The 69,959-nt window shown below is 47.9% G+C and overlaps 7 protein-coding genes across 7 annotated transcripts in view; 2 read left to right on the forward strand and 5 right to left on the reverse strand.

Annotated features, from left to right (window-relative positions):
• Positions 1–6,404: 6,404 nt before the first annotated feature.
• LOC135813864 (dnaJ homolog subfamily C member 30, mitochondrial-like) lies at positions 6,405–18,034 on the reverse strand. Its single transcript, XM_065326888.1, has 7 exons — positions 17,691–18,034; positions 15,126–15,231; positions 14,831–14,884; positions 13,726–13,916; positions 9,063–9,143; positions 7,497–7,653; positions 6,405–7,064 (listed from the first exon to the last, which is right to left on the reverse strand). The coding sequence occupies exons 1-6, from the start codon at positions 17,756–17,758 to the stop codon at positions 7,530–7,532; spliced, it is 624 nt and encodes a 207-aa protein (XP_065182960.1). The 5' UTR covers positions 17,759–18,034; the 3' UTR covers positions 6,405–7,064; positions 7,497–7,529.
• Positions 18,035–20,404: 2,370 nt separating this feature from the next.
• On the reverse strand, positions 20,405–20,977 carry LOC135813349 (uncharacterized protein C1orf50 homolog). Its single transcript, XM_065326448.1, has one exon. It carries the CDS (start codon positions 20,975–20,977, stop codon positions 20,405–20,407), a length of 573 nt encoding a protein of 190 aa, XP_065182520.1.
• A 640-nt stretch (positions 20,978–21,617) lies between these two features.
• LOC135813866 (mastermind-like protein 3) lies at positions 21,618–30,462 on the forward strand. The gene is made up of 8 exons (XM_065326889.1): positions 21,618–22,076; positions 25,128–25,226; positions 27,030–27,048; positions 27,575–28,301; positions 28,494–28,536; positions 28,774–28,827; positions 29,222–29,289; positions 29,669–30,462. The coding sequence occupies exons 1-8, from the start codon at positions 21,936–21,938 to the stop codon at positions 29,688–29,690; spliced, it is 1,173 nt and encodes a 390-aa protein (XP_065182961.1). The 5' UTR covers positions 21,618–21,935; the 3' UTR covers positions 29,691–30,462.
• Positions 30,463–31,994: 1,532 nt separating this feature from the next.
• On the reverse strand, positions 31,995–36,045 carry LOC135813867 (ependymin-like). Its single transcript, XM_065326890.1, has 5 exons — positions 35,826–36,045; positions 34,273–34,454; positions 33,545–33,682; positions 32,813–32,952; positions 31,995–32,257 (listed from the first exon to the last, which is right to left on the reverse strand). Exons 1-5 carry the CDS (start codon positions 35,890–35,892, stop codon positions 32,185–32,187), a joined length of 600 nt encoding a protein of 199 aa, XP_065182962.1. The 5' UTR covers positions 35,893–36,045; the 3' UTR covers positions 31,995–32,184.
• A 1,853-nt stretch (positions 36,046–37,898) lies between these two features.
• Positions 37,899–44,066, reverse strand: LOC135813868 (mammalian ependymin-related protein 1-like). The gene is made up of 5 exons (XM_065326891.1): positions 43,816–44,066; positions 40,955–41,136; positions 40,343–40,480; positions 39,427–39,566; positions 37,899–38,373 (listed from the first exon to the last, which is right to left on the reverse strand). Exons 1-5 carry the CDS (start codon positions 43,877–43,879, stop codon positions 38,301–38,303), a joined length of 597 nt encoding a protein of 198 aa, XP_065182963.1. The 5' UTR covers positions 43,880–44,066; the 3' UTR covers positions 37,899–38,300.
• A 4,620-nt stretch (positions 44,067–48,686) lies between these two features.
• Positions 48,687–59,615, forward strand: LOC135813869 (CDK5 and ABL1 enzyme substrate 2-like). The gene is made up of 11 exons (XM_065326892.1): positions 48,687–49,606; positions 50,351–50,425; positions 50,620–50,725; positions 51,062–51,176; positions 51,505–51,635; positions 51,913–52,019; positions 52,436–52,475; positions 57,938–58,000; positions 58,344–58,380; positions 58,624–58,688; positions 58,922–59,615. Exons 1-11 carry the CDS (start codon positions 49,149–49,151, stop codon positions 59,069–59,071), a joined length of 1,347 nt encoding a protein of 448 aa, XP_065182964.1. The 5' UTR covers positions 48,687–49,148; the 3' UTR covers positions 59,072–59,615.
• Positions 59,616–63,828: 4,213 nt separating this feature from the next.
• LOC135813870 (uncharacterized) overlaps positions 63,829–69,959 on the reverse strand; it is a 10,870-nt gene continuing 4,739 nt past the window's right edge. Inside the window, exons 4-7 of the mRNA XM_065326893.1 lie at positions 68,885–68,991; positions 67,704–67,748; positions 65,789–66,224; positions 63,829–64,520 (exon numbers count right to left, since the gene is read on the reverse strand). Of these exons, the coding sequence (XP_065182965.1) occupies positions 64,422–64,520; positions 65,789–66,224; positions 67,704–67,748; positions 68,885–68,991 (687 nt within the window). The 3' untranslated portion in view covers positions 63,829–64,421. The remainder of the gene's footprint in view (positions 64,521–65,788; positions 66,225–67,703; positions 67,749–68,884; positions 68,992–69,959) is intronic.

The raw sequence follows: 69,959 nt of genomic DNA on the forward strand, positions 1-69,959 counted from the left end.
GTGCCTGCAGGGTACAACTTACTAGCCTGTTTGACCTTTTTTGGGTGCAGTCCTGTCACTCGAGTTGAACTTGAGTTGAACCTTGGTGTGAAAGTTGTCACCTGCTGGCGTGGTGACCAGGTGATTTGGGCACCCAGGCCCACGTGACCGCTTCTTCAACCATGTTCGATTGGGAATAAAGGAGGAACGCTGCATCGCAGCCTTTTCGGACCAAAACCAGTCGACTCAGCGTCCAAAAGACTACAACATATGGGCCAATCACGGTCATCCGTGCTTTTATAAGAACGAAACGGCGCTTTTAGTGAGATTTTGCATACAAATCCCCATCTAGTAGGGCGCAGTCACCCAGTTTCGGTGGAAGTGCGCGAGTTCGATTGGGATTCAAGTAGGAAGGGAGCGTCTCAGCTTCCTCGGACCAAGACCATTCGACTCAGCACCCCGAAGACTACAACTGGTGAAATTTTTATTTTTGCCTTAACCACAATGACGTCATGCATGAGGATTGAGGTCGAGGATCCTACAAGTAGGAGTATATCTAGTTGTACTGGAGTTTGGCGTTCGGTTTATACAATTCGTTTTCGCAAAGCTTCTCCCCTTCTGTACTTATCTTTCGGATATTTCTGAAATTCTGAGCCACCCAAGTTGGGTGGTGTGCTGCTTTGCTGCTTCGAATTGGCTTTGTCATGGATCTTACTGATCTCGTCATCGTCCAGTAACAATTGACATTCTTTGTTCCCGTGGGACTGTAGCTTGTGCTCATTTTTGTTGTTGCGCTTACCTTCCCCTCTTTGGTCTCTCCTTTGGATTGGTTTATTTAACGTCGAATAACAAACAGGCAGTGTTGCCTTATTACATGAGATCGACCTAACCTTGAACCTTCCGAGTTGGAAGGCTGTTGGTTAGCGCTACGGAAATGTGTTGAAGCTAGATGTCAAGACGTCGAATGTCTCAGTAATACGTAGGACCGAAGAGGGGAAGGTGAGCGCAGCGAAAATGTGCACAAGCTAAGTCCCACGGCAACAAAGAATGCCGAATGTTACAGGACGATGACGAGACTATGGATCATGAAGTACTTGTACGAGACTCGAACAAACTTAAATAAAAGTAAAAGCTCCGATCGGAGTTCACTGAGGCTCCTCTGTATGCACACTTCTGTCCGGTAGTTCATGATCCCTGCGCACGATTAGAGCATGCACTATCTGTGATATCACAGCATGCAGTCGTTCTGAAAAATAGATACTCCCACAATATTTCCCAGCCGCTCGAAACACATACAATATTTAATGAGAGAGAGAGAGAGCATCCGACCACGAGGAAATGTTCAGTTCACACGTACCGGTAATAATATCCTTCGCACTTTGTCATGTATTTATTATTTTTTTATCATGTGCGACGGTAATCGCTGCCGCTAGGCCTTTGTGGATAATGCCGGCAGAAAAATTGGCAGAATTCGGTACTTTTTCTGGTAAGTTTCATGCATGTTTGGTACTAGTATATGGATAAAGAAATGGAGCAGAATTCGAGGAATTGCCCGCCATAAGGTTTGTATGGTTCTGCCAATTTCGCTGCTCTTCGAGCAGAATCTGCCACCTTTTCGAGCATTATCCGCCGATGCCTACCTGCCGCCAGGATCTAGGAGCCTCGGTCAGTCTACCTAACCGATATCATTGCACAACTAACTAATTACTTCACTGGTTGACCCAGGAACCGTTCCGTCCATTTCTCACCCGGAAACATACATGTACAGTACATGCAAGATGTACACACCAGTCACGTACATTGTGTGTTACCACACAGCAGCCTGATGCTTTCTTCAACTTTATTATTAGCCTAACTCCGGCCACGTATTGTGAGAAATGTCACGTATTATTAAAGTGTGTGTGAAAACACTACCGGTATAATGATTGTGAGAAATGGCACGTAAGTGTGAAAAAATAGATAGATCGAAGACACCTAAATTTGTCTTGTAAGAACCAAAATGGTGATGGTAAGACCTCACTTCAATTTTGATGGACTCAATGGACTCAATGGACTGACTAATTATTCACTTGTCCTGTCTTTCTAAATAACATGTTATTGCACATGTTCTTGGTTTAGTTTTTGGCCTTTTTCGTGCTTTGGAGTTATTTGTTGTTTGACAGCGTGGAAAAAAATACAAGTCATGTACACTTCAATTTTGATGGGCGCGAAGGTCGCGAGCAAAAGTAACAAATAGCCATCTACTACATGTATCCCTAAAATTAATGCTAGATACCAGTACATGCTAGATACCAGTAGTAGTACATGGGAGTAGAGGGAAAGCATCAGGCTGCTGTGTGGTAGCATACATTACTAAAGTAACACCAGTTACTCACACAACAGCCCTCTGCTATATTGGTGAGAAGCGAAATGGTTGTAGAACTCAAAGGGAAGGGATTCTAGCAATGGCTACCGAGTACTGACCCAAGCGACCTGTACTGAAAATAGAATGAAATAATTGGAAGTAAAACGCAAGTCAAGAAAAGTACGAGTAATAAAGTACAAGAGTAGCCGCCAACACCGCGTACCGAGGCATGCATAAGGAGAGCTTACTGAAGCACTGTGTCTGTGGCTGGACCTGTGAGGCTGTGACACCAGCATAGTGCCTGTTGCTTAAAGGGGAAGTATACCCTAAAATCAAATTTTCACCAGTTGTAGTCTTCTGGGTGCTGAGTCGAATGGTCGTGGTCCGAGGAAGCTGAGACGCTCCCTTCCTACTTGAATCCCAATCGAACTCGCGCACTTCCACCGAAACTGGGTGACTGCGCCCTACCAGATGGGGATTTGTATGCAAAATGTCACTAAAAGCGCCATTTCGTTCTTATAAAAGCACGGATGACCGCGATTGGCCCATATGTTGTAGCCTTTTGGACGCTGAGTCGACTGGTTTTGGTCCGAAAAGGCTGCGATGCAGCGTTCCTCCTTTATTCCCAATCGAACATGGTTGAACAAGCGGTCACGTGCTCCTGGGTGCCCAAATCACCTGGTCACCGCGCCAGCAGGCGACACTGTTACGTTACTTTCACACCAAGGTTCAACTCGAGTGACAGGACTGCACCCAAAAAAGGTCAAACAGGCTAGTAAGTTGTACCCTGCAGGCACGGTGACCAGGTGACTGGTGTACGCAGGAGCACGTGACCGCTTGTTCAACCATGTTCGATTGGGAATAAAGGAGGAACGCTGCATCGCAGCCTTTTCGGACCAAAACCAGTCGACTCAGCGTCCAAAAGACTACAACATATGGGCCAATAGAGAGGTTCCGGGGTACGATTTTCCGTGCCAAAATCCGTATGGGCGCTACGGATTTTTTCCAGGCGTGCTCCATACGATTTTTCGGCACGAGAATCCGTGTGGACTGGCTTTCATACGAACCATGCTTCGTATGGAGATTTTGCGTCATCGGGTGCAGAAAGATTTTTCGCGTACAAATTTGGTACGAGAAACATCGATTTTTCGCGGGAAGTTTTGATTTCGGTACAAATTTTCAAAATAAAAAGGCATAGCGCGGGAATGTGACGTTTTTGCGATCGTAACCTAGGCAATGACGGCAAACACATAAGTTGCGTACCCCGGAACTTTTCACTGCTCGAAAACGACGTATAAAAAATCCGTAGAGCCTCCACGGATTTTGGCACGAAAAATCGTACTCCGGAACCTCCCCATTGGCGGTCATCCGTGCTTTTATAAGAACGAAATGGCGCTTTTAGTGACATTTTGCATACAAATCCCCATCTAGTAGGGCGCAGTCACCTAGTTTCGGTGGAAGTGTTTTTTTGTGCGAGTTCGATTGGGAATAAAGGAGGAGGGGAGCGTCTCAGCTTCCTCGGACCAAGACCATTCGACTCAGCACCCCGAAGACTACAACTGGTGAAAATTTGATTTTAGGGTATACTTCCCCTTTAAACACATCAGTGCGCTTCCATCTACCTCGGTGCTGTACAACGGATGGTTCGATGTTGTTGCTTATAGCCTTCCTAGCTCCCGTCGGTCATAGCGTCCTGGCGGTTATTCTGTTCTCCTGACCGGAATCCTTCATGGCTTGCGCATGCGTCAGAATGCGAGCGATAGACGCCGGAGGCAAAGGCGCCCGCAGAGACAAGAATAGTTTAAGGAATACGCTTTCAGTGCTCTGACTGGACACATCTCCTCGCAGGAGGCGTATTCGACTATCACGGAGTTAGCTGACATACCTTTGTCGGCTTTGGACCCGTACAGCACGATCTCTATTCCATCGCTGGTCCATGTGATACTGTCCAGCCGGAACCGCGTGCAGGAGTCTCCATCCTGCCCTTCCCGAAGCGTCGGTTTGGGCACACATGCTAAGTCGGAAGGTCGGCAGAACGCAGCCAAGGACAGCAGTAGCAGAGCTTTTAGTCGGAGTTGACTCACTGACATGATGCGGCGCGCCTATAGAAGCTAGGTACGTCGTTATCTTGCCAATATCTGTGCTTGGAGTTGCCATGGATCCGAGGTCGCGACGTACGAGTGGCAACTACCGGTAGGTCGGTGCAGACTCGATCAAGCAGGGCGGCGTCAGGCGCTTCGCTTCCACGGAGGTCAGCCACAAAGCGTATCGCTGACCGAGCGAGCCGGACTGTGGCTTCAGGACGCTCCGTTGTCCGCGTAATGGTCTCTAGGAACCCGCTTATAACCTCCAGTCGCATGATATGGCCGCCGCGGTTGCAGCTGTAGGCGTTTAGATCCGCGATGATTCGTGAGTAGCGAGCTAGCGTAGAGGGGGGGGGGGGGGGCACTGAGGCGCATGCAATACGCAGAACTTGTGTCGCGTGGTACATCACCTTCTATAACCTGACTCCAGAGATTTTCGAGGCACAAAGAGCCCATCTCGAGTTTTTCAGGGGCTCGGGGTGACGAAATGCTGCATGTGCAGTCGGGGCTCTGTATGACGCTGAGATATTCGAAATGATCATCGTCGGAGCTACATGTATCTTCATCTGCTGCAGCAGCTGGAACCAAGGTTGCGTAGGCCATACTGGAGCAACTATTATTGCTGTGACCTTTTGGCGCTGTATCAGCTGAAGCACTTTCGGCAGAAGACAGAATGGGGCGTTTACATAGTAGCTGTGTGTCCCCGACCAGTCCTGCGCCAGGGCATCCACAGCTTCCGTACCTGGTTCGAGCCACCGAGAGTTGTACCTGGTTAGGTGGGTGTTCTGTGAGTTCGCGAATCTGTCCACATCGTGGGGACCCAGGCAATGGTCGATCGTCGCGAAAATCTTGCTGCTCAGGGACCAGTCGCTCGCGTCTCTCTCCCGGCTCAGCCTGTCTGCCTGGATGTTGCTCATGCCTGGGGTGTGGCGCGCCACCAGTGTCATCCTCATCTCGGTTGCCAAGTCGCAGATCCTGCGCATGATTCCGGTAAGTGCGGCTGACCTGCCTCCCAGCTTGTTGATCTGGCAGACAGCCGCCACACTGTCCGACTGCACAAGAACAGAGCTGGCTGTTGCTGGTAGATGGATACTAGGCCCAGGTGCACTGCTGCTAGCTCTTGAGTGCGCCCCTCGCTGTGAGGCTGGTCGACGTCACTGCTCCCCAGCATCCATCGTTACTACTATATCTGGGATTGGAGTCACCAAGCAGTTGCCGTTCCAATTTTCGATTCGCTCTGAGAATAGGAGCAGGTCTTGTTGTGCTTGGCGGGAGAGTGAAAAAGAATACGTAAAACCGAGAAAATGAAGGCGTACATGTACAACATTCTGCCACGTTTGAACCTCGAATTGGCTACAGCTAGCCTAGCTGTCACCTTGATCAGCATTTTTGACCAGTCAATGCTTCCTCTCCTTCATAGATGTTAAGTATGGCAGGTTGGGTAACCGAATGAGCAACAGGTTGTCTGGGAGAACCCAGAATGATGAAGAATCCGTCTGGATGGTTCCTGCAGCTACATGTATAAGAAAGCTGCAGGAACCATCTTCATCGGTCTCAAGCGAATAGCAGCGACAGTCTAAACAAGTTCTTGCTGCTATTCACATGAGAGTAATCAGCAGACGGATAAACACTGACATCATTCCACTCCTAAATTGTATTCTTGTCACAATATATCCTATAACGTCCTGCATGTAATGTACTGTATTGTTACTGCAACAAGTAACGTTAGTTCAACAGTCATTCCACCACCCACACGTACTCACTCCCCCCCCCCCCCCCCCCCCCCGGAGAGAGATTAAAGAGGAAAGTAGGAAAGATGACTGAATTGGTTATCAAACTGCCCAACGGATGACACCCCTAAAATCCAACTGCATTCACCCCTGCCCCGGAGAAGGTTATACTCTTGCTACTACTAGTGTGGGTTGCTCATCAGAGTAGATCCGATATAGGCTTCCCTAACACCATTGGTTACACCAGTTCACCATGCACCGAAGAACTCAGCTGCTCATTAATATCCTCAAAACTCTAACATCACTATGACAACCATATCCTAGCAAAATATACCACAGTAGCATTCTAGTGCGGGAAAGATAAAAATGAAATAAATACGTCGAAGGAAACAACAACACGGATATAAACGGACGGAGTGTAGCCAGTGTGGGCACTGGTCAAGAGCACTACACTACACTACACTACACTACACTGCACTACACTGCCGTCATGAGATGACCATGCACAAGACAGTGCATGGTTGCATGCACTGCACCGGCTACAACCAGTACATGTGCACACGCACTAGCGGTGGTGCGTGGTGGTCGATGCACTCGGCGCAGACAACTGGCGCGTGTATGCCGAAGTCAAGAAAGCATCCACCCAGTGGGACAGTACCCAAATTAAAAACTGGCTGCTGCCTTCTGTCGTGAGAAAGGGTACCAACGAAGGTAACAGAACGGTCTCACGTATTCTATAGACACGAAAGCACGACCCTCGCTCGGAATCAAAGCTCAGTCTGATGGCCCCAGTCCCAACACCACTGCTGCTGCTGCTGGTGGGTGCAACTGTCTGATCTCATGGAGCAAAGTATTACTTGCATTTGCTCGGCGAGGGGCTTTCCTGCAGCACGTAGAGTTGCTCAGCAAACTTCAGGCAAGTGGTACCTACGGAGGACCACGTATACAAGGACAACACACATTTACACACATTAGAATTTAGAACAGATGTGAAATGTACACACATGGATAGCTGCCAAACCTGTGTGAAATGTACACACATGGATAGCTGCCAATCCTGTGATGTTATAATAACTCAGAACAACCTCGTGCAAGTTGAATAGTAATTTTACAGTACAAAAAACAAACAATGTGTCTCTCTGTCTCCGTTTCTCTTTCTCTCTGTCCCTGTCTGTCTGTCTGTCTGTCTGTCTCACCTCTCCCTCCAGGTCACAACTTGACCGTCTGTCTGTCTGTCCGTCTCACTCTCTCCGAAGGTCACGGCTTGACTGATTAGTACGTTACATCACCAAGTGGAGCAGGTCAATGCTCACCACACTGAGGTAGCTGAAAGGATAGCAGCAAGTGTGCTGTTCATACCTGACATGCCACGGACACTGTGACACTGTGCCGCTATTTGTCAACTTTACTCCTGGGAATGCCGCTGCCGCCACTCGCACGGGCCAAGAAATATTTCTGCTGATTCTTGTGGAACTCATCCATTGCCATTTTATTCTGATCCTTCTTCCACTTCCCACTGCCAAGAGAAAGAACACACACACACACAAATACCAATGGGCACACGCAAGAGTGCATAACCCCCAAAAGTGACCTGATGCCTAGCTTCAACAAATCTACTTGAAGTACGAAGTACAAACCAACAACTTTCCAACTTGGAAGGTTCGGGTTAGGACAGGCCCAACGAAGGGACAGAAAGCAGAATGTCAGGCCGTTGAATGGCTCACTATTCCCAGTCACAAGAGTATATAAGCCCCCAAGAGTGTGCAACTCCCAAGAGTGTGCAACTCCCAAGAGTGTGCAACTCTGTATATGGGGTCTCCGACGGCAAAAACTCACATCACGTGTCTCAGGCACATTTTGTACTACGTACAACTAGGGATAGCACACGCGCAATCCGAAAATCTGCCATGATTATGCTGGCGAGGTGCATCCGCGCAGTGAGTTTCTGCCAGGGAGTGCTTTTATTATTACTCTGCTGCTCGCCAAATACGGGCTGGAAACGTACAACTGGGACACTACACCACGCGACGTGAGTTTTCGCCATCGGCAAGCCCCATAGAAAGGGTATCAGGTGTTGCACACTCTTGGGGGCTTATACCGTAGTAACGCACATATAGGCGCATGTGCCTGTATTCGGATATAAGCACACTCTCACTTATAAGCGCTACCAAAATTATCACTTTGACACAATCACAGATAAAAGTCTGCAAACAGTATACAGGAACCACGAAACTGACACTACAAGACCTAGTCAAACACAAACTCTGGCAAACGAACTCTGATCGCGCATGCGCGTTTTAATAATAGGTTAAAATTGGATTCGTAGCAAAAATTCACTTATAAGCGCATGTGCTTATAAGTGCATTATTACGGTATACACTTGCCGGTCAGTTTCATGCCTTGTTGTTGTACTCTCCGACTGTACAATCTACATGATCTGGTTACAATGGTGGATGGGCAATCATAGCTCGTAATATTTTCGTCCTACCTCTTATACATGCACACCAGGGAGTGGTAAAAAAATACCGGGACATGACACGAGCATACACGACCAGTCTGACGATATCCTCAGAGCCGTTTTCTCGCGACGGGTGAGATCGGGGCAAGATGGTTACAAAGTATGCAGGTACGCGGCAGGGTACGCTCGGGCAGGGAGTAGCAAAATACTGACCAGCAGAGAGAATCAGCACGGTTCACAAAGCGCTCATCCACACTGCAAACAGCATGAGTGAAGAAGATTTCACTATCGGGCTAACACACACACTGCCCGTATTCACGTTCAGAGCGCGTAGTGGAAATCTTGACTTCAATAATAATACGCAATGTTGGTGAGAGTACGATGCAGTGCACATGTCCTCAAGGCTCAAACACAAACACCGATACATCTTTCATCATTCAAACACGAAACAGTCTACTACAACTCACCTCAACAAGCCCATCTTCACATAGACCATAATGCCACTGATTGTGAGTGTAGTTGCCAGGATTAAACCAGCCACAATGTACCTGAAATTAAACCAAACAAAACCAGCCACAATGTACCTGAAATTAAACCAAACAAAACCAGCCACAATGTACCTGAAATTAAACCAAACAAAACCAGCCACAATGTACCTGAAATTAAACCAAACAAAACCAGCCACAATGTACCTGAAATTAAACCAAACAAAACCAGCCACAATGTACCTGAAATTAAACCAAACAAAACCAGCCACAATGTACCTGAAATTAAACCAAACAAAACCAGCCACAATGTACCTGAAATTAAACCAAACATAACCACTTCACATTATACAACAGTCCTCGGACATAACACGGCCCAACTTACTTCTGCGAAAACCAGGCTCTATTAAATAGGGTGATTTTTTGAGGAAACAAAAGAGAGCGCAGTTAGTTGGCATAGCTGACAAAGGCATTCCAGCTCGGCTCAACTTCCTGATCGATGAGCACCAGACCATCGGCAAAGATGGGCCCAAATTGCAGTTCTCACTATGTTGCACTACTACCTGCAGGCCACGGCAACACACGCCAAGGTTCTTGGCTTGCATGCTGACAACTGCTGCGGGCAGAACAAGACCAATGCCGTTCTTGGCTACTTGGCATGGCGTGTGATTCTCGGCTTGAACAATGAAACGAGAGAGCTTGGAAGCTCAGGGCCCTGCGCTAGGCATTGGCGGATAATGCTCGAAAAGGTGGCAGATTCTGCTCGAAAAGCAGTGAAATTGGCAGAACCATACAAACCTTATGGCGGGCAATTCCTCGAATTCTGCTCCATTTCTTTATCCACATACCAAACATGCATGAAACTTACCAGAAAAAGTACCGAATTCTGCCAATTTTTCTGACGGCATTATCCGCAAAGGCCTACCCTACACTATACCTTTTTGCCTAGCTAGCTCATCATGCATGTTATTAGAACTGATGGAAATGTTTTTTTTCCTTTGATTGGCTACATCAAACTTTCTCTTTGCACTCGAGGGTAATACGACACAGTCTACCACCTTGATGACCTAGGCCAAAAAAAGCATAGGGATGTTATAATTTTTTCATTTCTCCTCTCTTTTTTTTAAAGACATAACCTGGGATTCGAACCCGCACTATCACCCTGCATGCATCCCCCGATACACTTCTCATGCATACTCATTCTTCCAAGTTGCTTCACGTTTATAAGATCTTGCATTTGAAAGCCCTATTTGAAAATTGTGGCCAGCTGTTTGTGGCCAGCTGTCTTTGATGGTACGGGACAGGTACGGGATAGCGCCAGGCATATGCGCATGCAGACGGCACAAACAAACAAACAAACACGGAATTAAAGGGGAAGTTAACCCTTTGTGTACGGACTGTACAACTTTCGATCCCCTGGGATCGAAACTTTTCAAATTTTCAATCGATCGTAACTCAGTCATTTCTGGGTTATATCCGAAAACTAAAATATGTAAGTCAAAGAGAAAACTCCCAGCTGTCCATTGAAACAATCGCTGAAGCGCTCCGATGTGTGGTTTCAGAGTTACGAAGCTCGAAAGTCGAATCGCGGCAAATGTCGCTCAATAGCCGCTCGCGCAAATTTGAATGAGGGATTTCCCCATCATTCTGGGCATGCAGTGACGTAGAAACACGTTCAAAATGGTAAACGGACTCATGACAGATTGTGAAATTTTTCTGAAGTAACAGTTAGTTGTTACGAGCAAGGAGAGCGAAATCGCTGATGCAAGACGACTTCTGTCGGAATATTGGCGTTGCAGCTAAGACGCTGGGCTGTAGCGCTTGCGTTTTGACCTTCGTGGTGGCAAGCGTGGGCTCAATGTGTTCCTCTTGCGACGAGCTTTCCAGGAAGCCCAAGATTGAAAAAATCGTCAAAAGGAGACTAAAGTTATGACCCGGATAATTATAGAATTTGAGGTGAGTCGAGATCAAATTCAGTCTGTGTACAATTTTTCAGTACATAAGGCAAAAATCAAATTTCACCAGTTGTAGTCTTCGGGGTGCTGAGTTGAATGGTCTTGGTCCGAGAAAGCTGAGACGCTCCCTTCCTACTTGAATCCCAATCGAACTCGCGCACCTCCACCGAAACTGGGTGACTGCGCCCTACTAGATGGGGATTTGTATGCAAAATGTCACTAAAAGCGCCATTTCGTTCTTATAAAAGCACGGATGACCGCGATTGGCCCATATGTTGTAGTCTTTTGGACGCTGAGTCGACTGGTTTTGGTCCGAAAAGGCTGCGATGCAGCGTTCCTCCTTTATTCCCAATCGAACGTGGTTGAACAAGCGGTCACGTGCTCCTGCGTACACCAGTCACCTGGTCACCGTGCCTGTAGGGTACAACTTACTAGCCTGTTTGACCTTTTTTGGGTGCAGTCCTGTCACTCGAGTTGAACTCGAGTTGAACCTTGGTGTGAAAGTTGTCGCCTGCTGGCGTGGTGACCAGGTGATTTGGACACCCAGGAGCACGTGACCGCTTGTTCAACCACGTTCGATTGGGAATAAGGGCCGAACGCTGCATCGCAGCCTTTTCGGACCAAAACCAGTCGACTCAGCGTCCAAAAGACTACAACATATGGGCTAATTGCGGTCATCCGTGCTTTTATAAGAACGGAATGGCGCTTTTAGTGACATTTTGCATACAAATCCCCATCTAGTAGGGCGCAGTCACCCAGTTTCGGTGGAAGTGCGTGAGTTCGATTGGGATTCAAGTAGGAAGAGAGCGTCTCAGCTTTCTCGGACCAAGACCATTCGACTCAGCACCCCGAAGACTACAACTGGTGAAATTTTGATTTTTGCCTTAACTTCCCCTTTAAAGCTGTGTGGACCCTGGCTAGCGCCAGACGTTACTGAAGTAACGTCTTTTGCATAGCTACGGGAATTAAGCTTGACTTCATGCGCGTGCTGTTTTGTTGATGCTGGCTTTGGCCTACTGAAGCGGTGACCGTAAGTCTGATGTAGATCCTGTGGCACAGCTGACAAGTGTTGTCAATGATTCTGCCAGCATCAATGAAGAAACCTGCTTCAGCTGGGATTGGCGAGACTGGGATTCCTTTGTAAATGAACACCTCAAGCCTGCAGAAAACAACATCTTACCAGAAGTTCCAAGTTTTCAGCTGCTCGGCCTGGAGTTGTGTCCATGTCAGACTCAGACAAGTATCCTGACGTTTCGTTTAGGATCAAGAAAGGCGGTGAGACTGGCTTTAATCTATCCCAGTTGCCATCCTGCCGTCCAGCCAGCTGGCATGTCCCATGAGCGAGCAGCCTATCCAGGAGTTCTGCCATGAGGAAAGCCGTGACATCACACATGCCCGGATCCCATTTCAGCCACAGAAGACACAGCTGCAACGGAACCACGCCGCCGAAGATATCGAATGTGAAACGATCTCCGGTGAGGGCGTACTCTGATGAAAACGGCCCGATGTCCGTTGTTTGCAAACTGTGCAGTGGGAAGCTCGCGCGTCAGTGGTACAACGCATTTATTCAACCATTTGAAGACTCACCATACGCCCTAGTACCTTGAAGGTGTAGGTGGAAAGCAGGGTGAAGATGCGAACCAAACAGCAGCAGGAACGAAACCAGTGTCAACATTCTTCCATGCACTATCATCATGTTCCGGAAATCAGGAAATTTTGATTAGAATACATATCCAGCATACTCGTTATATGAGAACTCGATTGTTTAGAATAAAATTACTGGTAATCGATAAGAATAAATGGATGATCGTTTCATCCCTACCTATAGATGTCAAAAAAGAGGTCATTTCGTGAAATATTCACCTTGAGCCTGGTTTTTGCAGATTCCGGGACACGTAACGAAGAGTTCGCCTTACACCTACAAACAAGAGTATATAACCTCCCCCCAAGAGTGTGCAACTCATGATACCCTTTCTATGGGGTACGCCGACGGCGAAAACTCACATCACGTGGTGCAGTGTCGCAGTTGTACGTTTCCAGCCCGTTTTTAGGGAGCAGCGGAGTAATAGAAAGCACTCTCTAACAGAAACTCACAGCGGGATGCAAATCCCCAGCACGATCATGGCAGATATTCGGATTTCGCGCACGCTATCCTTCGTTTGTATGTAGTACGAAACGCACCGGAGACACGTGATTTGAGTTTTCGCCGTCGGAGACCCCATATGCAGAGTTGCACACTCTTGGGGGGTTATAATTATACTCTTGCTATAAAATATTAATCATGAAGTAAATGCTAGAAAGCTGAATAGAACTCTATTGTGGTCCCCAGATTGCGTTAACCAACCCCTCCCCCCTCTCCTGTTTCAACAACAAAAACTCTGTATGCACTGCTCTTTACGTTATTTTCTCCCTATGCAAGTCGCAACTCCTGTTTTGAGTTGTTTTTCTTCTCTCTTTTTCTTTCCCTACTAGTTGCTGTTACACTCACTGATACTTATGCACAGATATACAGCATTCCCTCACTAGTGGGACCATTGTTATTAGGCTAGGGCCTGTTTTGGACTTCCCACTCTAAATAAAGTTTACAAACAAACAACAACAACAAACAACAACAACCACAACAGCGCCATTGAAACCAACACAGACAGTCTGCTCGGCATGACAAGAAGCACACAGTCAGTCCAGCATACTTCTCTCTCTGGTCCACCTTCTTCCTTTTCTGAACACGCTCGTAGATCTCCCACTCATTGTTAATAGGCCGCTTGCCAGGCTCCTGCCAGTGCTTGCGATACACCATCTCCTGAGTGGGACGCGGTGCAATGCTTTGGTCGTACGTTTCTTTCAGGTCCTTGTTACCGAGCACCGAGTACGCCTCTGTTATCTAGACACGTGCACATACACACATACACACACACACACACACGCACATGCATGCAAACACGTGCACACACGCATGCATGCACTCACACATGCACGCACGCACGCACACACATACGCAGCGAGCAACACAAGTAACAGAGCCAGTGAGCGTGACAGAGAATACCCTTGCGACGTAGCAAACCTGGAGTTACTTCCAGGACAGGCATTATGGCTGCTGCACACAGACGTGTATAATTACTACCTACAGTGAACCAGCACTTGACCAGTATGGGAAGGGAATAAGATAAACTGCATGGGTAGATCAGGACTAAGGGAGGACTAAGGGAGGACTAAGAGAGGACTAAGGGAGGACTAAGGGAGGACTAAGGGAGGACTAAGGGAGGACTAAGGGAGGACTAAGGGAGGACTAAGGCATACCGATAACATAGTCTGTACAGTACAGTGAGATGCAGTAACATACATACCGTATTATCTCCATTATAAACCCTGGGCTTATATTTTTTCAACCAGTCCTCACCTTGGGCTTATATTGGAGACTGGGCTTCTACTAGAGATTGGGCTTATGATTTTTCAACCAACGGGTACAAGTATTTTATTCTTATACTTTGAAGTACCAGTAGTACAACATTTCCCACCAGGCACCGTGAATGCAGTTTTGCACTTCCTGGTACACCGAGTCATTTTTATCTCGGGGATCACAGATTTGCTCCATAACATGTGTGTATGTGATACTGTGGATGTCAAACATGCATGGACATGATCCATACAGTTCTCCATTATAAGCCCTGCACTTACATTGGAGACTGTGCTTGTATATTTTCGAAGCCCTCTTGGAGTGCGCTTCTACAAGAGACTGCGCTTGTAATAGAGAAAATACGGTATGTTTGTATTGTCAGTGGCGCTCCTATTGCCTACCTTCACGAACAGCTCCTGAGAGTTGGGATCATCCGGATTGAGATCAGGATGATGCTAGAAGTTACATACACACACAAATCACACACAGGCATCGGTGATGCACACAACCGTCAGCCTTAGACAATGATAATGTTAGAAGAAGTAACGGTCAAGCTACTCTTAGGCTGGCAAAATAAAACCAGCCGAAACACTTTTGTCATTCACTATCAAAAAGAAACAAGACAGAGAGTGGAGAGAAGAAGATGGCATCAGAAGCGGACGCACACAGGTAGCAACACGGCAGGTCTCTGCTCACCTTTTTCGACAGATCGAAATACGCAGCCTTGATTTCCTTGGGCGTCGCGGTCTTCTCCAAACCCAGTGTTTCATAATGAGTTCGCCATGCATGCGTCGTGCTAAAACTACATCGAAAGAAAAAGAAAAAAAAACATGGAAAAACCAGAAAGTGTCTGAAAACTGAATCTAAGAGACCAAAGTTCATTCTGATACATGACCTAGGGTCTAAAGCGGAAAGATGCAGTCCATAATGGTCGAGCCCGCTGTGGTTGCATCGGTGCCCTGTCATTAGTGTTAACTGGTCAACAGACAGTGCCATCGGCGTCTATTGTCGACGCGGAAGGGGATGTCCTGGAATCACCACTTTCTGTTTCAGCATGTTGAGGGATGCCATTTCAATAGTCTGCTTAACGTTGCAAAGATCTTTTGATGTAGAGTCGGTAGAGGCTGTGCGACACCTTGAGGTTCATTTGGTGCGTGACGAATCAGGTCGCATGGAGCGTGGATACTGCAGAGTTGGATTTTGGAGCGCTAGCTGCACAGCAGTCAAGTGGCACGTCTGATGGCTACTCTGCTGTTACCGTAAGTCACTCTGGGCAGCCAAGGCCACGCTGGTACTCAGCAGCGCAGCACTCAATTACCAAGCAGCAGGGAAAGCAGAATTTAGTGCAACCATCACCGTACACATCGGTGCTGCCGCCAGTGCAGCGGCAGTAGCCCAGGCTCCGTACATACTGTAGTCTACTCAATCTGCGGACAGAACTGTTTCGTCCTTTGTGGACACATCAGTGCAGCACCGAGAAAATGAGACCGAACCTGAAAGCAATGAAAAACAAATTTTCCAAAGCCAGATGTCAACCAGGCTCGAACGTACCTTGCCAGAGTGCTCACAACTGAAGTGAGCTCTGCATAACGCAAACAGCAAAGGCACTACCCCACACAAGAGTGCTCCGTACTGTAAGTCTACAAATTGTCGCCCCATTCAAATTTCGGCCTCCCAGGGCTAAAACACATTTCGGCCTCCCAGGGCTAAAACACATTTCGGCCGCGGCGTGTACTGCTGCGGACTGTCTGCACTGTCACACTGAACCTTGCAAAACAAAATATCGGCCGCAACAAATTTTTGGCCAAGTAACATATAATATATGACCAGGCCGAAAATAGATATGCGCCAAATATTTGTTGACCTACAGCAGTGCACCTGCTAGTGCTCAAGTCAGCAGCGCAGTATCCTGTCCCAGCGTGCATGCCCAGCGTGCTATGACGGTTGCGGATGCGCTGAGCATTCCGCAGGGGCAACGATAACCGCTCAGTAAGCCGCAGGCATCACAGCTACTGCTGAAACGAGATGATACCTCACCAGCTGCAGCGTTATGAAGCTGACCCAGACCTGACGCTTCCACCCGCCATGACGTGTGTGTGTGTGTGTGTGTGTGTGTGTGTGTGTGTGTGTGCGTGTGTGTACTGGGGGCAGGGGTAACTGCAGTTGGATCCCTGGACGGATACCCTGATGCCATCAATCCTTTTTCTGCACCTTGTCCTCACCCACTTACTGAGGTGTGGCGAGCCCATAAGTGGGATCATTTTCAAGTCCACCCAGAGTTTTGGGGATTTCAGAGGGTGTCGGCCGTTGGGCGGTTCAATAGCCAATTGAGTCATCTTTCCAAGATTCCTTTTGAGTCTCTCTCCCCTCTCCCGGGGAGACCCACGTGACCAGTGTTGGCAGTGAGCATCAAGTACAAAGTACAAGTGTGTGTGAGTGTGTGTGTGTGTGTGTGTGTGTGTGCAGAAATGGGCAGTCAATATACCAGAGGGTTGGCACCAGGGCGTCGGTCAAGCGCAGATAAAACCCCTAGAGCTGCCAAAGTTCGACGGCCAGGAGAGCAACTACATGGAAGTGGCAGCAGCGCTTTCTGCGTCCGGTGAACGAACACAACAGTGTGTCAGACCACTACAAGACACATTTGCCGGTGGAACGGTGGAAGTGCTGATGTTCAACCTGCTAGATGATGAAGGAGGGTACACGTACCACCAGTCCTCTGGAAGCTTGGCACGGTAGCAGTCAGCGCGAGCTCGCGTACCAGCAAAAAAATCTGTATGGACTGCGGCGCATCCAGCACGGCCAGGATACTGCCACCCTGCACACCCTCGCCGTCAAGCTTCAACACACAGGGCCACACACATAACGCCAGGCACAGGAATTTATGTCACTGTGACGCAAAGGCTGCATCTCAATCCCCTACTGCGGTATATGGAGCGGTTAGATGATGCCAGTGGCAATGTGGAACACCTGTCCAGATGGTTGCTGGATAGGGTTCACTGGCTGTGCGAGGTAGATGCTTGATTTGGTGAAGTCCAACTAGAATGTAGTGTATCATTTTTTTGTGCATTTGTGCGCACGTGTGGCTGTGTGTGTGTGGGGGGGGGGGGGGGGGGGGCAGATCATCACAAAAATGTGCAGCAAGAGTTTGACTGAAACCAATAATGACAGCAACAAGGTCTGGTAACGGATTGACATACATAGACCCCATCAGCTCACAAAATAATCACTAGTAAACTGCCTGTGGAATGCGAACACGCATACCTTCTTGTCAAGCAGGCCCTGCTGCATCCAAGGCCAGCGCTACGCACGGCAGAAAGAGTCCTCCACATGATGAGGATACTCTTTTGCCACAATGCTATCACAAACAGTACCGCCTCTGCCACACTGGGATGTGCCAAAATTTGTTTCGACTCAAAGTTTTCTCCTCCACCGGTTACTTAGTCAGTAGCGCCAGAGAAATTCTTCAAACGCCTATCCACTCGTACAACAAGGAACTGAAGTGATACGTATGCAGCTGAACTCAAGCTCAGAATGTCACCTTCAGTCATTCCTTTCAAGAGACAACCAAACGTTCCTCTTTTTTTAGCTTTCTTTACGATTTTGAAGTGAGTGAAGCCTGAAGGCACATCCACACAGAACATCAGTCATCAGATCATGCAGATCAGACCAGCCGATCGATCACGTGGGTCATTGTGTAATCCCTGACGGTTGATGACATCATTGATCTGAAAGTGAAATAAAAAAGGACGATTGTCGATTTTGGAAGCCCCGAAGAAGATCGTACATCAACACTGATTGTCTGTACATAACATACACTACAATAATGATACAGGGCAGGGGGTTTTGTACTCTTGGTGTGGTGTTTTTTTCAGCTGGACTTCTCTCGAGTGCAGAACCTACGGTGCCTAACCTGGGGTGTTGGGATTGTGTTGTTTGCCAGATTCATTTCAGCTTTACGTACTTGCCCTGATCAGTGCATCTTGCTTCCAACGATCATGGTGTCAAGAAAAAAAGGCGACAGACAGATACCACACGCACACACACACACACACACACACACATACACAGGCGCACACACATACACACCTTGAACCTTGAACCTTGAACGCCCATTGCCGTAGCAATGATAGCGATGGCTTCCTCACGCTGAGGCTCTAAACTCGAAATCTGCAGTATGGCGCATGCCGCTTGAGGTCACCAGGACGACGGAACACTCTGTCACAGCGGTAGTTGGGGCACGGGATGTCTGGGGCTTCCTTCTCGACCCTCTGTCGACAACACTGAAACCAGGTGGATCTCTCCTGCGCTGTGTCATACCAGTCCGCTTCAGGTAAACCGATGACAGCAAAGTCCGAGGACACAACATCCCGCCAGCGCTTCTTGGGACCATGTTGCGGGCGTTTGCAGGGCAGTTCGCCGAACAGCATCTGCTTGGGCAGCCGGGTCTCCTTCATCCGTGCAACATGACCAAGCCACCGCAAGCGGTGCTTCCTGATCACATCGGCCATGTCGACGTCCACCCCTGCCAGCTCACTCAGCGATGCTGACGGCAATCTCTCCTCCCATTGCTCACGACGAGAGATACCGAGAATTGTGCGAATACACTGATGGTGAAAGGTGTTGAGTCGGCGAATATGACCCGCTTTGATGGGCCATGTCTCCGCACCGTAGAGAAGAGCAGGAAGGACGATAGCACGATACACCAGCCGCTTGGTGTGGACCGAGAGATGTACGCACTGAAATATCGGAGACCTGAGCACGCCGAACAGCCGGGACGCCTGCGCCAAACGAGCAGCGAGGTCCGCATCCACCGTTCCGTCAGCAGAGAGCACGCTGCCAAGGTACCGGAACCCGTCCACCATGTCAATCCTGCTATCACCACCGAGTTGAACGGGATCAACTGATGTTGGTTGACCCACCGCCATGCCCTTCGTCTTCCTAATGCTGACGGTCAGTCCCCATCGCTGTGCACACAAGATGAACTCGGACGTCATGCACTCAAATCTCTCTCTGGTGGTTGCATACAACGCTGCATCATCGGCGAACTGGGACTCAGTCACCCTCGTCGCGGATAACCGGGACTTCGCCGTGCGCACATACACACACACACACACACACACACACACACACACACGCGCACACACACACACAAAAGCGTGGTATAACCGTTAAAATGTTCTCAAATAATTTAGCAAAGACACGCCACAAATACCAACTATGGGCACAAAATAAATTTCAAAATATCACCTACGATGGAAAATAGCAGCAAAAGACTGTTTGGTTTGTGAACGAATCGGGGCACACATGTACTATGAAAATAGAGCTGCGTTTGGTACTACTACTACTACTACTAGTACTAGGCAGTAATTAGGAACAGCGCAGGTACGTTACTGTGGCAGGAATTCCTGTTTGCTGTATTGCACTGCCAGTGAGAGAGAACAGCGCATACATCCACACTGAAAGCTAGCGTGGCTATCCACATGGGTAAAGAAGCTGCAGGTCAGGGTCCACATAGGATAAAAAGGTACTGCAAGCACATAATGCTGTAACAAATAGTCGACTGTCGGCTACAAATTGGCAATGAGAGTGTGGGCCCTGGCCCAGGCAGTGAAGCTATGTGTCTCCTGTGCCGGTGCAAGTGCAGGGGTTACTGGACCTATCAATAGCAGGCGCATTCATATCCTGGGTGCAACCTGTGCACAACCAGTACCAGTCTGGTCATGGTGTACTTCAAGCAAGACTTCAACTGTACTGTACTGTATCACAGGCCATCACTGGCAAGTCAGGATACAGAACACCATCTCACAGTGCCTTCCCTCGCAACGAAGTAGACTCATCACACACAGCGTTGTTCTTGCCCGGACTGGAAGGAGCCAGTCCAAACCATCAGTCGGTGTACCCATCCAAGGGTATGTCGACACCATGGCATACTTCTTAACATCTACAGTGACATGCTCTAGTCATTGCAGAAACATTCAGTTGCTTGCTAACGCCGGCAAATTGGTCTTCTCCGAGAGCAGTCGGTCGATGAGGGCCATGTCTTTAGCCCGTTGCTCCATTTGTTCAATGGGTGTCCATGACATGTCAAACTCTAATTTGTATGATCCCAGGAACTCATGTGGGCATGAACTCCATTCTTCAGGTGACAACATTGAAACGAATGTTGAACCAGGCGCTTTCCTATAGAGGTGGTACACTGTGCCAGGTCGTTTCTTGAAGTTACACTTGGCGTTGTGAAGCTCCCCATCGTGTACAGCCGCCTCCAGGACCTGTTTGGCCTGCTCCTGCAGGAACCTGATCTGGTCAGCAATCTGCTGCAGCTTACTATGCGCAGTAGCTCTTACGAACCTGTTGGCTTGATTGACCTCCTGCGCAAGTTCCACAAGATCTGTGGGCGCGCGCCGGTGTACAGTGGTCACGCTGTTCAACTGAGAGCTCACACTGTCGCTAGGCTGCACCAACAACCTGTCTGACGTTATACTTATAGTAGCTTTCACCTCAGCGACATCAGTCCCGCTGGACGAAGGTTCACACACGTCCATATCCATGATAAGAATCACTTCCAGCTGAGTGAAGGAAGACTTACGTCTTACTTCACTCTATAATAATGGTACACTTCGTACTATTAGCTGTTGAGCGTCCGATCAGACTACTGTACCTGTACTCAGTATTACAATTTCTGCAGAAAACGTTGTCCAGCCCAGAAAAACGTTCAATTCTTTTCAAACTTCCTCTCACTCCAGAAGATGAAAAATTATCACCACTACTTGGTTAACCTTAAGCAAGTGTAGGTTTGTCAGCGGCAGGCAGCACAAGAAGCGAAGAACATCGTAAACAACTCCCTGGTGCACGATCTTGCACCACAACCACCAGTAACCGCCCGTACTTACAGAAATCAAGTGTTGTCAACCAGGGTATGTTATGAAAGTCCACAACAACGTCATACATGGTGTAACTGTAAGCTGACGAGCTAGCTGACGTCAGTGACGTGACGCGTTACCTTGGTTATCTGGTTACGTCATGCATGAGTCATCTGCAGTGTTCGCAGATTCCAGAAACCCATTTCAGAAACACATCACTGACATAGACTACGCGATACGATATGCGGTACGGTACCGGGTACGGGCCGGGCCGGGTTTGCTTCAAATATTGAAATAATAATTGAAATAATTTGTGTCAAGAAGAGCGCATTTTACTACGTGTGATCGTGTCATTTTTTCAACCAGACTGCGTGGACTTCGAAGCGCGGGTGAAACTAACTTTCACTTCTTCTGTTTGTGTTGTAGTTATCGACTTTCGTCTCTCTTTACTTTAGAATAGGCCGGGCTATACTCCAGTGATAGCTCTTTATGGTAGATCAGTTTCTCTTCTTTGGGATTATCAACGCATTGTAGCTGGAGGGTTGTAGTCCTCCCATTTCAAAACAGTCCCACGGTACCCCAGTCCATCAAGGAATCTGTCTTTCTTTCGTTGGAAGTGCTAGTGCGCTCACTTGGAATCATCAAGATGGCGTATGTTGCCACTCGTCAAAAGCAGAAAATGTCTGACCAGATGGAAGACATGTCGGAGCTTATCCCGTGCCCGTATGATCCCGTGCACATGGTGTCTCGGAGAAAAATGCCCGCCCATCTGGGCAAATGTACACTAGTAAGTGAGTGTGGTACTAGCACTAGTATGTAAGATTTAAACCGACATTTTGTTGATTGTCAAACCACGCTTTCTTTTACATTACTGCATGCTATAGCTAGCATGCTGGGCATTCAATAGAAATAAAAGTTCGAAAAAAACAGTGGCATGTCCAGGATTTGGCTGAGGGGGGGGGGGGGGGGGGGGGCTGCGGCCTGGACGCGGTGGGGATAGATGACATCCTGCTACTGTCCCGGGTCGGCCATTGTGAAAATGATGTCAAGAAGCCGTGAATCTCACGCACCACGAAAAATAAAATGTATTTAAATCATTTATTGTACATGTATTTCCATAGCTTGAATCACAAAATTAATAATGAAAGTACATAGAAGGGATATAGCCTGTCCCTCCGGGAATCCGCGGACAGAAAGTTGAAATTCTGCGCAGAATTCTGCAGCACAAATCGCTACATTATGCGGCGGATAGCGTGAATTCTGCGGCAATACTGCGGTATTTCTGCGGCGCTGCACCGGCGAAAAGACATGGCTATATGCTATGTACAAGTATCAATAAAAAATTTAGTGGTCGAAAACACACGATAGGCTCAATACAGTAACGAAGAAAACTCCCTCGACTTTGAATGCAACAAAATAGCGACAGGACACTGCACTGTGCATGTGCATGAATATGAAGCGCGTGCTCGCATTGCCACCAAACCGTGATTTTTCACGATTCTGCGGTGAAAACTGTGAATTCCGCGCGATATTAAAAAAACATGAATTCCGCGGATTTTGCCGCGGAATCGCGGATTCCTGGAGGGACGGTATAGCAGTTGCCTCTGCACATGGTAAGTACACACAGCTTTGCTTCAAAGTTCGGCAGGGCACGTCAACAGGAGAGAGAAGTTACAAATCGGGGCAGTTACCTTCGGACTCCTCCTGGACAGGGTTCACTAACAGCATTCTCCGAGGATGAGCTGAAGCAAACCTGTCTAATACAGCACCCAGATCCAGAGGAATGCTCTTGTGGCAATGCAGATGCACAAGGGCATTCAGTCGTGACTGCGTCATGGTGCTGCGGCGTTTCGTTTTGATAAACTTCAGGGTGGAGTTAGCACATTCGACGCCAGCGGATGTCACAGGAATGACAAGAACAAGCTGCAAGATGCGCAAGATGTTTGGGTATAGTATGGAATTGGTTTCCTTGACAGTACTGGGGAGAGAAGTTGGATGTTGTCCTGCTGGGCGCATTTCCCACTTCTTCATCCACAGCTCCACTTCAGCACTGAAGTTGCTCTTGTCTGGGAGATCAGAAGCATAGGCTGCCTCTATGTTGGCAATGTGATCGGATGACATGCGATCCAAGTTGGCAGGGAGAAGAAGATGTGCCTGGATGGCCTTCTGGCTCAGGGAACTGAAACGACTGCCCATTTCAGAAATAACCGAATCCAGGAACGGCACGAAACTGACCTGCGCCAGTACTCCTTTGCATCGGAGGCAGGCACATTGCTACGCTGTGTCTGGCGTGCTGAAGTGCGAGGAATGACTGGTTTCTCTCTCCCATGGACAGCTGTTAGACTGCAAATTATTTCACCATAGACCTTCTTGAATGATATGTCCGCCTCCTCGAGGTGACCTTGAAAGACAGTGACGACTGCGGATATCTGGGAGTATGCTTCCAATATATCCAAATGTGAACCTTGGAAAAAGAGCACTCAGACCTTTCAGGCATGCAGAGACGAAAACGTTACAGTGCAAGGAGACAATAAAGTCATCCGATGATATTGCACGGAGCAGTCCGTTTGCCTCCGTGACTGACTTGCCATCGAACTTGGCCAGCTCACAATCCAGTCAGATCATCGCGGTGTCCGCGAAGGGCCAGGCCTTGTCTTCCAGCCAATTCCAGGCACTATGGTACTCGAGCTGCATGAGTATGCTCGAGTACACAGACGCATGCGAGATTTGAACGGGTCTGTTGTCCGTTTGACTCCAATGGGCAGCTTGTCCACCTTTACACACACACACATGTGTTTTCGTTCATTTTCACGTCGTGTGAATCCCCTTCAAGGCTGGGTTTCCCTCCCAACGCGGAGTTGTTGACGAATCGCTCTTCCAAATCCCATAATATACGCTGTATTGGCATGTTGCAGATTAAAGCCGCCTATCGTGTACGTTTCTTAATTAAGGTACGCAAGCCCCACGACAGCCACTTCATTACATGTACCGTAAAGTACCGCCAGAGCGCCCCACCATCTCGTCCTTTCGTGGTCGTATTGTGGAGGTGGTCTGCTGTCTGTAGGTCATACAACACGAACTTTGTACACATATTGCAGGTTGTGGAGACAATCCGTACTTTCGAGCGGATACGAGCTCCACACAGAAACCTGCTTAGTGTGACCTTAGTACACTATGGTTCTCACCCCGTACACACTTCGTGGGATTGTGCCATACGATTTTCCTTTCCCTGGCTGTAAAATCAAGGTGGGGCGCTCCGACGGTACTTTACGGTATAACTCTACACACACCATCCTCAAATCAAGTGGTCGTTTCGCTGCAAATTACTAATATCTCTCAATCAAATTTTCGGATATTGTGTATGTGTGTAGACTAGTAGCATCTGTTATTGTCCCTGTTCGAACTGTACACGCCGTGTCCGCCGCTATACACGTCCGTAGTTATCATCCAATAGGTGTGTCCTGTGTGCATGACTGAGCGGGCTAGCCTTGTCCTGTGCTGTGTAGCTTTGCGTGACTGCACTGCACATTGTAGTGTCTACGCCTTGCCTTTATTTCAAACAACAACTGATCCAGAGCTCTGGAAAACTCCGTAATATGATACCTACAGAGTACAAAGCGTCGGTGGTGTGTGTGTGTGTGTGCGCGCGCGCGCGCGCATGTGTGTGCATGCTTGCTGTGTCAGCGTCCACGGTACACTGAAGGGGAGGTGTGTATGGAAATGGCTGTGTTGCTGCCGTGCAAAGCATGACTGCGCTGCACATGGAGCTAATTTAAATTACGTCACTTAGGATTGGTTTTGGTGGATGACTTTGGCTTTTTCCTGTTTGTATGTTCAGAATTATCCTGAGAATCCACTGATGCGTTGCCCATACAATGCCACCCACCAGGTGCCCATGAGTATCTTGACACATCACACGGAAACCTGCCCGCACAAGGTACTATTGTTGTCGATGCCCATCATGTGTTTGTGACTTTCATTTTTAGAATCACAATCACTACTCCGACTGACACATGCTGATTGGAGGAGCCTTGGCGAACTCCAAGCAGAGTTCTTAGAGTCCCCCAGATAGGGATGTCCAGATTCTGTTTTCAATTTTTTTGCATTTTGGGGTAAATCTACCCCACTTTTGCATTTTCGAATTTTGCCTGTTTCTGCACGGTTTCGACCCAGAAAAGGGCGGTTTTCCTGGCTAATCCCCACTGGCACACATCAATCCAAGCCAAATTCTGGTTGTGGCCGGTTCCCGCCTCCCTCCTCCTCAGAGTCCTCACCATCAGAATCAGCTGTTTCAACTACGGTGGCAAGATTGGAAGCCATAGCGGTATATCATCAGACAACAACAGCAGCTGGTACAGGAGAGCAAAATGAAAGAAGACTTATAAACGTTATACTCTTCAAACAATTCGTCGCCATTTTGTTGTCATGGTAACGAACCCATTTTATCCGCGGTTTGGCTAAAAAAAATGATTTTTTTAGAAAATTTTAGAAAAGCATAAAAAAGACGATATGCATTTTGATAAGATTTGGCCGCATTTTGCATTTCAATTTTTCCACAAAAAACGCGCAGAATCGGGCCAACCCTACCCCTAGACGCACTGATTAGCACTGCGGACCTGTAATTGTGGACTGCAGAATAGAGTATCTCAGGGTGCGTAGCACCCTTAAAAACCCTTGAAAACCCTGAAAGTTTTTCTTCCCCCGGGAATTCCCTGAAATCCCCTCAAATTTTGTATTTTATAGAATATGTTCCTTGAATCCCCTGAAATTTGTTTTCCAGATCACGCGACCTGGTAGACCTCCGTACTCAGCGACTGACTGTACATGATATGCATAGATCTACCAGTGCCAGTCCGGTCACCTGTACTGGTCATGTGAGTCGACGGCCTCAGCGGCCAGCGCAGCTCGCATGAATCTTTAGTTCTTTACGGTATTTTTTTGATCGCCATGTACGCTCGACTATCGACTGTGGTACGACGGTTCCTGACTGTAGCGAAACTGGAATCCGCCACTGCAACTGCTTTTCCGTTTTATTTGTTTGTTTTGGCCTTCAACAAGACAAAGTGTCTTCAGTTTTTTTCGGAATGCCGAAGAAGTTTTACAGAGTTGTACTTGTTCTCCATGCCGAAAGGCAAGTGTGTTTTCAACGATCGCTGGTTGTCTTTGGACCCGTACAAAGACTGCCTAATTAGCTGAGAACTTAGCGATGGAGAAGCATGATGGTGACGGTGGCTCTACTACTTGTAGTATTGATGATTAAATCTTCGATTGTTGACATTCTGAATCAGTGAACCTCTGTGTGGCTACGGATATGTGGTGTCTAGCGACTGTATGACATCTGTGAATACCCTTGAAATGCCCCTGGAAATCCCCTGAAATTTTGTGTATAGATTGTGCTACGAACCCTGGTATCTCCTATCCGATCTCTTATCACTTGATCATGAATGCGCAGAGGGGTGAAGTAGACGTGGGAAATAGACCGGTACCTGCTTAATACTGGGGGACAAAACAAAGCCAAACTATGGGCAGAAAGGCGTCTTGGTGTGCGTGGCTAGAGAGGTAGTATTGGCCACACTGTATGTCCAAGAGGTGTTTTAAGACTTTAGACTAAAAGTCTCGATTCACCGTGCAACTTCGTGACCTGATATTATAAAACAGTATCGTTCTGTTGTTCTTCTCTTCATTTCGGTGTGTGCTGTGTATGTTGTGTATGTTGTGTGTGTGTGTTGTTGTTGTACAGGATAAAGCACAGCCTGTCGGTACGTACATTGTAGTGATAGATGATGTTAGTACATGTACTGTGCTGTCCGCTGTGCAGTGCTGAGTGTGGTGTGTGTGTGTGTCTGTGTCTGTGTGTGTGTGTGTGTGTGTGTGTGTGTGTGTGTGTGTGCAGTGTGGTGTGTGGGTGTGGGTGTGCAGTGCGGTGCTGAGTGTGGTGTGGGTGTGCTGAGTGTGGTGTGGGTGTGTGCAGTGCTGAGTGTGGTGTGTGTGTGTGTGCAGTGCTGAGTGTGGTGTGTGTGCAGTGCTGAGTGTGGTGTGTGTGCAGTGCTGAGTGTGGTGCACTGTGCAGTGCTGAGTGTGGTGTGTGTGCGCTGTTGTTGTTGCTGCTGATGCTGCTCTCATTCTGCTACTATGTACATGTGCGTGTACACGTGCCTGTACACGTATTATGGTAGTCTTTGTGCAGTGGTGCCTGGGCCATTGCACTTTCTTCCTTCTTTCCTATCAGCCAGTAAGTAAGAAGTGCATTCTGAAAGTCTTTTCTTGGGTTGTTTTTTGCTGCAGCGACGTTCTCCCATACCCACCACCCTGTTAGTAATACCTTTGAGGATGCAGGTTTTGTCAATTTTATGCCATCGCACGGCCAGCAAACTTTTGATGATGCCGACTGGGGTGATTCCGAGCCGAGCAATGCGGCTTTGGCGTCACCTGAGACCCCGGTAGAATGCACGCCGGTTTACACTACGAATGACTATGGGTGGCCATCTAGGTCCGGCCTGGTGGATGGTCTTGGCGTGCCGGTCGACAAACCGGAGCCTGTAGTAGCGCCTCACTTCACGCCTCTTCAGCCAGCAGCGGCGGTGATGGCAGACAAGGGCGGCGTGATTCAGCTGGCCCAGGGCAGAGGCCGAGCACGCAGTCGTGGCATTGCGTCCGTACCACACCGGGCTTATGCTGCTAGCCCACGTCCCGGTGGCCTGGCTGAGCAGAGCGCTGGTGTGGCGGTGGTGCCAGCAGCAGCACCAGCACCGGTGTCCACAGCTAGCAAACCATCAGGACCTCCGCCAGGCTTTTCAATCCCAATGCAGACACAACAGCAGCAGCAGCAACTACAAAAACAACAACAGCAGCAACTACAAGAACAACAGCAGCAGCAGGAATGGCAGCCATCAACAGCATCAGGCCGCCCCAACCCAAGCTTTGCGCGCGTGGGCACTGCTAGTGGGTCGTCTCTATCAGCAGAGGCACAGGATGCTAGTATCAAAGAAGAGCAAGAAGCTGAGCTGGACAGGTATTGACCATTGTAACCTTGTGCTCAATTCATCTTTTGCTAGCTGTATTGACGTATTGATGAACAGCAATTCTTACTTTTTACCATGCCACCCGTGTATGTGTGTATGCATGCGAGTGTGCGTGCATGTGTATGCATGTGTGGCGATGTAATACGTTAACACTTTTCGGTTTCTATCTTTCCATGTGTTAGGGTGAAAAAGGTGAAGAGGCGCTTGGCGAAGCTTCTCAACCAGGTAGGGCGATATTTTCTGCTCTGCTGTCTGCTAGCTGCTGTGTAACAAGGCTGCTGGAGTCAGTCTCTCTCGGCTTCTATTCTGTGCCAAGTACATGTAGTGGTGATTTGGTGTACTAGTGCCACGGAGTCCTGTTTCTGACTGATTAGGAATTAGTTTGCGCTTCCATAATTAGATATTGGACCTTGTGTGTGTGTGTTGGTGTTGGTGTGCATGTCAATGTGTCAATTTATACAGATCAGCGGCCTTGAGGCGAAGCAGGATGCTGGTGATGTATTGGATGAAGACCAGGTAAGATGTCACCACCGCTGGTGCAGCGACTACAGTCAACTTTGCGTATAACGACAGTACTCGGCTGGCCATCAGAAAAGTGTCCTTATTCACGAAGTCTCATTATATGTATTGCAGTTACTCAAATCTGTGGACAGCAACTGTATTGCAGTTAGATGGGACTTTGCTCTGGGCATGGGAATTCTGTCGTTATTCGCGAATTGTCGTTATATCCGCAGTCGGTATTAGCAAAGTTGACTGTACACTCCTTACTCGTGACCTAGTGCTCGCTGATAACTTCTGGAGAGCAACGCTACAGTGAGAATGACTTGATGATGTCTGTTGGTTGTGAGCAGTCTTGCTGACTTCCAGCTTTTCACTACGTAATCTTGTTCTTGCTGTTGGTGTTGTTTAGCTTGCCAAGCTGTCCAGGAAGCAGTGTATTATTCGTGATTTAGAGGAAGCACAAAGCCAGGAGGAGAGGTATGTATCACTGTAAACAGCATGTGTGCGGGTATGTTTGTGAGAGAGAGCTATACGGGCTGTGCTTTGTTATGTTGTTGGGGGGGGGGGGGGGATGCGAGTTTCCAACATGTTCAATTTCTTGCCAAACACATGGCGCGTCTAAAGTTTACTTGAGTGCTGAATAAGCCGCCAGCTGTAACTTGTAAGTTCCCTTGCTTTGAAAAGTGTTGAATTGCTGTGTACATGTGTGTGTGTGTGTGTGTGTGTGTGTGTGTGTGTGTGTGTGTGTGTGTGTGTGTGTGTGTGTGCATGCATGCATGCATGCATGCATGCATGCATTATGTTTGTGTATACGTCTGTGCATGCATGCGTATGTATGTGTATCCTTGCTACTTAGGCTGCGCATTGTCATAGATTAGTCCTGTCAGTCGGAGCCTATGGCACTAGAGAGGTGTGATGTCATCTGTATCAAAGATGTCGACAATTGTCGCTTGATGTGTTGTCCACATTGTTCGCGCATAAATATTCACAGCCACGACCAAACTGTATTGTCTGTACGAACCATTGTGCTTCGCTGTGCTGAGCCACGGACAATTTTATTTTCTGTTTTTCGTGCACACGCTGGTACGCATGCCATCTTGACACTTCCAAGTGTTTGTTGTGTTCTCAGTGGCTTGGTGGCCAGAGTATGTCCGACTTTTTTTTGTCATGTCACATTTTATTTGCTTTTCTTCACTTGAAGGTGGCTAGGCCCACCAGTGATTTTCGAATCAATATTGGGGAATGCCGAGGGAATCGGAGGCAACTATTCCCCGGACATCTACAATGAAGTATTTTCGAACTTCCATGTCCATTGCCAACATCCTCTTTGAATTAGCTACTTGTAGTTCCACCCACCTGAGTGCAAACAGTCCAGCTCTTTGTTTTTAGACTAATGCGTCGGCTTGACAGCTATGACTTGTGTGTGTCGCTTGTCGTGTTCTTTTTTTAAAAAGCATGTCGTTGTTTGATGCTGGTTTCTACCTTTGCATCCTTTCTGTGTATGTCATCACATCACTAAGTCTTGCAGAACTGAAGTCTTGTAAGTTTATACAGAGCATAGCACTACCTGATTTGGATTTATGCTCTGATCTTTTTTAAATTAACCAAAGTCAAATTAATGATTGTCAAAACAAGTTTAGTTGCTTTCCAGCCAGCTGTGCGTGGCTACTTCTGCATGCTGTTGTGCCTTCAAGATTATCTGTTCATGCCAACTAAATTAACAGTAGTAGACGGGCCAGGTGGACACTAGTCTCAACCCAGTACCCACGTATCATGTGCTAGTAAATGAAAGTTTGTTTTCCAGTTTTGCAAAAAACCATCCGGGTACTTATGGATGGCCCCATGCCGACATGGAGAGAGCAACTGCACTTCACTACAAATTGTAGCATACAGTATAAAGTCCACCCGTATATCCACTGTATCCTCGGAGGTGTCAGAATGGACCACAGTGACTTGCAAAACGACGCCAGTGCCGCAGTGGTGCTTATACGGTCATGTACACTGTAGTTCGCAACATGGAACGAGTTGACATTTTAACTTCTGAAGTAGCTCCCCGGTGCAGGTGCCCAACAAGTTTACCATGGAATGTAGCATGTTTGATTGGTTGGATCTGGATCCTGGCAAGAGGTCAGTAGCAGCCTGCTGTGCCAGGGTGCATGCTCTGAAAGGGGCTCCTGGTCACTTGAAGATCCACTAATTATAGGTTAGTGCATGGCAGGGAGGGCTAACCTGAAGGGCACAAACAAGCCATAAGGCCTTCCCTGCCATGCACTAACTATCTTAGAACGAGGTTACATGCATTATCTCACTTGCATTATAATTATTGTGTACCCTTATATTCGGTAGTTTTGTGGAGCTATTTAGGGGCTTTGAGAGCCCCTTTTCGATACCTATAATGACTTTGATCTACGATTTTTATAGGGTTCCGCCAGCTGTTGACAAAGGAAATCGTACAGATGAAAGAGTACGGGAGGCTTCTGAAATGCGTAGCGTAGTTTTGTGGTTTGTGTGCAGAGAGACTTGGTGTGGTCTGGTAAGTGATGGTAACTCAGCACCACTGAGGACTACTAAAAGTAAAAATACAGTACTGTAAACTGCCTGATAGTCGCGACGGATTAATGTTCACTATTTTTCACTCGGCGCAGAAAAAAGGCATGCGTACGCTGGCAGCAAGTGTACAAATCAGGTATGTACTCTCGCCGGAATCTCACGTCGCCTGCATGCCTGCAACCGCACCCTAACAAGCTATACAGTACTGTACTTTCTCAACAGCAGACAATATTCAATATTCGCACACTCTCAGTAGGATGACTCAACTTGCGCCTACCGTACCCGTATCCCCAAATATTGCTTTTCCAGTGTCAGTACCTCACCGCAGTCAGTTACTGATGCCAATGGCCGGACAAGATCAGGCTTACGTTGCCAGGATGCAACTCCAGGAATCACTGCATCCCCGTGCTGTGAAAGACACTTGACGCGTCACAGTACAAGAAAACTGCATTCCCTTCCATAGACGTGCGTGTGCGATTCCGACTTCAAGTGTCCACTGAGCAAGGTCGATGTGGGCACGGTCGGTGCTATTGCGCCCGTCTTCGCGTCACGATTCTGTTCTAACGTACGCCCTTTATATCTAGTTCCCGAGAGTGCGCGAAGAAGACGCACGCACAGACACAATGCAAGGCTTTTTAGTTACGGTGTACTAGCTTAGAATTCGAAAGTTCTGTGATGAAGGATAATTACAATAATGTGTAAACACAAGGAGAAATTGCTGTGGACAAAACTTGAATAAGGCCTGACGAGCACAAGTACTCCACCCAGGGAGGGGCACGGAGCGTGGAGCCATGTTGTAAGGAATATCCTAACTGTACTTGATTAGTTCTGGAAGCACTGCGGTGGTGGGATAAATACGTTGGGATCACGCAGGCCGGGGGTCACATCCCAGAATCTGCAACACAAAAAAATCAGCATACACACACGCACAAGATAGACAGAGGGACGACGAGAGAATGCATGTGTGTTGTGTGTGTGAGAGAGAGAGAGAGAGAGAGAGAGAGAGAGAGAGAGAGAGAGAGAGAGAGAGAGAGAGAGAGAGAGAGAGAGAAAGAGACAGAGAGACAGAGAGACAGAGATGGAGAGAGAATAGCAAGATAAGATGTGGGAGGAACTCAACTGGGAGCTTTTTTTCAAGGTCTTTGAATCTCATGAATCTCCAATTTTGTGACCTCATCAATACCTGTGGAACTCACCACAGAATTGTGCAAAAGACAGGACCATGGGTGCCAAGGCAAGTTCTAGGTCTCTATCTTTCAGAGTTGGACATCCATTGATGGATGGGAAAGTAGCAGCGCTTCTTTTCCCACACGGAAGGGAAGTGCAAATCCCCCCTCCCCCCCCCCCCCCTTCAGAAGCGTAGTGCACGCTTACATTCAGACGTGTTTGTTATGCGCCATGGACTGCACTATGGAATGCATGGTCGCTGATTTGCACAGGCAGCACTTACGATTCAAAGCGAGCTCCGAATGTGCTTCCGTTGAAGGCGTTGGAGTGATACGGTATGCAACCGTGCGTTGTGAAAGAGCCGTCCCAGAAATATCCACGTGTCACCCAGTTGAAGTCCCATGCGGACAGTTCAATGCTACCCTGCGTGTTGGTAACAGAAGAAGCATCCATGAATGGGCCATGATGGCAGCCGGCAAGAGAGGTGAAGTGGGCCAAGTGGGCCAGGTCAAAACAAGGCAACAGCGATTACGCATACAACTACAGTTTGCTGAACACTCTTTCAGGTTAGCGTCACAGTTACTTGCCCTCTTGCAACGCTCGCTGTGCTTCATGCAGTTGGAGCACTCTGACCTAGATGCTTTGAGCCGGTTGACAAAGTGCTTTGTTCTTCACAAGATTTCTTTGTGATCGGTTTGGTTAACCACGCTGGGCTCCGCTCAAGAGACTTTTTTAAAAACATGGCTGAAACAGCTAGCTGCCCGGAGATTGAGTATACACGAGCACGTGTCACAGGGATGTAGCAGGTGTGTGTGTGGGGGGGGGGGGGGGCACGGCCGCTTCACCAAAGTATTGTATCATCTACATCATACGTGTACGATGGCTGGTGGTGCATGCCATCATGGTCATAATGTGCATGCTGAACCTACATGTAGGTAGAACATTTAACGGGGGGGGGGGGGGTGCACGTGCCCCCTGCGGACTATGCGCCTGTATCATAGTCAATCAAACTCACCTCTTCCTCTGCAGACGAGCCGAGGTAGTAGAGGCCACGGAAACGTCCCCCGGTGGGCACATCATGGGCGTGAAAGTCATAGTCGATCGTCTCCACTCTGCACTCTCGTGTGCGCACATCAATTCTGTAGCTCTTTTTCTGCACACGAAAACAGATCATTGCACGGAACTTCAAATCAGTATGTGTGTGCCTGTGTGTGCCTGTGTCTGTGTGTCGTTAAGTCTGTCTGTCCAGACTCTGCCCATTGCCTCTCAGCATGGAGTGCAACCAAGAGTACATAACCCCCCAGAGTGTGCAACTCCCACATACCCTGTTGTCCCGACAGAATTTCAAGTTGACGTCATTATTTATGACGCAATGCTCCTTGCAGCAGTGATTTACAACATGTGTACGGGTGTCAACGCATCACACGTTTTTCTTTGCAATAATTTGTACAGGATCGATCGGCTTCGGTCAACCACAGGTTCCGGATTCGTCTGATAATCCGTGTACAGTGCGCATTGCATCATCAAAATGACGTCAACTTGAAATTCTGTCGGGACAGCACCCATAGTGGAGTTGCACACTCTGGGGGGTTATGTACTCTTGGTGCAACTAAAAGTTGAAACACACCCCACTGTCGGCGGCGTGTGTCTGTACATGTACATGTATGTAATTCACGAATGCACTACTACATCTATGGGATAGTCTGACCCGGGCACTGTTGCCGGTTCTAGTCGACAACTCACCTCCTGGTACAGATCAATCACCTCCACGAACCGATACGTGGAGTTCACTCCCTCGTTGACGCGCTCAAAGCGCGCTTTCCTCATGCCCGTCTTGTCATAGTGGTAATCGCCATTCACGTAGAATTCATGTCCTTGAGCCGGGTCAAACATGGAGAAGTGCGCGTCCCACTGGCCAGGAGACTCTGCAAGCAATCACACGGGAACAATGGACACCGTACAATGTCAGAACTGCTTGCTTTTCACCAACCCCATCATACCACTAGCATACTACAGCTACAGCGTAACCATGGTAACCACTGTGGTGAAACACTACCTGTACATCATGGTCTTCTCTTTGCATCGGACCCAACGATAAGTGCATGTCTTGTTTAAAAGTTATGGTGGGACATCAAACAACTGTTAGTAATCACATTTTTCCCCGTGTTGTCGTTTTATCCGCAGTTGTTATTTTTTACGTTAAAAAGACGAGTACAGCCTCTTGTACGGGCAAGAACAAAGTAATACAGCTAGCGTGTGTTGAAGAAGAAAATGAGCGGAAACGTACTATGCTGTGAAACACGCACGAGGCATGATCAGGGCAAATGGCAGCTGAAAAGGTCGAAAAACAACACATTGTTGCATATTTCGTAACGTGATCCAACCAATGGTAATAATACATGGGTACTTGACAGGCGCGTGCGCCGGTGCCCTCCAAGGGGGGGGGGGGTTCCGGGGGCCTCCCCGGGAAATGAAGAAAAATCCTGCATTTTGAGCGAAAAAAAGGGGGGTTCCGGGCACCCAGGAACCCATACGGGGCACGCCGCGGCCTGCTTGATACTTGGTAGCTGTTCCATTACTTTGTTGGGCGGACAAAATAAAAGACCGTTGGCCAGTTGGCAGTGATGGCAACTAACTTACAAGTTACATGTACATGTAGGTGTAGACTCTGTTCAGTGGGTGTCGGTGACATGTACATGTACGTGTTGAGTATGTACATGATCACACATGCCACTTCCAGCACAGACCATCAATCACAAAGTGTTACACGAGTTTGGCTTGCCTGTTATTCATACATGCTGTCGAATATGGTTGTGGTTTTGTATGGTTCAATATCTGATGCCTATCATAATTATTGTGTGCCACGCAGGACTGGCATAGCCTGACCAACCGGACCAGTTCTTCCGGACCTGCTATGGTCTAGTATACATGTACGTGTATGGTGTGATGTGTGAGGAGTGTGGTCTGTCGTGTTGAATCCGCCTGTTTTCACCTATCCAACCCTCTTGTTATGGACCCATGTTGAAAAGCGGTGGTGGTGGTGGTGGTGGTGGAAGGGGGGGGGGGGGGGGGGTAAGCATGGGTCTGCAATGCAGTGATGCCTGCATATGCGCAGGCTGGGTACAATACAATGCAATGTACTACATGTACTAGAAAGATGCAGGGCACTTCAGTGACCATTCAACTGGCCTGGATTTTCCCTGTGGCTATTCTAAACAAGACAGTCCATGGCCCATTGCCCGGACTCTGTCAGTATCACTATCAGGCACTGAGACAGTACTGCGGCCTGTACTCACCACATGGTGCCTGCGACGCAGCCAAGGCACTGAATCCGGCCACCACCAACAGTACAGTAGTCCACATACTCGCAAACCAATCACTCGAACGTCTTGATCACAACACGATTTTCTTCAGCCTGCCAATACAAATGTTGGTTCGAGGAGATGAGGTACCTAAGTTGAAGTTGAAGGTATTGACCAAGGTACATCCTACAGCACGCCTCCACTCCCGCCTACAAGATAGAGAGCTTCGGAGTTGGAAGAGCCCAATCACGTCGGCATTGGTAAGCTAGTCACGTCGACGGATGCTCGAGCGAGTCAAGTCAGCAACACGACGTCCACCACGTGATGCGGACGAGCCGTCAACATCGCCAGATCCCGGCAGCTGCTGCAGTAAACACGAGATTCAACAAACTCGACAGGCGTCATCTTCGGACAGGGTATCCGACATCTTCGTAGCTTGCGCTGCCATGACTGTACGTACTGTTCGGAGGAGCATTGGCTAGCAGTAGTGACGGGCGCTGTCACGATACCAGCTGACGATATCCAGTCCAACGGTTCGTCGACGAGACGGTTTCTTCGCTAGGTCACGACAGGTGCAGGCTGTAGCTGTTAGTGCTACGAACAACAAGCACTGGGTGACAGTGAAGGCACCACCACCATTGTTACTTCAAGAAGTTCCACATGCGGGTACTAGTAGCCGAACATTCGAGCTGTGTTACCTCGAGGCATGGGCACCCCGGCAAAGGTCCCGCGTCGACCCTTGGTTGCGGATGAACCTATTCGTTACTGATGATCATCGTCTCAACTTTCCGAGCCTCTTGAGCTCGCCAGGCATACACGGATATAATAAAAAGCTCACGTACAGGTCAGCGGCCCGGTTTGCCTTTCCGAAAACGGATATAGTACTTTTTACCGGTAGATTCCCTCCAACAACAGTTACTTGTCTTTGCACTTGTCTTCTTCCTCCTCCCGCGCGCCGACATGAAGTGTGGACTCTACACTACAAAGTACAGGCAGCACTGATAGCGCATGCGTTCTCGACGCCACGTTTGCGTCGAGAACGCATGCGCTATCAGTGCTGCCTGTACTCTGTCTCTGTACTAGTGTAGAGTTCACACTTCATCATAAGTATTACTATTAGTTCATGTCGGCGCGCAGGAGGATAGGAGGAGGAAGAAGATTATGAAGAATCATGGGCCACAAAACTACCAATAAAGTCATGACGTATTAAAAAAAAGCTCTTTGATCATGAATTATTTTATTAGTAGCTTTGTTTGTGTCATATCTCATGGCTTTGATGATGATTGTCATGTACAGATTTGCAATGTGCCGTGTCCATGGCGACTCCAATGGGATCATGATGCCATGCCGTTTGTGTATGGTGAGTCTGCATCTAACATGTCCTTGTCACCAGTACATGCAGTGCATGCACTAGTCGTGGCGTCTGAACTGGCCGCACAGTGTGTTGACATGGGAACAGCCAACCACAAGCCAGCGTGTGCATTGCCCACACAGCTCAGTGCTTGCCTTGCTGAATGAGCGACTGTTCGGCACAGTAGCCAGGGATGAAGTTCAGCTTGCAGTCAAGAAGACATCTCCGGACCAGAGCGGCATGAACTCACAACATAGAAACGTGCAGTGCAACTCTGCAACCCTCCCAGGCCCATTGCCCCCACTGAAAGTGCAACACCCTTAGTCAGGCTGTTCATTGCGTGCAATACATGCTGCACAGCCCACCTGCTAGTCAGGTGTACATAAGGTTTAAAAACAATAACAGTGGCCGGCCGGGCTCAGCGGATACATACATACATCATTACATGTACCTACATAGCTAATGTGCCGGTAGTGAGAGGCATAGCCAATGTGCCAGTAGTGAGAGGCAGCATTTAATATGACTGTGTCTGTAGCAGACCAAGCCTCGGGGACTGATACCTATGATCACAGTGACCAGTCACTGACGATGATGGCCCTATCGCGGCACTGTTTTTAACCCCGGCTGCAGATTCATGCACGTAAGTACCAACTGAAGCCCCGGGCAGCAAACTGTCTCCAGAGGCATATCTGCCAGTAAAACCAGTCACACTGTACTCTGAGTCCAAAGGTTGGTATAGCGTACAATGGCTGTGCACTTGCGGAAATCACATTGTGGATATTTGAGAGTGATATAATACATACAATAGGTGTAGTTACATAATTATACGAAACGATGCGTCACTCACCACCGACAGAAATGCACTGAACACCGCCACCGCATCACACACAGCTTGTCACAAACATTCCACAGACGCCAACACAAGCTGAGAAACGAGTGACAAAAACATCACGTGGGCTAAAGCTGTGACGTGCCACACAGCGTTTGTGACACTGACAAAGACTCCGGATACGAGACGGGGACAGGGGTTTCTAAGAGGACTGCCATTGCCCGGCATTGGCACAATCACACAGCACATCAGCGTAGTTCAGCTCGTCACACACGCCGCGGCAACTGGTTTAATGTCCAAAGCACTGTGGTGGTGGAATGAAGACATTGGGATCCCGAATGCCTGGCGTTACATCCGAGAACCTACAAGCCAGCAGCAGACCAAACCCAGAAGTGGTACGGCATTGAGAAAATAATAATAGTTGTAGGTCAAGCAGAGCAGTGGCCCTGTGATAACCCAGAATACAGTGCATTGATCCACATATACTGGCAATGTGCTCAGAGTCTCAAACAGCCAGGGAGTTCAGTTCAGGGGTGCCCGGGTCAAGGGAGTCCGGGTCATGTCAGGGGAGTCCGGGTCAGGGGAGTCCAGGTCAAGGGAGTCCAGGTCAGGGGAGTCTGGGCCAGGGGAGTCCAGGTCAGGGGAGTCCAGGTCAAGGGAGTCCAGGTTAGGGGAGTCCAGGTCAAGGGAGTCCGGGTCATGTCAGGGGAGTCCAGGTCAGGGGAGTCCAGATCATGTCAGGGGAGTCCGGGGTCAGGGAAGTCCAGGTCAAGGGTGCCCGGGTCAAGGGAGTCCGGGTCATGTCAGGGGAGTCCAGGTCAAGGGTGCCCGGGTCAAGGGAGTCCGGGTCATGTCAGGGGAGTCCGGGTCATAGCAGTCCAGGTCAAGGGAGTCCAGGTCAGGGGAGTCTGGATAGTGTCAGGGGAGTCCGGGTCAGGGGAGTTCGAGTGCTCCAGTATTCAATATCGGAGTGTAGTGGCTCAGTGGATGAACATCACATTCTGAACTTGTGCCGTGAGTGGCCCGGCCTGTTGGATATGGAGCAAATGACCTCAGGTGTGGGTCTGGGTTTCTTCGGCAGTTCACACTATACTTGTGTTGATAGTCCATGGGTATTGAAAAGCCAAAGAGAAATCTGAGCCACACTCCAAGGCTAACGTTAGTACATTGTCGGAAGTGGCGTAGCTGGTCCAACTTTCAGGAGGAAGAGGGGGGGGGGGGCACCTCTGGCTTCACAGCAGGCACTGAATTGCGATCCCAATGCCATTTAGCCCAAACATGCACATGCTGAACGGAGGTCGACAGATTTTCGGGGGTGCACATGCACCTCGTGGCCTTCACGGGCTACCCACTTGGTGTAATGGAAACAAAGAAACAATTCTTACAGCAGGACTTAAGTGTGTGCAGTGACTTACGACTCAAAGATGGCGCCGAACGTTGTGTGGTTGAAGCGGTTTGAATGATATGGAATGCAGCCGTGGGTGGTGAAGGATCCATCCCAGAAGAAACCGCGTGTGGACCACAAGTAGTCCCACTGCGACATCTCGACCACTCCCTATGGTGAAAGACAAAATGGTATGAACAAGTACATAGCATGCGTACATGTACAGTGAAACCTGTCTAAGACGACCGCTCAAGGAACTTGCAAAGCGTGGTCTCTATAACCAGGTGGTCTCCTTATCCAGTGCCATTTGACTGGAAATAGCATGCCTTGGTCCTGGCTGCAGTGGTCTTCTGGGACGGGTGGTCGCCTTGACAGGTTTTACTGTACTAAACTCACAATGGGATTATTCCTCTGTACATCTACATGTATACGTATAGTACTACAAGTACTGTTCATGTTATAATAATTATTTATTATGTATGGCTGCATGAAGGGGACAGCTGCTAGTCACTGGAATGGCCTGTCACGTGATATCCTAAAAGTAATACGAAGAAGATCTTTCTCGGCGTGGTGGGTCCGGGTACTTCAATGTAGCATCACCTCTTGTAATAATGCATAAGTGCATCGTGTATGTGTGTGTGTGTGTGTGTGTGTGTGTGTGTGTGTGTGTGTGTATGTGTATGTGTGTGTATGTGTGTGTGTGTGTGTGTGTGTGTATGTGTTTGTTTTGACATGTGTGCGCACATGTGTATTATGTTGTTTTGACTTTTAGTTTACTTCACCAATTGCACATCAGACATTGTTGCCTTCTCACCGTCCCATAGGTCCGGTCTTCACAGAAAGATGAACAGAATGATGTGTGTGGGTATGTGTGTGGGTATGTGTGTGGGTATGTGTGCATGTGACACATTGTGTGTATATGCATCACATTCAGACAGTATTCATACCTCTTCCACGGCATCAGACCCCAGGTAGTAGAGGCCACGGAAGCGAGCGCCGGTGGGTACATCGTGAGTATGGAACGGGTGATCCAGCGTGGACACTTGACATTCACGCGTCTTGACATTCACCCGATAGCGCTTTTTCTGTGGAGAATGCGAAACAGGATACCGTCGCACAACCTCAGCTTTATTGAGATATGCAGTCTGTATACGGAAGTTTTTACCATGCCAGTGCATGTACGACACCCATACACAAGGACTGTGTACAAATATAATTGTCTCCCATATACATATAAGATGTATACAAGTGCTGCAGTCAAGTGCACCCTGTATAACGTGCATCACAGCATACTAGTACACGTAGTAATGCAAAGTTCTTTCGACCAACATGTTGACCATTCCAAGATGCCCTGCAGTCATGTCCTTGATGTGTCGAGTAATAAGTCTTATTCTTTTGCTGGGCATGCACATCGATAGGCTTCTCGCCTCTGGATTTCCAATACTAATAGTATCTGAAGGACAACGTCGTGGATGCAAGATCTACAGACAAACTAGCTTGTGTTCAACTATACATGTACGCAATACTCTTGGAAATGCGCTACATGTTGGCGTACATACCTCGTTGTAGAGGTCGATCTGCTCCACGAACTCGTAGGATGAGTTTGTGCCCTCCTGGACCTGCTCAAAGCGTGCCTTTCTCTGGCCCGTCTTGTCATAATGATAGCTGCCACGCACGTAGAATTCATGACCCTGGTCCGGATCGAACATGTGCACGTGTGCGTCCCACTGGGCTGGCGAATCTATTATGTTCATATTCACATGTAAACAGCACATGGCAGAGTAGTTCATACTGTGATTTAGCCTGTTCGTGGTCACTGAGGAGGTGGTTGAGGGCCAGAGAAGGAGGGGGGGGGGGGGGGAGGGCAGCTTTGGTCAACTCCAGTCTCCTAAGTAAGTCTATGCCTCATGTCTATGTCAGATGAGCACGCACGTAAGCACACACGTGTGCGCGCGTGTGTGTGTGTGTATGTATGCATGTGTCACAGTGTGTGTCTGTGCACACCGCATGCACGCAAATGTGTGTGTGTGTGTGTGATGTTATTCACACTGCATGGACCAACGGAACGGTTCCCCAGGATTGGCGGGATGCCCAACTCGTCCCGATTCCCAAAAAGGGTGACTTGACCAACTGCAACAACTGGCGCGGCATTGCCCTCCTAGATGTCGCTGGCAAGGTTTGTGGCCGTCTCATTCAGGACCGTCTCCAACTTGTCGCGGAACAAGAACTTCCAGAATCCCAGTGTGGCTTTCGCCCTGGTCGCGGCTGCGCTGATGCCATCTTTTCCATTCGCCAGCTCATCGAGAAATCGTACGAGCACCGTCAGAAGCTGTTCTGTGTCTTCGTAGACCTGAAGAAAGCATACGATTCCGTACCACGCCAAGCACTCTGGCTAGCATTGGGGAGGCTAGGCATTCCTGAAGGGCTCCTCAATCTAATCCAATCGTTCCACGAGAGCATGCAGGCAGCTGTGCGCGTCGGTGCCAGCACTACCGAGCCGTTTGCGGTCAACAATGGCCTCCGTCAAGGCTGTGTGATGGCCCCAGTACTTTTTAATCTGTACTTCGGTGTTGTGCTTGAGCGGTGGGCACAAGTGATGCAGGACAGCGACCATCCACCTGGCATCCCCATCCAATTTAGCATCAATGGCAACCTTTTCTCAAAGCCCGCTCGCCAGTCTACTGCCGCAATCATCAACGACATTGAGTACGCAGATGACGCGGTCTTGCTCGCTGAAGACCGCCCTGGTGCTGAGAAGTGCCTTGAAACATTCTGCACGGTTGCCTCTTCCTTTGGCCTCTGCGTCAACGCTGCTAAAACGAAATTTCTCGTGGCAGGTAGCCAAGTCAACATGCCTGATAGAGCCGATATGAACGTCAACGGTGATACTGTGGAGCACGTTCCATCCTTCATTTATCTGGGGTCCGTCGTGACACCGGATGCCCGCTCCTCTACTGACGTCAGTCGCCGCATAGCTGAGGCTTCCAAAGCCTTTGGAGCTCTTCTTCCAGTCTTGTCGGATCGCTCGCTGTCATTAGTCAGTAAGCGAAAGCTATACGTGGCCTGTGTCTTGTCCATTTTGCTGTACGGCAGTGACTGTTGGACGCCCTTGAAAGCTGATAGTAGACGTTTGGATGCCTTTCATCATCGCTGCATCCGCACAATATTAGCCATCCCTCGCAGTCAGCAGCAATCCGATCGCATCACGTCTGCGCAGTTACGTCGTCACTGGGGTGACCCAGTGCCACTCTCTCTGTTAAGATGCGCCATCGTCGTTTAGAGTGGCTTGGTCATGTGGCTCGGATGTCGGAGGACCGTGTCCCATTGCAGCTGTTGTTTGGTCGTTTGTTGGCTGCGCGCCCCTTCTGCGGTCCCAGGCGTAGGTGGAGAGACGTTGTGGCTACTGACACGAAGTCCATTCCAAACTGGTTTGATTGCGCACAAGACCGGTCAGCTTGGCGAGAGCAGGTTCTGGTTTTTCAGCCTCCTCGGGCAGTAGAGAAATCCGTACTCTGCTCATCTTGCAACCGGGCTTTCTCTCGTCCTCAAGACAAGGCACGGCACAAGTGTTTGGCTGAGCGCCAACTTCCCGTCCACCAACAGCGGGGTTCAGCACAGTGCGTCAGTTGCTGCCGATGGTTCCGTAGTAAGGGTGGGCTTGCAGTTCATCGCTGCCAGCCTGCACTCCCTGAACATGCAGATACGGCATTGACGGCGTCTCTCGCTAGTTGCTGCTTCCAGCATTGTCAACGCTGCAATCGCTGCTTCAAGTCCCGGGCTGGTTTTAACCGCCATAACTGCAACCGTGGAAAACGTCTTGCTGCAGCCGATAGGGAATCACTGCCGCTGATCTGCATGCATTGCCCGAAACGTTTCCGACGACAGCAAGATTTGACGAGGCACCAGAAGTCCTGCCAATGACGGTGCACTCCAAACTCTGGCCCCCTCCGGGGGTGACATTGCCCAATGGGCAGTCATGCTATAGTAGTAGTAGTAGTAGTGTGTGTGTGTGTGTGTGTGTGTGTGTGTGTGTGTGTGTGTGCGTGTGTATGCTTGCCACGTGTAGATGTTCATGAAAAGCAAAAACCGTATAAGAGGCTACATCTATAAAGATCATGCATGTACACTACAGCCTGAAAGTGAGAACTATGACTGTGTAGTGTGTTGTAGAATTGATGTCACTGATCATTCATCGGGGGGGGGGGGGGGGGGCAGTGCAAGTAAACACTTAGTGCATTTTCCACAATCACAGCCGTGACATCATCAGTGCAGCAGTGAGCACAATGACTGTAGACTCACTGCAACCGTGACACTGACACATGTTTACAATGCAGATCTACATGCACCAGCGTAGGTCTACTAGTATACTGTATTAACTATGACCATAGCAGGTCATGATTGTGTAGGTAGGTCTACTTACCACATGGTGTCTGTGATGCAGCCAGGGCTGACACAGCAGCCAGGATTACCACTTGGGTCCACATTCTCAGGCAGCTGCCCTCTTTCACTAGTATAATTCAATGGTTCACCTTCTTCTTGTTACTCGACACAACAGCAAGGTGATCGGTGAACTGGTTTGTGTTTCAGCATCCACTATGGTTTTCATCCATGCAGTGTCCAAGCATCGCCACCTGAAGCGGGAGGTAGCAGGGCTAGGGGTTTAGTCGTGATGCGTGCCATTCTGTTGTCCAGCTACAGTCAGTCGGGATAACGGCGTGATGCAGCATCGACCCACAGTCACTCCATCATCCATCGTCGTGACTCGTTACTTGTCACGACCCCAATGCAAGAAGAGCGTTGAATCCATGCGGCGGTAATGCACTGCCTGGTACAGACAGTGTAGCTCTGCTGGCGAAGTGACTTCCACGTGATGCTTGCATCTCGTGATGCGTCGTTGGTCCTGCAATAACGTTCTCTCTGCTGCCCAGTCCCCTGACCACCACTAGCAGCTCCACTTCCATTTGCCAATTGGCCAGCTCTTACCTCGACCGGGACTCGGGCAGGCCAGCGAGAGACCATGCATTGTGACAATCGTTCGCTTCTACGCTCCGGCACAAAGATATCTCGTTCACACGCGACAGCGAACAAGTAATTTGTTTGGGTCACCTGAATTATCGATTCCAATGTCACTCATGTCATGAGTACCTGGGGTGACTTTTCTATTTTTATTTTTTTACGAGAAACCACGAACTTCGAGAACTGCATGATACTCGTACTGTCTTGATGGAGCCTTACTAGGTCCGAGGCTACTACTACTAGGTGGCTGCAGTCGCAGCTGTGTGTGGTGGTGAAAACTGGAGCATCTCCGATGGCCATGATGACCTGAGCCTGAGCCAGGTCTCGGCTTCAGCGACACTTCAGTGCACCAAAAAGTGGGAAGGAGTAGACACAGGGCTAGGGGGAGGGGAGAGGAAGAGTACTGACCGGGGTAGTACATTGTAGGGGGGGGGGGGGGGTGGAAAGATGATACATGCTCGAGTCGTACCAAGAGTACATACATGTAACCCCCCCCCCCCCGGGGGTTATGTACTCTTGGTCGTACATGTTCAAGGTGGTTGGTTGACAGCACCATGATCCACGGTTGGCAGAGGCCCGGTCGGTTGCGACCATCTGAACCGTATGGGTGTTAGACCCGGTTCTGACCCTCTCTATTCTAGGGGAGTTGTTTTAGACTTCTCGTACTGTCAGTCTTGTATTATTATTAATATTATTATTATTTTACAAGAAGTCGGAGGCGGATAATACTTTAGTAACGAAGGTACGTGTTGGGTCGTAAGTATCCACGCAAACACACATCCAGTCAAAATAAGGCACTTGTCAAAGTATCCGAACGTTTTCGGTCCCTTCTCATCAAGGATTATACAGGGAATGGCTCAAGTTGGAAAGACTAAAACTTATATAGCGTAAAGATATGAGATAACAACACTCGTGACAAGGTGGAAAAAGTATCAAGTTCAGCACGACACAAAACTCGAAGGAAATAATAATAGCGACAAGAACATAGTGAGCAAATTAAGTTACATTGTTAACACCTCGACGAGGAGTAACACCAAACAATTGTAGCGACAACACATTTTCTTTCTGTACGCAAAGTTCAGGATCTAACTTACGGATATACAAAGCTTCTAACACAGCCAGATGCAACGCACATCTACCACGTGACAATATTGAGAACACATTATCACTGTACAACTCACGACAATTGGTACGGGCTGACAGATGTTGCTTAATGGACGAAGTGCGATTCTTAGCTCCGTTGGGTGTAGTCTCCTCCAATGTCCCGTCATCTCGCCTCTTCGCGGCATCACCACTATCCGCCTCTTTGCTTTTCCGCGGCCTTCCACGTTTTCTGACACCAGCCGTTGTGTGCGCGATGCCCAGTGTCCTTTCAGCTACGTCTCCTCCATTGCGGATTTCTATTGATCTTCTTACTCCAACTTGTCCGGTGCTCGATATTGAGGTTCGTTTTCGCGGTCTACCACGTTTTCGAATATTGACTGTTGTTGTCACTTCCGTTGTCGTTGTACGTGCGTCCTCACCAGTCCGTATTTTTACTTGGCTTCGCGTAACCCTTCCCGACGCAGACAGATCCTTTGTCAATTTCGGTGGTTTACGTGTCGGTCTTTCACCATCTTTCACGCTGTTCTCAGCTGGACCCTGCGCTATACACGCGGAGGAGGACGGGCATGCAGTGATATCTTCACAGGAAGAGGAAGATCAACCGATGGACTGGACAGCACATTTTGGAGGACGACCACGGCGAGGACGACACTCACGCGCATCAAGCGGAACAAAACTTAACGGCACATTATTATTATTTATTAAATTTTTAATAGGGCATTCCCACAGGCCTAAGGCCTTCTTACGGGGTACCCTATATGTTCTTTGTTCGCTTCTGGATGTCTTCTTGATAATCACAAACTTACTTACAGCTTCCCGACACCAAGGATTATGTGAATGAACAACCCACCATTGCAATCTAAGGACATCAGTATTACATTTTTATATTAGAGGAAGAAATGGAAAGATTCGCACCTCGAACCCTACAGAAGGCTTTTTTTACTTTCGTATTAAATAATGAAGAATCAACTCGTAGTAGCGAGTTTTATTCAGAATTGTTCTTCTTCTTTCTTTTTAAACTCTTTTTTCTTTTCTTTTTCCAACTTCTGCCCATGGCGAGCTCTCTCAGCTCGCCAGCTGACAAGAGTTATTGTCACCACCATGACACTGTCGTGAGAAGGTGCTCTCTGCAGACGAGGTTGATGATGTCCCGACGCGGCCATGGGTAGGCCTTCACCACCCATCTACACCGTTGTTGTTGTTGTTGTTGTTGTTGTTGTTGTTGTTGTTGTTGTTGTTGCTGTTGCTGTTGCTGTTGCTGCTGCTGCTGCTGCTGCTGCTGCTGCTGCTGCTGCTGCTGCTGCTGCTGCTGCTGTTGTTGTTGCACGGCTATCACTATCTCTAAGTTTATGATTATCAAGAAGACATCCAGAAGCGAACAAAGAATACAAGACTGACGGTAGGTGGTGCTGCTCCTCTTGCTGGTGGCGGGTGGAGCGCGCAGCTGGGGCCATGGGGGTGTCATGATGGCCAATGGGGACCATCGGTGCAGCTTTTCTACGCATACAACCCAGGCAGTAGTACGCTTGTACGTGAAAGCCATCATACAAACCTCGGCTTCGCCTCGGTTTGTATCAGGGAGTAGTACAATTATGAATACGGTATTGTACTACTCCCTGGTTTGTATGTCGGTTTATATTTGAGCCGTCAGATGAGAAAACAGACCTTATCACAAAAAAGTCATATTTTTGTTTGTGGTACTATCTGATTGCCAGGAGCACCAGGAATCGTATGCAGAAAACTAGAGTTGATTTGGACCAGGGAAAGCAATGTTATAGCCTCGACAGTAGGAGACCATTACAAATTGCACCTCAATTTTGGGTGCAATACCAACAATTGTTTCACCTACTTTGGATAATATTTTCTGTTTCCTTTGACCGATTTCCACAAACTTGGGCTTTCTGGAAAGCTCTGGCGACAAGCAACCCGTTGGGCCCAAATCCGATAGCAAATAAAGCACAGCTCCAGCGCAACAAGCTGCAGACATCGCTTCAGCGCTAGACTTGCGCCGTCACACGAAAATCGCTCGCCATTTCCATCTCCATTATCCCAGGACGCCCAATTTTTTTCGTGAAGATGCAGTGAGAGCTTCCAAGACGTCACAGCCTGTTGCCGAGATCGTAGATCGCTTGAAAAGGGGGAAACCCCAGCTCTGGAGCGTTTGACTCGCGTGTAGAAATGCAAAGTGCCGTGACGTATCTTGCAGGCTTCGCATCTCGGGAACGGAGCATCGTGCCGCGATCGCGCTTGCTGCATTGGATTCCTTGGAGTTTTCTCTTCGATTTACATACTTGGATTGTCCCGAAAGACCGATATTTGACTGAAATACGACGGTTTGTAGCTTGGTTGTCAAGACGCACCAGTGGGTAAACTCGCCAACTTTCAAGTGCACTTTTCTGCACTGTACAGTTTTTGCGATAAGGTCTGTTTTCTCATCTGACGGCTCATTTATTATTATTATTATTTTTGTTTTACATCGGAAGCTCAACAGTGCAGCTGCACAAATATGAAGAAGCGTACTGTTGGGTTGTATTACATACTTATGGACTCTTGCTAATATTATGATGGCGATAGAATAAAAAGGGTGGCTCGATAAAGCTGCACTGATTGGCCTTGGCTTGGGAGAGAACGGCCACGGCCCACGGGCACACAAACTCGCTTTTTGCTGCTCCGTTCACCTTCCGTTCTCCTCCATCATCGATTCAGGTCATTCTGCACTGGTAAGCACCAGGGAGCCGGAGCCCTACACATACGAACAATATGTGTAGGGCTCCCAGGCCTGGTAAGCAGTACTAAGCACCGGGCATGACGAACACTGCTAAGTCAGTATTAGACAGTAAAGACCGAAAAACACTGCTAAGTCAGTATTAGACAGTAAAGACCGAAAAGTGTAACATGTCTGTCCACCAAAACAGGACAAAAGGCGAAACTCCCCCGTTTTCTACCGGTACGCTGGCACGTGACTTGAGTCAGTAGGCCACAACAACACATAATACTTGCCAGGCAGCGCTAGCGCTAGCGACTCAGCATCCGATATGCGCGCTTTCACGCCGTTAGAAATGCATGATTGCATGATAATGCGCGATTCATAATGCCTATTGGTTACGTCACCACATCTCCTGAGTGTAGTCTAGATCTAGTACGAGTCAACCTGGTCAACTCAACACAGTCAAAGTCCAAGCAAAAAAGAAAAAGAGAAGAGAAAGTGAGCCTTGCCAGTCGTGAACACACTGCCCAAGCTAGAGTCGGTGGACGAAAGGATAGGACAGCTGGACGGGGAGAATTGTAAATTTGAATTGCCGCTGACTTGGCCGAACGGAAATAATCTATCTCCAAGTTTTTTTCTGAAGAACCCCTCGGTCAAGTCTTGAATCTTCTCTGTTCAGACTGAATTAATTCAACTGAAAGGACGAACTTTTGAGTATCGAAGCTGCTTGGCAATATCCAGAGTTTTGAGATAGCAGTAATATCAGTCTATTTTGGATAGCAAGAACGAAACATATTGTTCTGTATGCCCCATCTGTTATCAGCTCTCGCCTGGACACGACCCAGAGGACAGGTAGTTCCAGCCAAGCCACACTTTCCTTTCTTACCCAATCTACTAGATGAATAGCAGCAGCACGGCAATAATTTATGGCCTCTGGCAAATCAAGACTACAAAAGCCTATAGGAGCTGCCAAGAAGCAAGCAGCTCTTAGTTTCTTGACCGGTATCAAGCTAGACGGAGCACCAACTTCAGCAGCCCCACTCTCCAACAAAGCACACCTTTCTAAGCCAACAGGCCATGAGGTGACACGCAGCAAGCCTATTGAAATCGTCCAGGCGTCCACGTCACGGCCACCGCTGTCCGCTGACAATCATCATGCGCAGCAGAGACTCTCGTATAGCAAACGTTCAGCGTCATTGTCGGAGTCTCCACTCAAGAGGCCAGGCACCGCATCTCCGGAAAAGCAGGGAGGCAATCGATCGCAGGTCAGTTCGGCATTAGCTTTTTCTCGGCAAGGTGATGGCTCAAAGGCAAGTCAACTTCCACCCGGCATTCAGCTCTTCAACGAGCGCAATGCAACCGAGGCGAATCTTTTGGACGCGAGGTATGCCTTAACTACATTCGCACTGTGTCTTGGTTTAGATCATGGGGCTGATTGCGATCCCCGGCATGCTGTGTTTGGATTTGCACATGCCTCTTTAGAGCATGTACTGTAAGTCAACATATATTAGGCGCATACTTATTTTCGGCTATTTTCGGCCTGGGCATGTTTGGCCAAAAAATGTTTTTTTGCGACCGAAATTTTGTTTTGCAAGGATCAGTGTGACAGAGTATACAGGCGGCAGCAGTACAGGACGAAAAGTTGATGCGGCCGAAATGGGTGTTTAACCCTGGGAGGCCGGAATTTGAATGGGCCGAAAATGTGTAGACTTCCAGTAGGTACACTGAACTGTGAACAGTATGGGAGTTGTGTGCTGGTTATGCTAGTTACAGAACACAGGGTAACAAGACGCTCACGGTTGGCTTCGTCAGTCAACAAGTTGCTACATAATATTCTAGTATATCACAACGATCCACGAATGAAAGAGGCTTCCATTTGTGAAAACGAGCGTTCATAAGGGACTCTGACAAATCCTTGAACTCAGGCGACGAATCAGCATTCGTTTCGTATCCGTACGCGTTGTGCGAAAGGTCCCTATTGGCTACCATTGACTTTTCATGCCGTCTCGTAACAGTGATTATATGCGGACAGTGTCTTTCTAGCTGTTCTTGTGTGATGACTCTGTTATGTGTGGTGTGTTTACCTGTGATGTGTGTGTGTGTGTCCTATTGTGCTGGTCACCATTAGGGTTATTCTTCATGGAAGGGACATGCTGCCCTTCTGTATGTACTCCATCAAGCCATATGACCCGGATCGGAACAGGTACGATGTGTGCGTGTGTGTGTGTGTGTGTGTGTGTGTGTGTGTGTGTGTGTGTGTATGTGTGTGTGTATGTGTGTGTGTGTGTGTGACAGTATCGGGTGTACTTCAAGCCGTGGTTGTGTGTACTACCTTATGTGTATATGTGCATCCCAGCAATGTGTCTCTTTTATACATGTGCATATGCTATATCACAGATCATTGGAGTCCAGTGCAGAGAAGTATACAACACGTGTAATCAATCGACTCACTGGTGACCTGGCGTCTATAGATGTGCCTGTGTTTGAGAACTTCCAGGGAGTGGTAAGTCTACTCTCGGTCTACTGTCTCTCTCTCTCTCTCTCTCTCTCTCTCTCTCTCTCTCTCTCTCTCTCTCTCTCTCTCTCTCTCTCTCTCTCTCTCTCTCTCTCTCTCTCTCTCTCTCTCTCTCTCTCTCTCTCTCTCTCTCTCTCTCTTGGTGCTATGCCCTTGCCTGCTCAGCCAACATCAATACAATCGTCTTCTGGTCCCTCTCTGTATGTGGTGGAGTCCTGGTCAGGCAACATGGAGGTGCCCCTGGTCAGCTAGCTAGTGTTGCTATGAGTCATGACAATTTCATGCATTGCTTATGTGTTGGTTTGGATGCTTGTTGTTAACCAGGTTGTGTCTTACCAGCGATTGCTGGATTCTCTCGTCCTCAAGCCGGCAGCATGTGACGATTTCGTCATGCCGGTGCACTGTCGGAAATTCTACTCGTCTAATCCGGACAATGAAGGTGAGTCCTGTACGGTGTACGCTCCATGGTTGCTGCACAGTCATGCACCTGCACGTGAATGTCTTGGTGAATTTGAGTTCATTATGGACACGGTGCAATTGTGTATAGGACATGATGTGTGTTATCATAATTTCTGTGTCCTTTTTAGTGGTTTTAATATTAAACTTCCTAAGCTGGTTGTGTTTCTCAACGCAATTGTATAACCGGTTGTAACACGGACGTGCAAACTTTACTTCTTCAAAAAAAAATAGTTTTTATCCACTCTCCTTTGTGTTCGGCATCTTCTCTCACTCCCGTGCTCGTTCTCGCTGTGTTATGTGTCCGGTAGATGCAATGACAATAGCCGTGCTGAGAGAAGAAGCTATCAACATCATTGTCGATTATCAGCCGCACTCGCTGGATGATCCGGACTTGCGCCACGGCAAACACTGCACTTTCATGCCACTGCAGTCGTATGCAGTAAGTTCCTGTTGCGGTTTTGTCTGATTTGATTGGGCCGCTACATTGTAGTACTAGTACACACGTAGTATTGCCTTCACCGTGTAATGGTATGGACTGTCAGTTTGCTATGAGCCAGGCTTTGTTAGGCATGCTTGCTATGCAGCTGATGTTTCTTACCTCGCAGTACATCTGATGGTCTGGCTAGGCAGTGACCTGATGTGTTGTTGATGTAGTGATGTGGCAGCAATGTGAGTTGATTCTGCAGTCACGTGATTGTCTTCATGCTGTGCTGTAGGTGTCCTTGTTGGAATATGCCCGAGACTCGGCAATCAAGAAAGCCGTGAACGAAAGGTTCCAGGAGAAGTTTCCGCTGATCCAGATAACGTTGACCAAGTTGCGAAGGTAAACCAGCAAACTGACATTGGTTCATGTTCGTTCTGTGTATTCGAGCTACTTTCAATGCTGATTGGTGGTATCCCATCATGACTTTTTGCCATCACTCCGTGTCGTCAAACATGTATGATTGTGCATGTGTATGATGTTGTGTAGCAATGCACAGATAACTAGCACTTTCTCACACACTCCATATCGCGCTACATATCACATGGTAATTGTTACACTGGGCTTGCTACATTCATGGTACAGCTGTATATACCAGTACTCTCAGGGCAGGGTCAGTAACTATTTTCGTCTGATGATCGATTCAGTTCGTGAAACTCAGAGTTACAAAAAAAACAACTGCTTGTTCTTTTGTCTGTGCATGTGTACTGTGTTGTTGTTGGTGGTGTTGGTGTTGTTGTTGTTGTTGTCCAACACAGCTTGAAGAATAATATGCTGGACTGTTCGCGGGATGACAGAGTAAGTGGCTGAGTGTGATTGATGTCTGCATTGGACGATGCACAGATGCTGCTTAGCATAATGCTTCATTCATCCTGTGACGCGTTACAACAAGCCAATACTGTGACGCGTTACAACAAGCCAATACTGTGACGCGTTACAACAAGCCAATACTGTAAGACATGTGTACACGTGTACGAGTAGTAAGCAGTGTGAGGGTCCTGTCTCAGGTACATGCCTAAAAATGGGGTACTAATAGTACCCCATTTTTGCTTTGAAATTTATTTTTGGCCCGGTTTTTTTGCGGATGAAAAAAATGTTGGTTTGGGTCTTAGGACCCCATTTTATGGGTCCCGACCTTTTTTTTAGTGAAAATTATTTTTGGCCCCATTTCTTTGTGTATAAAGGTAATGTTGTCCTTGTTATTTTTATACCTCTTTTTGGTCCTCAGTCTGATTATCTAACGTCATGATGACGATGCCTCGCGCCGGGCAAACTTTTTTCAGACTATATAAATGTGTATGCACGTGCAAAATGTTTTGTGTGATGCTGTGTTGGTGCTATTATTATCGAGCATCATAATAATCATGCAGTTCAAAGGAAGAGTTGATTTGCTTCACTATGTTATTGATACGCTATTGCGTTCTGGAAGCGAGGTATAGATAGGTAGTTAGAGAAACGAGCAGACATGGAGAAGCAGACCCGCGCGTCGCACAACTCTCAGACACAAGGTAAGACGTTCGAGTTGTTTTGAAATTGCAGTTTAGTGAAGCACGATTATATTATTGTGAAGACATCTTGTAATAATTTGTCAGCGATAGATACTAAATATTGCGACGGAGCTAGATACATTATAATAAATGAGAAAAAAAGAAAATCCTATCCACCCAGCGAGGTGAACACTAATGAAACATACGATTGACTTCTAAATTATTATTATTATTGAATTCTATACTATGTGAAACAATGTACCCTACGATTGACATCAGATCTATATTGATAGTAGTAGTAGAGAGAGAGAGAGAGAGAGAGAGAGAGAGAGAGAGAGAGAGAGAGAGAGAGAGAGAGAGAGAGAGAGAGAGAGAGAGAGAGAGAGAGAGAGAGAGAAGCATACCGTTTGAATTTTTATCATTCATTCCGAGTCGATATCATCCACCTCTCTGGGCCTCTTCCGGGCATAGACCGACGTGGCGCTGTTAGAAGAATTAGACTCCTCGTCGAACTCTACCTTTATCTGAATGTTGAATCGTCTTCTGGCGTGGACACGGAGTCGCACAGCTGGGCTTGTGAATATCTTCCCTGAGTCATTTCGAATAAATATGTTGTCATTAATCGTCATGATGAGCCGTACGAAGTTGCCAACTGACATCTTTTCACCGTTGGTGGTTATGAGTGTCTGAAGCTCATTTCGTAGTAGAGCATTGAAGTACGTGAACATCTCTGTCTTGCCGTTCTTAATGTGTATCAACATACCGCTGTCCGCGCTCGATAACTCTTCGAAGTCAATCACGTTCCGCGAAGCCATCCCAATCCCCGATCACCACGAGGTCCTTTCATCTTGCGCACAGCGTCCATACCATTTTGCAATCTCGATGATGCTTGCTGGATTTCGTTCCTCACCCATCCAGCAGGAGCAGCACATGACAAAGAGTTACTATAGTCTAACGTTACATTACAGATGGAGTGCTGATTCATGTCAAGGTTAGCATCCATGGTCACGGATCCATCTGTTTTCACGTGCAGCTCATCAGCTGCTATGGCTTGATCTGTGTAGCGCGTAGATCTGCTTTCAACATCTTCCACTTGGCTCTTATCGGCTTTCACCTCTTTCAGTTTCTCCACATCATGAACCAAGGTGTTTTCGGTGTCATCGTTCCCCACAACCGATTGCATCTCGGCATGTCATTCCGCATGCTTTGCATGAGCTTGAGGGAGGCCTCATCCCCATCACTCCTATGGAAATGCGTAGCCCAGTGCGCCATCTTCACACAGACACACTGTTCTAATTATAAGGGGAAATTATTTTATTTCTCAAATAAATCTTCATGATACTCATGTGTGTGTCTGTGTATACATGCTAGCGGTAATCTAATGAAGCGATGATATGTTAGCAAGAGAGAGAGCATTAAAATGAAAGGTTTAGGATATAATGATCAATCAATGTGGGATGATATTCTGAACACTGAACAGGTTCAAATCCAGTGAATTGTCCGGTAGGGTGTCCGGGAGAGGCGCTGATGCTGCCGCCACCACCGCAGTGTCAAACGCAATGTCTGCAGTCACGTTGTCGGCAGTCCTCCACTTCTTGAGGAATGCGATCACCAGTCGAGCCAATTCAGTCTCGGGGAGGTCTTGCACGGTGTCGTGTTCCCTTTCACAAAAACGTGAGTCCACAAGCATCAGGGGGATGGCTGAAAGCCACGCCTTGAATTCACACTTCTCCCTGTTGAATGATATAGTTGAAGGATGCAGATAGACCTGACACTCTTCGTTCATCGGGAAGTTGGGCATACCCTTGGTTGGCTTGAGATACACTGCAGTCGCACTCTTCCCTTGGTACATTGCAGGGAAGATGTTACTCCGTATCCTGTTGATATGCGGAGATCTCACGGCACGTCTCAAAGGTGTTGAGGTCTTCAGGAAGAATTGAATGACATCGCCTTGTGAAGCCTGGACGTACAGCTTAAGTTGACCAAAGCGTCCTTCACATACCGTGCCATTGACAAGCATGCCCGGTAAATCACCGCGCGTATAGTAGAAATCGGTGTCAGGAGCAACATGATAGTCGTGAGCGGTCTTGCTGTACATTGCTTGAACACACTCTGCTGCCCCATCCGTAATAATGGTGGCGACACCTGGTAGTATGGTAGGACGAGGAGATGGCATCTTGATCTTAGGCAGAGGCTCCAGATTCGGATTACGGCTAGCACGACGCTTGTAGAGACCGGACTTCTTTATCGTCTTGATAGCGAACGGGTCAATACCCAAACAGTCCACAACATCTTCACCAGCAACAACAGCATTAGTGGCCATCGTGATATCAGTCGAGCACTCGAGAAGAGAGAGAGGGAGAAGGCTCAGTGAGCAGTGAAACAACAAAGGTGGTTGTGATCGAATGGAGGACTGTGCTTGCCCATTTATACCCTTTTGAGCGGCGTGAGGTTGAAATAACATACTATGGGAGGTGACGACCTTGGAGAACACGCTGAAATTGTTCAAGATTCATCCAATCAGAGCTCGCCATGAGCAGATGATAAGATTTAACCAATCATAGCACGACTTGCACCGGACCTGTCTGAACATGTCTCGTACATGTCCGAACATGTCTTGGACATGTCTGGACAGGTTCCCCAAAAGGGTACATCTCCATCACAGTGACGTGTTGCTAACATTGATGACGCACTGCAGTCTTGCTAAATTGATAGAGTATGTTAGCAAGATCAGGTGGTAGAGAGGTCACGTGATTTACTAAATATTCTAGACTGTAGTCATGCCAACAATAAGCATCTATTAGAAGATGCATCATGGTAAGGCCCTCATCAGACTACGTACATAGATAATCCAGTACAAAATCACATAAAACCTAAAAGGCAACATTTTTCCATGCCTGCATTCAGACTACACATTTTACATGCAATATACAGGCAACCTTTGACCCTACGAAATTGCGCAAGGGGCCTGGGATGTGTAAAAGCAGCGGACAGTCGTACCCGGGTACAAAGTTCGTACAACTGCCTGGTGAAAGTACGATAAATGCAGGAAAGTTGCCTTGTACAAGGGTTGGCACCCTGCCTGAAAGGATTGGGCAGCTTTTTAGGCTTCCCGCCAGATTCTTGTTGTTGTCCTGGAAACTTCTATGTAAATGTGACTTATAGGCTGTTTTGTACCTAGTCTGAAGAGGGCCTAAGGCCGCAACCACACTACGTAAAAATCACAGTACAAATTTTCATGCATATCTCAGTGCAAGTCGGTACGCAACCACACTACACTTTTCAGTCTGCATAGATGACGTTTTCACGCGACCAGCACGTGACGTTGTCGTACCAAAGCGTGTGCCATGCGCTGGAAAAGACCGGGAAATTCAAAAACAATGCTGGTGCTGATGCTATGTACGATGACCCGGTACACAATTTAAGTTGTACACAGGAGAAGGAGCGCGAAAACGACAAACGTGGCTTTCTACAGGGGTGCGCCAGTTGCTGAAAACCTACAAAGCGCATTTTGCATTTCGCACGCGTCGGCATGACGATTTCTACTGTAATGCCGTTTGTACGTGATTTTGTACCTAGTGTGGTTGCAGCCTAAGGTCTGCAGGTGACATCAAGGACAAATTAACTTTCAGAGTGTTTAGCTGTCTAGCGGACAGAGGACCCTTGATGTTTTCCATGAGATGCAGAAGAAAGAACAGTGGAAAACATGATGGAAGAGGTTGTGTAATGCGACTGCTTCTCAACCATGACACATTACTGCGCGGTAAAGAAGAATGCAGTGTACGCACTGCATCATGATCCTCATGAAGTATACAGGATAAGACTATTGCGTAGTTCATACTTTTATAGCTACTGGCCTTCTTCATCGCTTGCAATGCCTCTTGAACAGGGTGAAACTGTGTATGTGGTAACGTGAAGTCTATCTTGTTGAGAAAATGTACAAGGTGACGATTCACACCTGCAATGCGATCGGAATCCGTGTAGGTCTTTATGGTAGTACAACGCTCTCTCCACTTTACCTCGGGCATGTAAATATCAGCCATTACCAATCCACACTGAGAACAAACTCTATGACCAGCATGCTCAACTTGTTCTTCACGATGATAACACACTTCTTCACCGTCACTTTCCTCCTCCTTCTTCTTCTTCTTTTCCTCCAGCGCACATTGCTTCTTTGAACGTACATAAGCATACAGGATCTGAAATTCAGAATCCATTTTCACTGCACCACAACTTGAAACTGACTGGATCATCATTCAAGCACACACCTTTTATACTTGAATAGATAATCCAAAAAAAAAGGTAAATTTTGCCCGCATCGTCATGATGTCAAGATAATTTAGACTGATGACCAAAAAAAAAAAAGGGAGTGCAAAATAACAGTCGCAACATTATTTTTATACGCAAAAAAAAAGGGCCAAAAATATTTTTCACTAAAAAAAAGGTCGGGACCCATAAAATGGGGTCCTAAGACCCAAACCAACATTTTTTTCATCCGCAAAAAAACGGGCCAAAAATAATTTTCAACGCAAAAATGGGGTACTATTAGTACCCCATTTTCAATAGTACCCCATTTTTAGGCATGTACCTGAGACAGGACCCTCACACTGCTTACTACTTGTACGTCCAGCCGCATTTGTGCTGCTTTCAGGGCGTTGAGGGCTCGTGAAAGTTGAGGGCGCCGAACATGCACTTTGGGTGGGATTTCACCGAGTGTAACTGACTAACTGTACATGTAACCGTAGCTTACATGTTACCTTTGTGCACACACAGCTCAACCTGGATGTCGGTGCTGTCGCTCTGGCTTACGTTTACTTTGAGAAGTTGATTTTACTGGTAAGCCCGTCTACTTCGTAGCTCTCTCTCTCTCTCTCTCTCTCTCTCTCTCTCTCTCTCTCTCTCTCTCTCTCTCTCTCTCTCTCTCTACCTGCCATGAGAAAGCGAGTACGTGGCTTGTCATTGGATACTTTGCCTGCCTGGCCATTCACTGTGCATGCTTTGGAAGACTTTTTATTTCGATTTCGATTTAGTTTTCTCGGCAACTATATTATACAATGTTGATGAGAATTGTGTTTTACGGTAACCCCCCCGTAGTCTAGGTGAAATGTCATAGTTGCTGTTGGTTGGATCCATTTTGTCCTGGCGTTCTATGTCTCTCCTTACTGTGCGTGCTTTGCAGGGTAAAATCAACAAGACGAATCGAAAATACTTGGCTGGTGAGTGCGATACGGTTCTGCGTTTCCTGGCGTTCCACAGTGTTACATTGCTCGTTTGTGTTGTTCAACGCCTGCATTCAGTACTGTAGCTGGTAGTGTGCTGCAGCAGATTGGATGTTTGTGTTCTGCTTTTGAAGTTGTTTAAAAAGTTTATTTTCTCCTGCTGACCGATGATGGTTGTGTCGCTCACCTACTAATAACTTTGTTTTTTTCCCTTTCTCTGGCAATCTCGCTCCCTAACAGCTGTTTGTATGCTGCTGGCGGCAAAATTCAGCGATGCCACACGTGAAGTGAAGTCTATTATCGATGTAAGTGCCCCCCCCCCCCTCTCACTTTTTCTGTGTGTGTGTCTCTCCCTCTCCCTCTCTCTCTCTCTCTCTCTCTCTCTCTCTCTCTCTCTCTCTCTCTCTCCCTCTCTCTCATAACTCCTCACCTCGTGTGATGTGGTGGCACTCAAGATTGTTTTGTATCACAGTGCTAACACCGGTTTGTGTGGTGGTTGTGGTGTTGTGTTCTTCTTGTTCTGATTATTGTCGTGCAGGTGCTTGTGGAGCGTTTCAAGCTCAGTCGTAAGACTCTGCTGGCGGCCGAGGTGCCCGTGCTTGTGTCTCTGCAGTTCACGTTGCTGGTACCAGCGTCACATGTACTCCCGCACTACCAACGCCTCACCAATCAGCCGTCAATACTATAATCAACCCTTCATCGATTTAAATTTCTCTTCGCTTTTATTCTTCTCTCGCCCTTTGCCAGGCTGCTTGACTATAGAATAGAAAACGAATTGCTTCATCTTTTTATAGGAATGGTCCAAAAGCAACCCTATTCTGAAGTATAGGCCTGGTCCATTGCCGAGGCTTAAGAATTTTTATTAAAGGAAACATATGCTCTTGTACCCTCTGTGCAGCACTAGTTTTTACCCCGTTTTGCCCAGTTCTATCGGTTCATGATGCCCAGGTCATGAGTACATGGCTGACAAGAGGGCATTAGAAGTGTGAGGACGGCCTCGTCTGCCATCTTTGTTGTCATCTTTTCTCTCAACGTGTTCGTGTCTGTTATTGCACTCTAGTAATCTCCTGTCTACAACAGGTCGAATTCCTCCGTGGCTGTTTCTGTGCTGCTGCATACTGATCTAGATTACTCAGATGCTTATTCCAACATAGGTGTGTTCTGTTCATGTTTGTATCCGACTCTCGATACTGCGTAGTGACTCATTGGCCAAGTTTTTGAGCCATCGAAAACCTCTCTGGGTGATTGCCATGTGCTGCTGCGGAGTTTGTTGTGCCGGTGGTGTTAGCGGTGGGGGCAGTGGCAAGACTGGTGATTGCAGTGCTGCCCGTCGTGCTGGTCACAGTGGTGCTGAATGGTGAGCTGTCTGCAGGGTGAAGACAAATGTTGGTGGCTACATGACCTGTTCAGTGTTCCCGCTATTCTTTGGGTATTACGGTATGGCATGCACGATGACTCTGAGCAGCTTGGCTGTTGAGTGGTGTTTATGCACGTGCAGCACTGCTCAAGGAAACCTGATCACATGCAGTCCAGAACAGTACCCGTACCTGGAAGACTCTACTATGAATAAAAGATTCTTTTGGTGTTGGGTTGGCTGCTGGCGGCACAGCCATGCACGTAATCACACCACTGTGCTGGTGATGGTTCATACGACCAGAGCGAACCCGTGAGCTCCAGCCTTAACTTCGTTGATGTCTGTCGCATGTTGCCAGTCGCCATGGTTTCCATTGTGCCAGGTGCTTCACTAGACAATGGGGCAGATGGGAGAGCGAGCACAGGGGACGCAATCAGCGAGAGACCATTCCTGGGTGTCTTGCACTACGGGACTGATGTCAGCGGAAATGGAATTTTGTTGGCAAAGTAGTACATGTGATGCCCAACTGTAGAGACATCGCAAGCACGGACAGTGACGCCGGTTGCGGATGCGGCAACCGCACAGAGACCATCTGCTCCGTTGTCGAGTAAAGGCACCAGGCACAGTGTCAGCCATGATGGCGACGCCACAGTGGCGGATCCAGGGGGGGGTTCCGGGGGTTCCATGGAACCCCCTAAATTTTGCAAAGTGTGGTGCTGAGAAATATCGAAAAATATCATGTGTGCACAAAACTAACTAAAGGACGTCCGTCCGATCACAGTCAGTGCAGTCATTATCACTGAGTCAAGGAGTACAGACTCAGTGCACTGCATGCGCGTTCGGTAGATCGATACTGCATGTATACATGTGCCGGTAGTAGTCTGTACTGGTGTTCACGTCCGTATACGTCCGTGATTTACAAACGGACACTGTCTGTAGACAACATTGGGTGGTTGTTTCCTTTTTGATCTTTCGAAACGATCCAAACTTACCTCCATTGGCGCTGCCATTCACTGCTGCTCAGGATGGGTGCGGTCAGTATTCCTTGGACAAGTTTTTTGCAGAAGAGAAAAGGATGTTCCGAGTGATGACACTCTTCAACAAACTTCGAATCGTACACGTAGAGTTCAAGCTCCTCAGAAGATGAGGACTCCGACATCCAAGCAAAGTCAGTAATCTATACCTGCTGCAGCATGCAGTAGTGACTAGTTGTTCCTCCGCAGGAACGGAGTGCTGCGCCAGCGATGTGTTTTAGATGACATTGGAAGGATTGTGCAATTGTCGACACTGTTTCGCTGTTGTTGTTTCTGTCACTGAGTGAAGACGATGCTCTTGTTCTGTGACTATAGAGCATTTCGGATCGTAAAAATACCAAAAATTTCCGAAAGTACAAATGGACAGGGAAAGTAACTTACCGTAAAGTCGCGGATAAAAGCCGGGTTTGCATACAAGCATACAAGCACATCGCGGATAGAAGCCTGAAAATCAAACGGGTCAATGCATAAGCCTGTCGCGCGTAGAAGCCTGGCTTCTATGCAAGCGCGGATCGGGTAGGTCAAGAGTGCATGCGCTATGTACAGACTCAGTGCATAGTAAAACTGCCGCGGCGATATGCGATAGTCAGTGGTAGATCTACATGCATGTACGCGTGTCGCGCGTAGAAGCCTGGCTTCTATGCAAGCCCGGATCGGCCGATGTGCATACAAGCCTGTCAAAAATATCAGTGGTGCATTATAAGCATGGTTTGGATACAAGCCTGGTTTGCATTGAAGCCTGATGAAGAAAGCGGCTTATGTGCATAACCCTTTATTGGCTGGCCTATACATTGATCGAACACCGATGTTCGATGGGGTAGGCATTTTGAAATTATCGTAACTTGATCAAATCTCGGTCTTTCGGAGAGATCGAAATATGTAGGTCGAAGAGAAAACTCTCAGCTATCGCCTCGAACAATTTTCAAAGGGATACAAAGAGCGGTTCTTGAGTTATAGCACTCGTAATGTTGGTCCCGGGAAATTTGTGCTCTGAGCGCGATGCGCGGGTCAACGGCCGGGATTTTCCCTGCTTACGTCACCTGCTTACAAGGCTACACCGGTTCAACTTCAAAAGCAGGTTCCGGGGAGTCTCTACGAAAAATTTTGAGTTTGATACGAGCAACAGGAATGAAATGGTGGATAGAGATAGATCTCGAGCGTGGGCCCAGCGCTGGTGGGCCTTCCCTGGCTTGCAGTGCTGGGCCAGTGCATCCCATGGAGTCGAGTGTGCGCTCATTGCGCTCCTCTCGCCAAGGCCTTTCCAGGATGCCCAAGATCGTGGAATTTGTCCAATGCAAATTAAAGTTACGTCCAATTTAGGTACACTGAGGTTTGGCGATTGCGTGGGCTTGTTTGTATTTTAATCGGCCAATAAAGGGTTAAAGCCCGGCTTTTATCCGCGACTTTACGGTAGTTGTCATTTCGGCATTGCTGGCTCTCAACGTACCCATGGCTTGCACATTCGATATTTACAAGAAGTTAGTTGAAAGGGTCTTCAAGCCCTCACTGGCCTGTGTGCCCGGCAGTCGATTGCATACATGTAATCAACACCAGCAAGTTCCGCAGCCCTCTGTCCCGGCATGAGACCACCATCCTCAATCAGCTCCTCACTGGCCACTGCAGCCTGCTGAACAAGTACTTGTTCCAGATTGAGGCGGCACCTTCACCCGATTGCACTCACTGTCCTGGAACAGTTGATGATGCTGCCCACCTCCTGCTAGCTTGCCCTGCCAGACACAGCAGTCGAGCATGTACACGTCTATGTACCTTCACGTCAGTCAGTCAGGGAGGCAATTCTCACACAACCATCAGAAGCTATCCAGTTCTTGCAACTGGAGAAACTGATCTAAGTTTCTACTACATGTACACTCTATTCTCACAGTCATTTTCATATTTATTATGACTTGTAGTTACCGAAGAAGAAGAAGAATACATGTACTCAAGTATAATTATGATTATGTGTCCGTACTAAATAATAATTATACAATGTAGGGTAAGCAGCAGCATTTGGCCCTGTACAGGCTTTCCATCGTCCACCACACCACAACTGCGCCCTCCAGCGATGGTGGTGTGCTGTGGCAACGTTACGTGTCAAGGCCGGCTGGAGGGTGCAGTTATGGTGTGGTCGATGATGGAAAAATATATGTCCGTAATGTGTTTTAAAAGCATGCGATTGCCACACACAATCGGATTGTCGTAATTACATGTGTCAACCGCACAACTTCAAAACAATCTGATTCCATAATATTTTGCCTGTTCAATTTTGGTTCAACCGGAACCCCCCTGTAGAGATCTCTGGATCCGCCCCTGCGCCAGCGCTCACACGGGAATGGCAACATGCGAGAGACTGTCCCTTTGGAAAAACGCGGCGAAGAATTCAAAATTCCGCGGCAAATTCCGCGGGGAAAAGGGGGGTTTTCTGCGGCATTTTCTGCGGTAAAATCAAAAATCTGCGGCACTTTCTGCAAGTTTTTCACCCTCCTCGTAGAGGATATGACAACTAGTCGCATGAAGGAGCACTTTTCATACTATCCTTTGCAGTCACAAACTGAATAAGAGTGAAGAATCTTGGAGAGACCTGCACTGGCAAGAGAAATGTGCTCAAACAGATCGCAAAGTAGTTTTTCTGCTGCTTTCTGAGTAGTAATTTTAGTAATTTACCCTAAAAATTCAGATTCCGCGGGCAAAAGTGTGGATTCCGTGATTTCCGCGGATGATGGCATTTTCTGCGAAATTTGCCGCGGCCGCGGAATCGCGTTTTTCCAAGGGGACAGGAGAGACCATAAATGGCAACATGCGAGAGACCATAACAGAAAGCTGAGGCTGGAGCTGTCACGGTTGCTCTCCGCAAATAAGCCATTGCCAGCACAGGGTCCGAGAAACACCAAGTGAACCATTCAAGTAATTAGTTATTGGTCACTCTGCATGCCGAAACACGGTCGGCTGAGATACGATCTAGACCAGTCATGCAGGAACACAGCAGAGAGCCGTGTATACATGTGCACTAACTCTCCACGTCCACTTGGGTATTCTTCCAGCCTCTTCCAACTCACCATCAAGCAGTCACAGTGTTACGACACTTCACTACAAGGATCAAGCACTCAGCATCAAATTATAATTCTTCTTTGGGAGTGAGGCATGTTGCATTCTCATCCACTAACAAACCTTGACTTGTACGGAGAGGTTCCTAATGCTGGTTCACGCCAAAGAGAGATCGCTAGTTCATGATAAAGATTTTCTCAGCATACACTGCTCTTTGAGGAAGCAGAAACTGGAACTTCAGAGCCTGCATTTGAGAGAAGAATGGCTAACTCTTGGGACAGTACAAAGCACTAAAACACTAATAGAAATACTACAAGAGAATACCAACTCAAACTGACCAGAGGTCAAGGCCTAGTTCCGGGGTGCAGCCACAATTTAAAAAATCCTATTCAGTGGTTATAAGCGGCACATTGACCCAGAACACAATTATAAGTTAATATTCCAACGAGAGAATCTGCCTCAAGTGAACCTGCCCTCTGCTGCAGCATACAGGCAGCGGCAAGGGCGCTGGGACTAATGCAACAAGAACGGACGCGTTGCAAGTTCAAGGCTTTCCGACTGCAATCAGGCAGCGAAGAAGCGACACATACAGTGACAGGTGGTTAAAGTCAGCTGCCTTCCCTCCAACGAAGGCCGAGGGGCACACCGCTGAAGCGAGCCTTGACAAATTCGTACGTCAAGAAGTTCATGCCCATGGCCGGCGCAACCTGTCCAACAGACATAGATACACATATACATACATATACATACACAGACAGACAGACGCACGCACGCACGCACGCACACCACCACCACCACCACCACCACCACCACCACCACCACCACCACCACCACCACTACAACCACCACCACCACCACCACCACCACCACCACCACCACCACTACAACCACCACCACCACCACCACCACCACCACCACCAACAACAACAACAACAACAAAGAAGCAGGAATGAGTATTACTAAAAAAAAAGTATTAATAACACCGTATGTAAATAACCGACGAGGAGACAACAGTCGTAAAATAGCAATGAAAAATATCAATTGTGCACTCATAATCATGTATAAACAATTAAAATGAAACAATTCCAGAACGTTTTCGTGTGACCATCATCAGTGGAACATCGTCACATAGTAAGAATAACTAAAACAACCAGTTATATAGCTAGAGTAACATGAAAAGAAGCGTGAGAATGCAGCACAGCTAGCGGTTATGCATAACGCGTGTAGTGTGAACCTTTGCAGTGTATCTGAGAATGGTAGCAGTAGATGAATGTGGCAGCTGTGAGTGCGTGTGAACAAAAACTGGTGAGTGCGTATTATTTAAAAATTCTCATTCTCAGATACACTGCAAAGGTTCACACTACACGCGTTATGCATAACCGCTAGCTGTGCTGCATTCTCACGCTTCTTTTCATGTTACTCTAGCTATATAACTGGTTGTTTTAGTTATTCTTACTATGTGACGATGTTCCACTGATGATGGTCACACGAAAACGTTCTGGAATTGTTTCATTTTAATTGTTTATACATGATTATGAGTGCACAATTGATATTTTTCATTGCTATTTAACACCGTATGTATAACAGTAAGTGACTCATCATCAACCAACACACCACACAGTGGAGAGAAAGTGCATCTCTCCTTCCACTTCATTTCATTCAAGATGTGCTGGTCACTTCAACAGGAAAGTAGGCAACAACCAAGAAGTTCATGCCAGTGCAGGGGCGTTGGAAGGTATTTTAGTGTGGTACGGTCAGCCACCTCAAGTACAATTTATTCGTGGAGGAGGGTGATTGAGCCGAAAAGTTTGGAAATTTAGAGCCCAGATCAGTGTATTTTGTATTGATTCACAGGGTAATTTGGCCAAAAAGTGTGTCCGACGCCCCTGCAGTGTAATGCAGATAATGGCTACGTGCTTAATAAAGTTTATAGAGTAAAACTTCCGTGTACAGATATGCTGTGAGAACTACTTACCTTAACCAAGTTGGGCCAGAAACCCTTGTACATACCGCGCACACCTTCTGTGCGCAGGATGATGCGGATGGCGTGGAATGAGTTCTTGTAGGCGAAGTGATGGTTGAAGCCCTTCATCTGCATTCTCCGCCGCAGCACGTCCAGCGGGTAGGTTAGACTCTGCGCCGTGGCGCCGGACAAGCAACCGCACGCCAGCTTGACGTACGCGGGCAGATAGGCATCCGCCACGGACACCGACACGGAGCCGTGCTGGTAGGTGAACGACGGCGGCAGGTACGCCACAATCACGTAGCTCTTTATCGTCTCGTACACGGCAAAGTTGATGCCGACGTACGGCGCAATGCCGGACAGGGTTGGCCCAATTCCGCGATACAGCGCACCGGACATGAAGCCACCTTCTTCTTTGAGAATGGTGCGGAAGCAGTGAGCTATACTCCTGAGGAAAGTGTAACAAACCCAACACACCGACATAACATACAATTACCAGGGGAAGACACTACCAACAATGAAGACAAAAGGAAAGAAAGCACAACATTATGTAAAAGTTTAAAGATACTTCGAGAAGTACACAAATTCAGACTCATAAACAAAGTAAAACCCGGTCAAGGTGACACTCTGATAAGGCGACCACCTGTCCTAGAGAACCACTACAACTACTTGAAGTAGGACCAAGAAATGTTATTTCCAGTCAAATGACCATGGATAAGAAGACCCCCGTACCGGTGCACAGGGACCACCTTCGTAAGGCCCCTTGGGCGTACACAGGTTTCATCTTGCCAGTGCTCAGTAAATGGGAGAGTTTCAAGTGAAACACGAAAAAGACAAACAAACTGGAATGCTCATACATGTACAGACCTTCGTGTAAGAAAAATCCAGGAGAGTGAACAATCACTCTCGCTATCCTCTCAAGGAGAGTGGTGGGAGAGCAGTCCCCACCGCCCTCCCCCCCCCCCCAAAAAAAAAGTCGCTCGCCTTATCTATCCAAGGCGAGCACAATACGGGTTTTTCAACATCTTGCCATACCCCAATCGGATTCAATAGCTGCCAAATTCGTTCTGGAAAATCGCCGTACGCATTACAAAAATAAAGCTGTTCGGACCACAACTTTAGTTTCCCTTCATCAGGGACAATGACGCACGCAATGGGAAATTGAGACAATTCGCTAAGATCCATGGTATTTTTTGTAGTATTCATCGTAGAGCGCTCCTTTCTTCTGTAGACCTGTGCCTGGCGTCACACAGGTCTATGCATGCCCGGACTGTCACGCAACGGAGGGGAATCCTTTATGTCAAAATACTATGATTGCCGCCCAAGTGCGGAAGTGAAAATTTGCAACGGTACGTAAAATACCTTGCGAGTGCCGTAACTCCACTATTATATTGGACCTCGGATCGACTTCCGATTTGTTGGAGCCGACAGCTGAGAACTTTCTAATGCGAAGAGACCTTTCGACTACTCGATTCGTTCAGGGAAAGCCGAGTTACGAAATATTTGAGTGTTTTCAGAACTTCATAGTGATGCGGATGCGCTCGAAATTCTCAAGGCGCGCGACGAAAAGTGCACCCTAAAAGAAAATAAGGAGAGCGAAGGCGCGCGAGAGCGATCGCTCTCCTTTTACCAGATGGTCTGATGTACATTGTAGTTGAACATAAAAAAAGAGAGGAAGGATCCAAGCAGATAGCACATGAGTTGACCATTTCTCTTCAGACATCAAGAAATAGAGCAGTGGAAACAAAGAAAAAAGACGGAGTAACTCATCAAGTTCCAGGGCACTCCGTATTTTTTCTGACAGCACCTGTGTGTATGTGACCCGCAGTGGAAATAGACAAATGAATGGATGCAGGGACGGACAGGTGTACAGAAAGACAGGCAGATTGATAGAAAGAAAGACTGCCGAACAATTATATCAACTTACTTGTACTTTGGATTCTTGCTCTCCATCTGTACAGATAAGCGTGTCCTATACAAAACAACAGCAGGTATGAACAGTCATGGTTGTATACGGATGGTATGACGTGATGTCACAGGCGGTAATCAGGTCCTACCGTACGCTCGCTATATGAAGCCTGTGAAGATGCCACATGCACAGGCACATACACAGGCCATACATTAGTCACTACGTTTAGTACACATTACATCCATATACATATGGGCAATTTTCCATCTCTTTTCCTTCCACACATGGACAATGACTATCGGACCCACAAACCTGCCTATCCGCAGTACAATCACACAGATCTTATAGCACAGCTTTGGTATAGAGAGTAGGGAATTACAAAAGGGTTCACGATTCAGCATTCCATCATCAAAACCGAGAAAATCACGCACTTGACAAGTAAACACACGTTCTGTTCATGTGTGCACTCCCCTGAATTGGCAGCTCTTGACATTTCACTCCACCCCAAATTGAACACGACGGTGGTGGATAGACACGATTCGACACGACACGAAGGCGGCAGCGGATCTCCCTGTGGAGAGCGCTCTCCAAGCTGCGGAAGAAAGACTAGCTTGGCTTGGCATTGTTGACAGACGCGTCAACCCTGCACCTGCCTGGCAAGTTCAAGGAAGACGCCAACTGTCTGCATTACTAACTAGTAAAGAAAAGTTCACACATCCGCGTTGCCACCGGCGATACGATGGTGTCGAGAAACACGAAACCAGCTTAGAAAGTTTCGCTCATGCCCAGCCACCAACATGCCTGATTATACCAAAGTGGCAGGTGCAGAGCCTAGCGGCGAGGATGAAATATGGTTAGCTCACAACCAGGGCTCGACGGGGGAAGGGGGCGAAACCTCGTCAGCTGCATCCATATTACCCTCACTCCGAGTAGTGAGTAACCAGTTAACATTGGGTGTCGGCGCAGTTCATAACATGCAACGTTGTTCACGTATACACATCACAGCGTTCGTTAGCACAGCACATGCTCCCTGCTGCCAACGCAGGTCTTGAACTTGGGACCTCACGATTCTCAGGTACGCCCACAACCACTCACAACCTGTGGACCCAAGCACTGTTTTGAAGTGTTTTCCACTATTATCGACCAGCAGAGTAAGCACATCTTTCAAACAAATTAATCACAACACAGTAGGACTATACCTGACGAGATCCAGAGGGTACGTGACTGACACAGAGCAGACTCCAGCAATACTGCCAGCGAGCAGCCGACGTGGTGCTGACTCCGGACCGTTGGACACATACAGCACCTGCACGTCGAAAACATGCACACATACACACACACACACACACACACACACACACACACACACACACACACACACACACACACACACACACACACACCACAGACAGAAGACAGACACCCCACACACAGTCATATGGACAATGACATACGTATAACAGTGACTACAAACAAAATGAAAGAAAGCCTCTACATGTCATCCAGTGATATATCCATGGCAACATTACCATTGCGCATCTAACTAGCAACATGTCAACAGCAAAGACCACAAACGACCAAAACGGAGATGGTGGAGAATGAGAGAGAGAGAGAGAAAGAGAGAGAGAGGGAGAAAGAGAGAGAGAGAGAGAGTGTGTGTGTGTGTGTGTTTGTGTGTGTGTGTGTGTGTGTGTGTGTGTGTGTGTGTGTGTGTGTGTGTGTGTGTGTGTGTGTGTGTGTGTGTGTGTGTGTGTGTGTGGTTAGTAGAGCAAACTACCACACGAAGACGACGACTTGGAACGACTCTGAGCATTGGCTGATGGAATGTTTGCTCTGTTGTGGAGAGTGATGGACCAGTTCGAACGGCCGCCGTGAGAGGAATCGTTTCCGACGATAAGAAAATCTTTCAAATAGTTGAACATCTTGACAATGTGTGTGTTCTCTGCTCTGGTGGAGGACGATTGTACTTTTTCGGGCTCTTGTTTCTGGCCTCCGTCCGTGCTTGTTCTCGCCGTTGTGGACGGCCTGGGGTGTCCCCAGCCGTCCAGGCCAACAGTGCCTGAGGTGGGGTATTCACCGACAGGAGACTTGGTCGGATAGTTACGATGCCGACACTCTCCTCGTCGCCCCCACCTCGGAGTCCTTCGCGAGGCTTTGCAAGCCCGCGAGAGAAGCAAACTACCGCACGAAGACGACGACTTGGAACGACTCTGAGCGTTGGCTCATGGAATGTTCGCTCTGTTGTGGAGAGTGATGGACCAGTTCTAGCGGCAG

The sequence above is a fragment of the Sycon ciliatum genome, chromosome 4 (genome assembly GCF_964019385.1).
Source record: "Sycon ciliatum chromosome 4, ocSycCili1.1, whole genome shotgun sequence".
NCBI classification, from domain to species: domain Eukaryota; kingdom Metazoa; phylum Porifera; class Calcarea; order Leucosolenida; family Sycettidae; genus Sycon; species Sycon ciliatum.

Coding starts and splice junctions, on each gene's coding strand:
- LOC135813869 (XM_065326892.1), top strand. CDS start 49,149: ATGGCCTCTGGCAAATCAAGACTACAAAAGCCTATAGGAGCTGCCAAG. Junction 52,020..52,435: donor ACGTTGACCAAGTTGCGAAG/GTAAACCAGCAA, acceptor TGTCCAACACAG/CTTGAAGAATAATATGCTGG. Junction 58,001..58,343: donor TTGAGAAGTTGATTTTACTG/GTAAGCCCGTCT, acceptor CGTGCTTTGCAG/GGTAAAATCAACAAGACGAA.
- LOC135813864 (XM_065326888.1), bottom strand. CDS start 17,758: ATGTGGAGGACTCTTTCTGCCGTGCGTAGCGCTGGCCTTGGATGCAGC. Junction 14,885..15,125: donor ATTTCGATCTGTCGAAAAAG/GTGAGCAGAGAC, acceptor TGTAACTTCTAG/CATCATCCTGATCTCAATCC. Junction 7,654..9,062: donor GTGAAGATGGGCTTGTTGAG/GTGAGTTGTAGT, acceptor TTCTCTTGGCAG/TGGGAAGTGGAAGAAGGATC.
- LOC135813866 (XM_065326889.1), top strand. CDS start 21,936: ATGGCGTATGTTGCCACTCGTCAAAAGCAGAAAATGTCTGACCAGATG. Junction 28,302..28,493: donor CAAGAAGCTGAGCTGGACAG/GTATTGACCATT, acceptor TCCATGTGTTAG/GGTGAAAAAGGTGAAGAGGC. Junction 28,828..29,221: donor ATGTATTGGATGAAGACCAG/GTAAGATGTCAC, acceptor GGTGTTGTTTAG/CTTGCCAAGCTGTCCAGGAA.
- LOC135813349 (XM_065326448.1), bottom strand. CDS start 20,977: ATGGATATGGACGTGTGTGAACCTTCGTCCAGCGGGACTGATGTCGCT.
- LOC135813867 (XM_065326890.1), bottom strand. CDS start 35,892: ATGTGGACTACTGTACTGTTGGTGGTGGCCGGATTCAGTGCCTTGGCT. Junction 34,455..35,825: donor TGCGTCGCAGGCACCATGTG/GTGAGTACAGGC, acceptor GATTGCTTGCAG/AGTCTCCTGGCCAGTGGGAC. Junction 33,683..34,272: donor TGATTGATCTGTACCAGGAG/GTGAGTTGTCGA, acceptor TTTCGTGTGCAG/AAAAAGAGCTACAGAATTGA.
- LOC135813868 (XM_065326891.1), bottom strand. CDS start 43,879: ATGTGGACCCAAGTGGTAATCCTGGCTGCTGTGTCAGCCCTGGCTGCA. Junction 39,567..40,342: donor GGTCTGATGCCGTGGAAGAG/GTATGAATACTG, acceptor CTTTCACCATAG/GGAGTGGTCGAGATGTCGCA. Junction 38,374..39,426: donor TTCGGCGCCATCTTTGAGTC/GTAAGTCACTGC, acceptor GCTGGCTTGTAG/GTTCTCGGATGTAACGCCAG.